The sequence below is a fragment of the Protopterus annectens genome, chromosome 5.part0 (assembly GCF_019279795.1).
Source record: "Protopterus annectens isolate FY-2018-M chromosome 5.part0, PAN1.0, whole genome shotgun sequence".
NCBI classification, from domain to species: domain Eukaryota; kingdom Metazoa; phylum Chordata; order Ceratodontiformes; family Protopteridae; genus Protopterus; species Protopterus annectens.
The window spans coordinates 818,200,330-818,272,418 of record NC_056735.1 but is presented as its reverse complement, the minus strand read 5'-3'; positions in this window follow the sequence as shown (position 1 = coordinate 818,272,418).

The following is a 72,089-nucleotide window of genomic DNA, read 5'->3' as shown; positions in this document are numbered from 1 at the left end:
AGCACAGTGTACTGTGATGTTAACTGGAATATTTTTACCACACACAGCAGGGATTGAATCCTGAGAGTGGTAATAAGTTGTATGCATAATCATACCCCACAACTGTACAGAATGTGTGAGAAGGTTCAGATAGAAAGCTGTATGCATAATTAGACCCAACAACTGTACATATTTTGCTAGAATGTTCAGATAGTAAGCTGCAAGCATAATCATAACGATCAGTTGTACAGACTGTATCAGAATGGTCATATAGCAAGCTGTATGTATAGTCATCTCCCTCAACTGTTCAAATCTGCTCAGCATGTCCAGATAAATGGCCCAAATCTGCTGCCTGGTACCCCATACCCCAGAAAAATCAGTGTGAGGATCCAAGAAATGTAGGCAGCATGTAATGACATATAACCGATAGTCAAACCTGTACATCGTCAGAGAATGTATATGAAAATATACCTGTCATTGTAGCATCACACCCAAAGTGCATGAGAGCAATTCTCATAATATGTTGCATTGACACCTGCATCCAGTCAAGCCTCAACCAGAGTGTGTGCAATAATGGATTGAGGGGTACATCAACATGGAATCTGGGAGTATGTTTAAAAATTGTCAGGTAGTGTTAACAAAGATCTTCTCAATAGCTATAACAGGTAAAAGGTGTAGGCTATATGTTAGACACAAGTCCACGTATATACTAATCTACAAACATGCCATTGTACAAAGTAAGGCCAGTGGGTAGTGTAATAATACATGTAAAGGGCAGATCACTGCAGTGCCTAAGAAAGTTGTGAAAACTACAGGGATATAACAGTTGTTAATTGAACTCTCTCTCTTGCCCCCATCATATGTGCAACAATAACCCAATTATAAACCTCAATGGGTATGTTTACTCTCCAACTTATATTGGGACATATGTCCTATTGGTTCACAAATATCCAAACATGATTCTATGCATGTTCCATGTTAAAATACACCCATACAGGTGGCCTGTTGCCATCAATAAAACCTGCATGCTGTTGTAATGGCCACTGCCTTGCCATATATGCAAGTGTTCTGGTTTAAATTTGGTGTCTTGGGTTAATGGGTATACCTATGCATGCTGTTATAACTAATCCTGGATGCTGTTGACTATTACTAACCCATATCTGTCTGTAAACTGCAACACCATAGCTCGTATGGGAAGGCCAGTCCCAGCAGACCCATCTGTCCCACCTCAGCTGGCCATGGCACCGGGCACCAGCACATCTGGGGCCCGTCCTGGGACCTCCTCCTCTGTAGGTTCTGCACCACCTTTGGGTGAAACTGCCACAAGGGGATGGGGCTCGGCCCCCCTGGGAGCAGGGGCAGAGAGGAACCTGTCACCCATTGTCAGGTCTGGGCCATGGTGCATAGGGAGATCAAGAGGGCATTTTGAGACCAGCTACGCCAGCTTGAGGGCCGAGTGGTGCAGTTATAGCCTGCCCCTCTTACACAGCCCCCAGCATGGCCACCTTTGGGGCCGTGAAAGTGCAGTGGTGACTGCCCATGGGTAGGGACCTCAGTTCCACTGTTTCCATTTGGGGGCTCATGGGCTGGCGACTTCCACACACCCCTCCCCGTCCAAGGTGTTAACCCCCCACATGTGTCATATACCACCCTTGTATGCATCTTGTTTGTCTTGTCTGTTAACCTACCCAACCTACCTCCCCAAATATACCTACGCCCCCATACATCTCACTCTCATCTGAAAAATAAAAAGGGCAATCTGTCCCTACAAAAAAATCTTGCCCCATACATAGCTGTCCATTTCACACATGTGTTGACTGGACACATGTAATCTGGTCTAATTGGCATCACAACGAATTATTGTTGTCCTCGCCCCTCTCTCAGGGGTTTCAATGTCCAAATCTACCTCCAAATTCAGTGCATATGCACAGCTGTTGCTGTAGAAGAAATGGGCAGCTATGGACCTTCCCTACACCCTTCTTGCACATCCCTACCTATTTTCCCTACCCTACTGTCTTTCCCTCGTTGTGCCCCTTTTTTCACCACTTTCCTATCAATCCCTTTTTCTTTTCTTTGAAAGAAATTAGCTTGGGGGTAAGCGAGAGTAAACACTTTTAAGCAGCAGTAAGCAGGTTTAAGCCTGTTTGCATGGGGGTAAGAATGCCTACACATGTTAAGCAATTCAGGAGATAATTGAGTATAAGAAACAGTAACCATAACTTAGCAGTGCTTACCATCGAGTAAACCCACGCAAACCCACTTACAACTGCTCAAAGTGCATTAATCACTCTGTATCCAACAGCCCCTGTTCTGCCTAGCAACAAAATAAACAGCCTCTGCTAGGCTCGAACCCAGGACCCTGCACATCATAGCAATTTATCACTAAGCCATGTCAGATATACGTAACCCTGCTGTATTTACAAACATATCATCCAGGCCAGTCATTCAAAAGTACAATGTATTCCAACATGTAGATGCATGTGTCTGAGTAAATATATTAATGTCTAAACAGGTACAACATATTGATATATGTATATATATATATATATATATATATATATATATATATATATATATATATATATATATATATATATATATATATATATATAGAGAGAGAGAGAGAGAGAGAGAAATATATACATGTATAATTATATACGAACATATAAACATGCAAATGCCTACATCTATAGATATATATGTTTACATCTACATGTCTAAATATATATGGCAGGTTATATATATGTCAGCAGATATATATATATATATATATATATATATATATATATATATATATATATATATATATATATATATATATATATATATACATATATAGGTATATATGGACATACATCTGTAGATAACAATGGAGAAATAACAAAAACATATATGTCCTCATGCAACGTTAATGAGGTTGAGAGGCCCCACACAATATACGTCTTGTATGAATCAGTATACCCCCCACAGCCAAGAACGTTCCCCCTGCAATACACTTCCAAGTGTTGCAGATCCCATAACGAGGACCAGACACGACATGGCCATCCCTAGGATACATATACACAGACACGTATATGCAGATACAGGTTTATATATATATATATATATATATATATATATATATATATATATATATGTATATACATAGATATATATATAGATATATATGTAACTACACATACACACACAGAGATATGTACAGTAAGATACATATGTAGTATGTACACACAGTATGGAGCAGACAGTATTAATACAGTTACCACCTTACCAACTGGAGACTGTATGAGCCACTCATATGAATGACATTCATAACCTGCAACATATACCCACAGAGATATCAAAGGGTATAACACCACACACAGGTGTACATAAATGAATGTGAAAGCTTTATTTGTGTACTATGACAGTTATACATGTCATGTCATATAGCTGTTTAGACACTGATATCCATATGAACAGTGTAATGCAACTGTGAAACAGTTATACTAAGACAGTAGTCTGGAAAGATTGACATATGTTGCTGTCCAGGCCGAGGCCTTCACGTAGTACAATAGTAAAGGCAGACTGGGCCACAGCATACCAAACAATCAACAGTACGTAATGCAGATGTGTAGTTCAGCAGCCTCTATCTACACTCTGTACACAATCCCTAGGGGGTGCAGATTCCACTTGATACAATGGGATGTATGTTACGTAACAAGGCATAACTGACACCATCACAATCACACTGACAAACAGAACATTCTGTATGGCAAGAGGCAGTAGGCCTGCATTTACCCAAGGTGGATTGTATGGTAATGTACATCCAGATACCTTATGGCAGCTTACCCCAGATACCCACACATGTTGTAACAGCCTAAATTAGTCATGGTGCAGCCCCCTAGACTCAATAATATTTGGCCATATACCACTGTTATATACACTGGCCTCTGGAGTGCATTAGGCACATATGTATTGTGTAGGTGAAGCCCACACATATATGGCCCCAACCCCTAGTATGTGTGGGGGACATAGCAGTAGAGTGATGACAGGAATGACAGCATGAAATACACACAGCCCACTACATAACAACCACTGACAGCAAGTCATATGTGCAGAGCCTGGTATGTAGGTGGAGGACAGAGGCTGGAACACAGGAAAATATGTGTAAAACTGTTGTCATACAGTAAGCAAGATATGTATATGTGTATATATCTATATGGATATATGTATAATTATATATACATATATATGTCCACCCTATGTTCTGAACATGTAGTTGAGCCCTACCTCAACCCCAATAGTCCCAACCTCTCAGTGCAAGGGGATGGCAGGTATGTATTGCAGGTATATTTGTAGACCATTGCTACTGTAATAGGGATTGTCTTCACAGAAATGGTGTGTGTGTGGGAGGCCACATCTGCTTTTAACATCTGCACCATTGGCTACTGACAGACATCCTAAGATCATCATAGTATAGTACCACTGCTAGCACAGTAACACCCCTGAGAACTACAGCTGAGATATGGCCAATATATGTGGACAGTCTGACACACTCTGCTCAGTCCAGGGGTATACACAGAACCCCTTCATGCAAGACATGTGGACCAAGCCTGACAATGTGGATGTTAACAGCCATGTAGATGGGTATAATACGTAAATACTGGTATATATTTGCCCCATAGGTTATTCATTCATACACCCCTGTCTGTCCTGACACATAATAACCGCTGGTACAGAGGTGCCATGGCCACATACTACCCACTAGTTAGTGACATACATCTGTACAGCATTCCACTGCTTTGTCTAACATACATGACTGTTATGGAGGCCTGGCAGCAATACATCTGGCAAGTATCTGGACATGACATCTCACTGGGTAAGTACAGTAAGCTGCTAGTCATGTAACAAAGTGCAGTGCATGCTACAGGCAGACTGACTCAACAATGGCCTACATCTCCTATGTGGGAATACACATGTACCTGCATAGATAGCAGGCTCTACAGGCATGTCACATCAAAGAGTAACAGACACCTGTGTGAAAGTGCATAACCACAACCAATGTAAACACAGCCACAGCCACATATGGTAAGCTAGCATAATATTACAGTATATGGACTATCTGATCAACACCATCCTCATATGAGCCACTCACACAACAACCTTACATATACTGGGCCACTACACAGTGTGGTCCGATGCCTGTCTGTGGTATGGGACATGTTGGTGTTCACCCCTACAAACGTGTAAGCTGATAGGGTGACATACAGTGGAGCAGCATGTAACATCAGATAGAATAGGACCAAGAACAATGACATCTACCACAGTCTCTACACAGTCCAAGGTACATATTCACTATACTCACACTGTCGACAATTACCAGAATTACACATACCTCAGTACTATACACAAAAACACAGAATGCCCAGGCTATGTCCTCAAATATAGCCCCTACTATACATAACATGTGTAACAGTCTGATATCTCACTGGCTTGTTATCAGATATGCTGTCAATATATATGGTGTGCAGAACATATGCACCCTCTACTGCATGACATATGTACAAAGGTTGACAGAGTTGTGGCTGGAGGCACAAACACAGGGCCAATACTGACATGTCTCTGTGATACCCTCATACATTTACTGTCATAACAGGGTTTGTTGCAACATATGTCCTATGATGGATATGATGTCAGTAACTCCCGCCTGCTACCATCTACTGACTGCAATCCTCACGCTACCATCTGCAGTTGAGAGATAGGTCATCTGTGGGTAACATAAGGAACACAAGGCACCACACACTGCCCAGTCTGTAGATGACCCTACAGATGGGGATTCCTCATAAACATAGCACTGACATGACAAGTATTAAAATATGTAGGACAGCCATATCCACACACACCCTGTTAAACCAGCAGTACCCCAACTGATATATAGCAGCACTTACAGTCTGTAGTCAAGACAGGCACATCCCCCTCCTATGTGTTGGCCTGTTTCCACAGTGTATGTTGTCAGAGGTAAGTCCCCAATCCATCTGTGATGCTGTTTGCCAAACAACAGATCTAGTTCCTGCTCACAGTGAATGAAAAGGTCTAACACCAACATGGTGTTCTTAGACACTGGAGTGTGTTTCCATTCAATTGGCTATGGGAATATTACCAAAGCTGTTCCACATGCAATCAGTTAGAGGAGGGCTGTAATTCATGCAGAGGCCATCAGCTAATCACGAGCATCGCTGACAATACACATGCTGCTGCCTAAGCAAAGCAGGTGTAAGTCTCCACATCCCCCAGAGAGGGAGTGAGAGAGGCAGACAGAGGAAAAGATAAGTCAGGGTGGGTTGGGAGAGTAAAACATAAGCATGTTTGTGTCACACACCTACCAGTCCAGGGTATGGAACCCGTGACTGACTATGTACTGATATCACATCTGTTATCCCTGTACGGTGGATATTGTAATATATACTAGGGCACCATATAAGAAATCTACAAAACCTACTCAATATTGAGTCCAGTTGTTACACACTCACAACCACCTCCACACAGGACACAAATGACAAACATGGACACATTAAGACACACATACCTGTCACATCTGGGATTAGAACTCCTACCTAACTCATTGTTACGCTATAGCACTACACAATTATAAGACAAGCCATGTCCATGGAGATTACTGGAGTACTCCTTCCCCAAAGGTGTATTTCACAGTGAGTGACATCAGCAGGATTGCCAAAGTAGGGCAATCAAATTGTAGTGAGTGTGACTAGCCAAACATGCATTGCTCCCTACACAGACATAGGAACAGAAACAAAAGCATCCACAACTCCCATGTGTGAGAATAGAACCCCTACCAGGGTTCTTTATCACACTACAGCATTATGCTGTTATATCTCGCACCATGGAGATTACTAGAGTACTTTCTCCCCAAAGGTGTACTTCACAGTGATTGACATCAGCAGGATTGCCAAAGTAGGGCATTTGAATTGTATTGAGTGTGACTAACCTAAAATGCTCTAATTAGTCTGTATGCATCAACCACTGTTCTGGCCAGAACAAAAATAACCTGCCTTTGCAGGTCATAAATCCAGGACCCTGTACACTACAATCACAGTAGTTAACGACTAAGCCACCACAGCAGTACATGAGATTGAGGTTTCACAAAAGTAATCCCACCATAGGATAATCAAACTGAACATGTGAAAGGAATGTGTATACAGTTGTCTGTAAAAGAGCTCTCCAAAGCCAACTTCATGCCTCTCAAGTCAGAAGTGACAATGTTTGTAATACCCATGGAGACAGGAGCTGAAAGTTCAACTAATGAATCCTACACTAAGGCACTGTATGAGCACATTAACTTGTGCATGATTCCTGACATCTCATACAGAACCACAACGCTCTTCCCCAAATAAGCAAGCCAGTCTGGTGGTCCCCTGGCATAAACAGACTATACAATAGAAGGTATACACTGCTGAAGAAAACGGGATGATCCAAGGATGCAAACAACTCCCTTATTAGCCCCAGTAAGAAGCTGAGATCCCTCATGGAATCCTCCAAAGCTGGTTATGTAACTGAAATTGCCACAGATTCCACAACCACACAGCATTCTATAGTTATGTCCAGAATCTAACTGGCAATGATCAGAAGTGCTCTGAGCTACAACAGAATGGCATTACATAGACTGCTCCCACGGATTTTGCCAATATCCTGGCAGATTGATTTAGTGCCACATTCACCCCCTCTCACCCCTAAAAGGGCCCATGTCAATACGAAAAGGGTTCCAATTTCCAGTAATCAAGAACACAGAGGCAGAAACCTCACTATCCACAGCTAAGAATACAGCATCCATGGGACCAGATGACATCCTGGGCTGCATACTACATGAACTACAAAATGAAATGGCAACTCACCTAACTGTCATGTGTAATCAGACTCACATCAGGCCAGGTGCCCACTGAGTGGTACACAGCTGCAGGTATCCCACTCCACCTTGGATCCCGAGAAATACCATCACATCAGTCTGACGAGCTGGGTATGCATGGCCATGGAATGCATTATCATGGAATTTATGAACGCAGACACTGGCAACCCTCAAACACTGGACCCCACACAGATTGGGCTCATGGAGGGCCAGTCTTGTCTCCTGAAACTGATTGACTGCTTTGAATCAGTCTACATAGCTGTTGAAGAGGGTAAGGCAGTCCACACAGCCTATGTGGACCTCACCAAGCCCTTCAACACCCTCCCCCAGTCTGGAAACAGATTAACGTACTAAGCCAGACATATATCCCTATGCCACTTGATGGCTTGCCACATGGCTTACTGACAGAACCCAATCTGTACATGTAACTGACTCCAAATCCAGCTCCAGACAAGTGACAAGTGGAGTACCTCAGGGTTCAGTCCTGGGACCATTGTTGTTTGGCATCTACATCTCTGAAGTACAGGCCAACAGTACGGGACTCTGGCTAACAAAGATAACAAATGTCTGCAAACTGGAAGTCATTATGATCCTGACTGTACTGCATGATATGTTACTGATACCAGCCTGACATCATACAGGTGGGATGGAGTACTGTTAAAATCTTGTGCCCTTGTCGTGCAAGGTCCTGGTTATGGGATCTGCAACAGTCGGTAGTGTATTGCAGGGCAGATGTGTTTGGCTGTGGGGGGGATACCTATTCATGCAAGACATATGTTGTTTGTGCCTGTCAACCCCATTAATGGTGCATGTGGACATATATGTTTTTGCTATGTTCCCACTTTATTTACAGGTGTATGTCCTTATATACCTCTATATATATATATATATATATATATATATATATATATATATATATATATATATATATATATATATATATATATATATATATATATATATATATATATATATATATATATATATATATATATATATATATATATATATATATATATTGCTGTATATATGTAGCCATATGGCTGTAGGCATATATATCTATAGATGTAGGCATTTGCATGTATATATGTTCATATATAATTATCTCTCTCTCTCTCTCTCTATATATATATATATATATATATACAGAGAGAGAGAGAGAGATAATTATATATGAACATATATACATGCAAATATATATATATATATATATATATATATATATATATATATATATATATATATATATATATATCAATATGTTGTATCTGTTTAGACATTAATATATTTACTCACACACATACATCTACATGTTGGAATACATTCTCTGTACTGTTGAATGATGGGCTGGACGATATGTTTGTGAATACATCAGGGTTACATATATCTGACATGGCTTAGTGGTAAATCGCATTGGCTATGATGTGCAGGGTCTTGGGTTTGAGCCTAGCAGAGGCTGTTTACTTTGTTGCTAGGCAGAACAAGGGCTGTTGGATACAGAGTGGTTAAGGCACTTTTGAGCAGTTGTAAGCAGGTTTGCACGACGGTAAGCACTGCTAAGTTACGGTTACTGTTTATTATACTCAGTTAGCTCCTGAATTGCTTAACGTCTGTAGGCATTGCTCACCCTTCCGCAAACAGGCTTAAACCCGCTTACTGCTGCTTAAAAATGCTTACTCTCACTTACCCTCGCACTAATTTCTTTCAAAGAAAAGAAAAAGGGGTTTATAGGAAAGTGGTGAAAAAAGGGGCACAAAGAGGGAAAAACAGTAGGGAAAATTGGCAGGGATGTGCAGGAAGGGTGTAGGGAAGGTCCATAGTTGCCCATTTCTTCTAGAGCAACAGCTGTGCATGTGCACTGTATTTGGAGGTAGATTTGGCCACTGAAACCCTTGAGAGAGGGGTGAGGATAACAATAATTGATTGTGATGCTAATTAGACCAGATTACATGTGCCCAATGGCAATGTGTGTGAAACAGACAGCTATGTATGGGGCGAGATCAATATTTTGGGAACAGATCGCCCTTTTTTTTAAGATGAGAGGGGGATGTTGGTAAAGGAGTGTAGGTATGCTTGGGGAGGATAGGTTGGGTAGGATGACAGACAAGACAAACACGACAGCATGCAGGTGGACATTGTGACATATAATATGGCCACCATATAGGAAAAATATAAAACCAGCTCCTCAATGGGTCCAGGTGGTACACAGTCACAGCCAACTCCACACAAGTTACAAATTGCAAACACACACACTTGTCATGGCTGGGATTAGAACTCCTACCTAAATAGTTTACCACACTACAGCATTACACAGTCATAGCATGTGCCATGGAGATTACTGATATATCTTTTCCACAAAGGTGTATTTCACAGTTGATGATGTCAGCAGACATGTCAAAGTAGGGCAATGGAGGTTGTAGTGCCTGTGAATGGCCTCAAAAACATTGGTCTCTATTCTGACAAAGGAACACACACAAACATTTACACCTACAATGTCTGGGAATAGAACCCCTACCTAACTAGTTTATAACATTATAGCATTACACAGTTACAGCACACACCATTAAGACTACTAAGATTCTTCTTCACCAGAGGTGTATTTCACATGGAATGACATCAGCAGGCTTGTCAAAGAAATGAATGAAAGGTGTACTGATTGTCCTCAAAAGCACTGGACCATACACATATACACAAACAGTTGCCATGAATTGGATTAGAACACCTACCTAACTTGTACAGCACATTAGAGCATTACTCAGTTACAGAGCACACCATGGAGACTACTTTGATACTCCTTCACCAAAGGTGTATTTCACAGGGAATGACATCAGCAGGCTTGTCAAAGAAAGGCAATGAAAGGTGTACGGACTGTCCTCAAAAGCATTGGGCCATACACATATGCACAGACACACACAGTTGCCATGAATGGGATTAGAACACCTACCTAATACAGCACATTAGAGCATTGCACAGTTACAGAACATGCCACGGAGATTATTGGGATACTCCTTCACCAAAGGTGTATTTCACAGGGAATGACATCAGCAGACTTGTCAAAGTAAGGCAATGAAAGGTGTACTGAGTACTGACTGGAAGGCTACCAGAGGCAATTGTATAAAGTGATGGATAGTTGCACATCATATGTTTTTGCAAACTGGGAGTGTGCTATGTGGGACAGACCTCATGAGAGGGGAGCTGTCTGTCATTTTCTGTCACTCTCTTCCAACATCTATTATGTGTATGTCTGAGCTGTTATAATGTGCTGTCCTTGGATATATGTGCATATTCTCATCCACTGTGTATGCAGAGCATGAGTGGTGTGTAGTGTGGATTGTTTGCACAGACATCTGTGCTTGACTGCTGTGTATAGTCCACAGTTATTACCAGACATGGGCTTCATTTCTCTAAGTGTGTGAGCATGGCCAGTATGACCCTTCTGCACCTTGTTTTGTGACACGGCCTTCACTTCTCTAAGTGTGTGAACATGCCCAGTGTAAGTGTCTGTATTGCATGCATGACTCCATTCAAGCTAGGTTGTACTCCAGTGAAGGTATTTGTGCTCTGCACCTACAGCTAGTAACCTGCTTCTGCAGGATATATGTAGATTGGTTGACAATGTGGGTCGACATTGGGCAAAGGGTAGTGAGATTGTTGCTAATTGTGTCTGTGGTGCTTCTGCTACATGGTTTTGGTTTTGGCAGGGGTACTAACTGATATGTGGTGTTTTACCCTCTGATGTTTTATGTCATCAACTACTGACAGATATACATCTTTGCTGGCATTTGGTTCCTGGGGATTACAAGTTGAATGCTGCTTTGTCCAGTATTGTGGTGTGCAAACTACATATTCTTGCACACTCATGTCATTCTGGTGTGGAAACTGCAGACGCTTGCTAATGGATCTGTGTATATGGTCCAGCACCTTGGTGATGTTGTGGCTGTGGGTCCAATGCCTGTACAATTATCAGCATGACAGGATGGCCATATCATGCTGTGGCCATACCTCACAGGTATTCAGACTCATTGAGGTTATCCAGAGGCAGGGCTCATTATGCTCTTCATTAACCCTTCACAATTTGGTTTGCAAGCAGGTTTGTGGCCACCCATCCCAGTGTTTGCAGTCATGATAAGTATGCACACACATCAGGGTTTCACCCTTCACACACTCCATGGTGGTGATGCTACCCTCTCCTCTGTGAATATGTCCTCTTCATACCATTATGCACACGATATCTGATAGGTATGCCTTTAGTTTCCACTCCATCCCAGCAGTATGTACAGGTTGGTCCACAGTGCATGCATTGGAACATGATGGACATACTGCTGGGATTTGTCAACATGTCCTTGCATTAGTGTTCTGTGGACTGTGTTTTGTCATTATGTGGGAGTCCATGGGGTAACATACAGTGGCAGTTCAGGCATGCCACATACCTGTGACAGAGGACAGTGGGGCACTGGGTGCTGAATCAGGCTATCTGTAGCAGGCCAGTGCATTCTGTCAGTTGTACAGACCCAAGCAGCTTGGCAATGTATTCCCCTGGGGTGATAGGATAGGTATGCAAGGTGTTGATGGCAATTGTTTCTGTCCTTATCAATCCATTGGTGTGGACACTGGCAGGGTGCATCTTACAGCTATGGGGCACACCTGCATGGAACACCTCTTCAGCATGCTGCATTCTGTGACTATTCACATAGTGATGTGGGGATCATATTGTACTCATTCACAGCAGCAGGGAGGTGGCCTGTGTGTTACCAGAGGCTGATGTTGGACCGGACTGGCTGCATATGTGCTAGGGTAGCTACTTGTAACTGCCTCACAGGTATACATGGCCCTTTCCCCTGCTGGTGGCTAATGGGTGGACACCAGCAGCTTCTACATACATCATATCTCTACCTTTTGTGGTCTGCCAGTGTTTGCCCACAGTACATCTTGGTTTCCCATACTACACAACCAACTGATGTGCTGTGAACCTGTATGTACAAACGGAGGGTATCTCCATTTCACTGTGACATTTTAAACAGTCTCTCTCTACAGTACTTCCATCTGTGTACTGTATATACGTTTGGGCCAACACTCATGCCGTGTCCATCTTCCAGGTGGTGACAGTTATGACATCTGTACAACTCATATGGACTACTGCTGCAACATGTCTTGCTGGGATACCAGTCTGTTTAGCATTGCAGTTGTGTGGACTTGGCCAGGTCATCAGCAGTACTGACCATTGGACACCAGGACACACCATCCATGGCTATTTGCTGAACACTTTCACACAGCATACCACTCAGAACTACCTAACACACAGAGCTCTGCCTATTGTAGACATGTGACTATCCATCTTGCTGATTTGACCAGCTCAGTTACTCGGTGCTCACTGTTATTACTCCCACACATGGATGGTAATACATTTCTACATAGGATTGGTGGGGGCACACATCACCACTGTGGACATGTCCTACAACCACCTGATATGTTAGGTACTCTGTTGGCTTCTACACAGCAACCTGACTCTCAGATCTCTGCATATTGTACTCATGCAACATTCCATCATTATAATTGGGGCAGCTCAGGTACTCTGTACTCTGCTGCTGTAAGACCCACACATACATGCTGCTGCTATACTACATAGGATTGGGGGGGCACACCTGATGATTGTAGACATTTCTGCTATACCCACCTGATATTTCAGGTACCCTGTTGGCTTCCACACATCAACCTGACACTCAGAACTCTGCATATTGTACACATGAAACAATCCATCCTTCTACTTTGGCAAGCTCAGGTACTCTGTGCTCACTGTTATTACTCCAACACATGGATGCTAATGCATTTCTACATATGGTTTGCGGTGGGGGGCACACCTGACAACTGTGGACATTTGCTTTGACCGCACTGGTATTTCTGGTAGTCTGTTGGCTTCCTTTTAAATCTGTATTCTGACCTATCCTGCAGACTACAGGCATATCAGTGTAGTACAGTTTATTGTTTTTTTTTTACCTACATTGCCATTTCAGACTTCCTACCTTTCATGAATGACATCCCACTTCCCGACCTGTTACACTTTGTGCAGGTCTGGAGGGGGGGGGGTTATCTCCATTGCCATACCTTGAGGACCTTAGCACAGTTCCTTGTGTTCATCTACACCTGTCCTGCTGGCTGGGTGGGATTGTTGTTGGGTATGTGAACCTCCATGACATACATGTGTGTGTCCTATGGACACACATTTGGGCAAGCACATATCCTGCAGTGGGTTTTTTTCACCTTCTCTTTTACTGTCTACATTGTTGGCACCAGTATTTGTTATGGTTTCATGCTGCCCATATAGCTGTCCACTATCTGCTGCCATCCCATTCAGCCACCCAATTCCCTTCCTTGCATGTTCACATCCATATCATTGATACAACTAGCAGACCATACTACTGCATTCAGTGATTGATAGGATGGGTGACTTACCTTGCGGCTGTGCCAGTATTGAGGATGGTGCTGGAGGGCTGACTATGTCAGATGCACATAATATGCTCCCTATACATGGTAAACCACAGGTAGTGTCATTTTTGGCACCCCTTTTACAGTATGTGTGAGTCAGAGAGAGTTTCCATTCCCTGAGTTCCTACTGTGTCAGTGTATGTGCTATGCATTGCCTCTTAGCCAAAGCCAGGATATACTGTGCATGCCTCCTTCAGCCAACAGGTGCAGGCTCAGGTTGTTCCTCCTCCGAGTCACTCTGTACCTGTGCTGGCCTTGGCAATGGTGGGGGGCTGCATGGCCCTGCCCTGTGCTGTTCTTGCTGCAGCTGTGTCTGCAGGATCATGTTGTGTAGCATGGCACATACCATGACAATTTGGGTACATGTAGTTGGTGAGTATTGCAAGGCTCCACCAGATGTGTCCAGACACCGGAACCATGACTTGAGCATCCCAAACACACACTCTATTATGATTCTTGCTTGTGCATGTGCCTCATTATGGAACTCTTGTTTGGGTGTGTGTGCATTTCTGAAGGGTGTCATCAGCCATGACTCCAGCACATTACCAGCATCCCACACTAAGTGGGTGTATGGGATGTCCCCACTGGCAAATCACTGATACAGTTGCATCAGATGACAGATGTGAGAATCGTGATAGCTCTCAGGGCTTCCAGCACACACATTCATTATAATGCCCTTGGCATTGCACATGACCTGGCAGTTGATGGAGGGGAAGCCCTTGCAGGTTATGTAGACCCTGCCCTGCTCATGGGTGGTGCTTTTATGTGTTTGAGAGTGTTACCAAGGATATAGATGAGGGGAAGGTGGTACACACAGCCTACCTAGACCTCACAAAGGCTTTTGACACCATTCCCCATTCTGGTATTATAGACAAGATCACCAGCCTGAACATAAACCCCCATTGTCACAAGATGGGTTGCCAACTGGCTCATGGACAGAATCCACATGGTGAGAGTTGCTGGAGCTAGGTCCGACTCTAAACCGGTTACAAGTGGTGTTCCCCAGAGCTCAGTCCTAGGGCCCCTCCTGTTCGGCATATACTTATTAGAGGTACAGCCAAGCACAGGAGGACTATGGCTGACCAAGATTGCAGACGACTGCAAACTAGGGGCTATAACTGACTCTCCGGCTGACACAGACATCCTCCGAAAGGGTCTCACTGAGACGGATACCTGGTGTCTAAATCATGCCCTCAAGCTAAATGCCAAAAAGTGCATAGTCATCCCCTTTGGAAAAAACAAAGTACCCACAAACTACCACATAGGTGGTAGTCCCCTAAATATGGAAGACGTAATAAGGGATCTGGGGACCCAAGTAGATAGTAATCTCACCTTTGATAATCACATTGCCAAAGTGGTTAGAAAATCCTTCTACGTGGCCCACCTAATCACAAAAGAGTTCGCATCCAGATCAAAAGAGGTCATTGTGCCCCTCTACTCATCACTCATCAGACCCATCATAGAGTACAATGCCCCATTTGGGATGTACCTTACAAGACACCTGCAGCAGCTGGAAAGACCACAGAAGTACCTCACCAAGAGAATCACTGGCCTCAAACAGATGCCCTATGCAGCTCGACTGAAGAAACTCCAGCTGTACTCAGTTGCATACCACCTACTCAGAGGTGATCTCTGCCTGACATACAAGGCCATGTCCAACCCAGAATTGGTGGACATGCTCCACCTAAAGAAAACCTTATCCCCTCAAGCCACATGCTCTAGGGATCTAAACTTCACCACAACAATAAATAGGACATGCTGGAGGGATAGATTCCTGTCCCAGAGACTTCCCATGCTTTGCAACAAGATTCCAATCTACATTAGGCAGAGCTCCTCACTAACACTCTTCAAAAGAAACTTTGATGAGTGGATGGGAAACAGAAAGTTTACCCCGGGATCACTTCAGTGGCTCTGCTGGACAGAGGCACAGGGAACTAATGTAAGGGGGTGGCGAAATCCAACACATTCCTGCTAGGTTTATAAATGCCTTCAGGCAGATAGCCTAGTACCTACCTATGAACCTATGAACCTATGTGCATGCAGTCTATAGCACCCACTACTTCAGGGTATTCTGCTATTTGGTGGAAGAAATGAATATTGCTGGCCAATGCCTCATGGGTGTTGGGGAAATATATGTGCTCACCGGCATGTGCTGACATGGCATTCAGGAACTGGTGGAGTACCCTGGATGCTGATGCCTGGGAGATCCCCACGATATCCTCAGTTGGTCTTTGGAAGGTACCTGTGGCTAGTATTCTTAAGCCTCCACATACCTTGGTTTCCACTGGGATGGGTTCCCCTCTGTTGGTTCTGTGTCTGAGGTGTGGCCAGCACAGCTCAACGATATGCTGTAGTATGTCCCTGTCCACCCTATAGCAGTCCACTATCTCCAGCTCATGTAGCCCCTGGTAAGTTTGCCTGGGTCTGTACACTCTTCTCCTCCTCCTTACTGTGGGTTGGTCATCAGCATTCACATCCTCCCCACCCTCAGCCTCTTGCACATGCTGGTTTATGATAGCAAAAGCTTCTCCTAACATTTTTTTCTCTTATTTTCATTTTGTAAAATTTCCCCATTCATATACACTGGTTGTGCAGAGTTGTTTGGGAAAAAAACAAGAGGGAAGGATATTTGCATAGTTTATAGTGGTATGTTGGGCTGGACTGCAGCCTGTGTAATTGGCTGGTTCTGATACATTTCACCTGCCAGCTATGCTAGTTCACCTTTATTACCTTCCTACTGCTCTTTCCCTTCTGATTGCCTTCTTGTTTAAGCCCCAAGACGCGTCATGCATACAAAGTGCTTAGATGTCACGAGAGATGCTATTTTCTGGTTTAACCTTTTTTTCTCTTGTTTAAAACCTGGTGCGTGCCGCACACACCTGTTTAGGCAGAGGAAAGAGTGCTTATCAGCTTTGACACACCCCCTTCCTTAGCTGTGCTAGCCTGAGGGCAAACTCAGGCCAAGGAGCTCCACTAAGCTTGCAGCATGCCTGACGCACCCCCTTATGATGTCAGTTGACTCTAAGGCTTACACCATGGATTTGATATTCCTACATGGTTGGGTACTGCCTAGCATTGAGGGGATATCTGTGATTCAGTATCATTACCCTCATTTACATATGATTACCTGCTAATGGGTAGTTACATGTCTGACACTGAGCCTTCCCTCTTAGCAACCACTGTTTACTAGCCATGTTGTCTTCTGCCTGCCATTGATTATGATGGCAATATTGTGATTTTGGCCAGAAAGCTTATTTCAGTTTTTTATGTTTTTTTATATTTTCATGATGATCTCATTTGTGTGCCACTGCCCTATGCTTAAACGGCCAAAATTGGCCAAAAAAATAGTTTATTTTTATTATTTTTACATTACTTTTCATGCCTATGGTCATATATTTGGCCTTTAGCATGTCTAACCTTCTAATACGTGCATTTCTACGAGCTGATATGCTTCCGTTTTGCAGTTTGCAGAAATGTACTCGGTTACTAACCGAATACATTTCTGCACACTACACTAGTCCTGCACGGACTCATGCTTGCTTCCTGGATTGCTAAATCACCTCATTTGCATGTTTTTTACCAGAAAATAGGGTGATTTGCATACAGGGGCTCTGTCCGTGCAGGAACAGTGTAGGACCGCTCATGCACGTCCTGGGAGCTTGTTCCTGGATCGCTTGATGGACATATTGCATGCAGGCACTCCTGCACTACTCCTGCATGCCGTACAGGGCCTCCTGAATCCGGGGGAAACTCATCATCAGTGTTCAACACAGACTCTGCTAAAACTGCATTTATACTACTGGCCAGCATAATAATTAATCAATTATACAATTTAGGCAAATAAAGACATATTACACAGTAAAAACAATTTACGTAATAAAGACATCTTACATAGTATTATATTTATGCCTGGTAAATATCATTATAAAAAAATAAATAGAATATAAAAAAATAAATAAAATCATAAAAACTCTGTTCTAAGTTTTAACATAGGTTTTCTGGTAGTTTTTGCAATTAAGATAGGGGTCTTGTCAGCCCTAAAATAATCAATTGATTTGTATTCTGCAACTTCAATCTTAGTTATTATATCACTACCCCTTAGATTATCATAGATCTTCTGTACTACTCTAAACTTAAGACTATGTTCTTTACCATACATTTTAATATGTTTAAATAGCGCATTTGTATCATCTCTCTTCTTATTTCCAAAAGGTGTGATTGTATTCTTTCTTTCAGTTTTTGATTGGTTTTACCAATATAAAAATGTTTGCATTTAACACAGTTCACTAAATAAACAAAATTATCAGAGGAATATGTTGCAAAAACATTAAAATAAAAGACTTAATTTATGAAAATAAAATTGCCAAAGATTCCAAAGACATCCACAAGGCATTCTATAATTATGTCAAGAATCTAAATGGCAGTGCTCAGATCTGCTCTGAGCTACAACAGAATGGCATTAAATATACTGATCCCAAGGATATTGCCAATATCCTGGCAGATCAATTCAGTGCCAGCTTCACCCCCCATCTCACCCCCTAAACGGCCCATCTCAATACCGGAAGATTGCCAAATTCCGGTAATAACAACAAAGCTAAGAATACAGCATCCATGGGACCAGATGACATCTCAGGCTGTGTATTACATGAACTACAAAATGAACTGGTACCTCACCTAAGTGTCATGTTAAATCATAGTCTCACCTCAGGCTTCGTGTCCACTGAGTGGCGCACAGCTACAGTTATCCCACTCCACAAAGGGGGATCCACCTTGGATCCCAGGAAATACCACCCTATAAGTCTGATGAGCCTGATCTGCAAGGCCATGGAACGTATTATCATGGAATTTATAAACAAAGACATTGGCAACCTTCAAACACTGGGCCCTACCCAGTTTGGGTTCATGAAGGGCCGATCTTGTCTCCTTAACCTGATTAACTTCTTCAAATCAGTCTCCAGAGCCGTGGACGAGGGTAAGACAGTCCACACAGCCTATCTGGGCCTCACCAAGGCTTTTGACACCATCCCCCACTCTGGAATCATAGATAGACTTACTAAGCTGGGCATTAATCCCTACATCACTCGATGGGTGGCCAACTGGCTTACTGACAGAACCCACACTGTAAAAGTAGCTGACTCCAAATCCAGCTCCAGACAAGTGACAAGTGGAGTACCTCAGTGTTCAGTCCTGGGACCGTTCTTGTTTGGCATCTACTTCTCTGAAGTACAGGCCAACACAAAGGGACTCTGGCTAACAAAGTTTGCCAGACTTGACTGCAAACTGGGAGCCATTATTGAATCCCCAAATTATGTGGATACTCTACAAAAGGGCCTTACAGAAACAGATGCTTGGTGTCATATCAGAAAGCTCAATAGTAATTAATTCATTACTAGTATTTAATCTGCTTGCCCTTACAAACTGACTTTTAGCAACACTCTTATAAATATATCTAGGATGCATACTATCATAGTGTAAAAACCTAGAAGTATGAAAATGTTTTCTATGTATAGTGGTATCAATCTGACCATTATCAAATAATAAAGTAACATGCAAAAATGAATAACTTGATTAGAATAATTCAAATCAAAAGTAAGAAAATCAGTAGTATTTTGTAGTTCTGTAACAAAATATTCTAATTGAGTGGCATTTCCAGTCCAAACAAGCAGGATACCATCAACAAACTCATAGTAAGCATTGATTCCTAAATGCTGAATTGTCATTATAAATGTATTTCCCTTCCCAATAAGCAAGAACCAAATTCACATAGGTATTAGCAACTGGGGTGTCCATAGCAAGTTGCAAGTATGTTAAACCAATAATCTCTGATAGAAGTTCTGTATTTCACCATTTTAAATTTAATAATAATATACTAAGATACATTATGAAATATAATAGACATAGTACCTTGATTAAGAATGTAATTTGTAAGAACTGACTAAGTCTATTATCTAATACTTAATTAAAGAGCTATTAGGACCTCATTCCTATTTTTTTTTAGTAATGAGAGAATTTTAAAATCTTAGCTTTGTTATAAAGATCTTAGAATAGGTGAAGGGTATGGACGTAAATGAAATATCAATACTAAGGCTACTATTCCATGCCATCATTGTTCGATATGTAGCAATAGGGTCATAGATTAGTACTAAGCTAACTGCCCTTGTGAGCCATTTTAAGCCTAGCCAATTAACCCTTGTGAGACTCAAACGTTGCACCTTGTGTTAGTAAGGCAAACACCTTAACCACTAGGATACCCTCCCAACCCCAATATTAATACCAAGTCTACTTTCATACATCCCATGACTGAATAAGTCTTTCATTTTAATGTTTTTGCTACATGTTCCTCTGATAATTTAGTTTATTTAGCAAATTGTGTTAAATGTGAACATTTTTACATTGGTAAAACCAATCAAAACCTGAAAGTAAGAATTCAATCACACTTTTCATAATTAAGAAGAGAGATGAATACAAAATTGTTATTTAAACATATTAAGATGTAGTTTAAAGAACATAATTTTAAGTTTAGAGTAGTACAGAGGATCTATGATAATCTAACGGGTGGTGAAATAACTAAGACTGAAGTTGCAGAATACAAATTAATTAATTATTTTAGGCCTGATAAACCCCCATGCTTAAATACAAAAACTAACATAAAATCTGTGTTAAAACTTAGAAGAGAGTTTTTGTGATTTTATTTATTTTTAATATTCTATTTATTTTTTTATAATGATATTTACAGGTCATAAATATGATACTATGTAAGATGTCTTTATTACGTAAATTGTTTTTACTGTGTAATATGTCTTAATTTGCCTTAATTATATAATTGATTAATTATTATGCTGGCCAGTAGTATAAATGCAACTTTAGCAAAGTCTGTCTTGAGCACTGATGAAGAGTTGGTTTTAACTTGAAAGCATTGTTGTTTTATAGTTTATGTTTCTGCTTTATTAAACATGTTGAAATTAACCAAGCTAGCAGCAGTGCATTAAAATCATAAAAGTCATCACAAAACACCCTATTTAATGAACAACATTTTATTTGCATATATTATTTAAATATTTTAATTAAAGAAAATCAAAATGTATTCATTGTTTTACTATTTCGACAAATACTACACCATTTGCAGCTCTCTCTGGATGGCATTATATAAACATAATATGCATATAACAGCTTGAGTTTATTCAAAAAATTTTATGCTACATGGTTCAACCTTGATAAGTGACTTCTAGCTTTTTATGTCATAATTCATAAGGCTGAGTTGCACTTACAATACAGTAATACAATATGTTTCAAGCTAATGTTCAAGGCTGTTGGAAACTGTCAATATTTTTAACATCCCTCGGCAGAGGATTTATCAATGTAACTCTCATATATTTCTACATAGTTATGAGTGAATACATATAATTTTAGAAACTTCCTCATATACCTTAATCAGAATTAAACAATTTATGGTCATGTCTAAGACATTTACACATTAGGAAATGAAAAAAGAAACTAGCATTAAAAATAAATAAATAAAATTCAGTTAGTTTATTAAAGGTGTGTTCTTTGCTTATCTGTTAATGTACTCTTGATGTTTCTGAAATGCGTTAATACTACTTTCTTAATTTGTTTGGATTTTGCACCGTATACTAGTGGATTTAAAGTGGGTGGTATGAGGAGGTAAATTACTGATATTAAGGGGTGCATGTATGGTGGCATGTGGTTTTCAGAAAGAGATATGACAGATGCTAGTATTCCTGATAAATAAACCAAGGCAAGCACAGAAATATGAGAACTGCATGTACTAAAAGTCTTTTGTAGTGCTTCTTTTGATTTCAGTTTTAATGTGACCCTAACAATCCTATAGTATGACAGTCCAATCAAAGTTGCATCAGGCAGTCCTACCAAAGGAAATATGATATAGTGAAAGTTATCACTCATAGTTGTGCGAGCACATGCCACATTGATAACAGATAGGTACTCACAGTGAATGTTTTGAACACTTCTCTCACCACAATATGGCAATAGATTAGCAAGTACAGGGATAGGAAACACAGCACAAATGCTTCTAATTGTAAAGAGTAAGAATGCTTTTACTATAAATGTGTTTGTTACAATTGTGGAATACCTCAGAGGTTTGCACACTGCAATGTAGCGATCATAAGCCATTAATACTAATACTGCAGACTGCATGGCTCCAATAAAGGAAATGCAAAACATTTGCAAGAAACAGGCACCAGCAGGTACAAACAGTGAACCAAGTAACAGTGTTAGCAAAACACTGGGCAGGACACTAAGACATGCAAGAAGATCCACAACGGACAAAATTGAAATAAAGTAATACATTGGCTCATGCAGGCATTGGTCTGTTATAACAATTAGAGGAACTGCAACATTGCCTAATAACGCTACTAGAAAAATGATGATGAAGGGAAAAGAAAGCCAGTGTTGTACATTGTGAAGACCAGGAAGTCCTGTCAGGATGAATTCAAAATCCTGATTGCTGGTTTGATTGCTTGACAACTTTGTGAATATTAAGAGTAAGGGTACATTAAGTTGCATTCCATTCTCTGAAAAAAAAAGTATAAATACACATCATGCTTGTGACATGGTGATACAATCCTTAATTTCCATAGCTATTGAGCTTAGTGCATTACATTGCTAATATATGCAAAACAGACATATGGAAAAAGATGAATAACATTAAAAGAAAAGAAAAGTGAATTCATTTTTTTTAGTAGGATCTGCACTACTTTTACATTACTAGTGGATTACAAAATACATGCTAAATAAAATGCCTTACTACTTTGAATCTTCTCTTATCCTGCATTCTGGAATATTGCAGTATTGCTCAGTCTAGTTGATTTGTTCCATCTTGCCAAAAAATAGTATATACAAAAACACCAGCTATCAAACAGGGTCATAAACTATTTAAGAAGCAGACAGTACAATATTGCAACTCTGAGTTTTTTATTACTGACTTTAATGTATGATTGCACTATTCTTATTTCTTGATATTAATCTAAAAAATAATATTTACATGGTGACCTTCTCAAACCATTCAGGTGTGTGTACTTCATACTATTTAGAGCAGTTTATAAATGTTAACCAAACACCTAGGCATCAAAACATATTTTGAATCAACACAATGTTATGATGTCACAAGCATAACTTTAGGGAATAGATTCTAAATTAAATTGCTGATGCATGCAGCAAACCATGGTCATCAGCAGAAATACAGCATAGTTAGTTACATAACATTAAAAAAATTAGCATATGTAAATGGTGCAGTATAATTGTAACTTCTGCTGACCTGCACCTAATTCCAAAACACTATGTGCACACTGTACAGAAATAAAAAAATACAGAATATTCCAAGAATAACTGCTATTATATCTGCTTAGATACCTGTTGAAGACCATATCAAATGGGTGGAGAAGCACATTATTTTGAATTGCAGCATTTGCAGAATTTTCATTTACAGCACAGCATCCAGAGGTTGAGCTGCACCAGGCAGGGTTACTGAATGGCATGTCACAGGGGGATCTGCAAATGTGGCCTTTAGCTAAGACAGCACCAGCAGTTGTAATCAGATACTGATTAGACACACAGCTGGTGCAGGCTATGTGTGGCATGTATGCACCCCAAATATCCTCACCAAGTTGGAGGGGCAAACCAGACTCAGTAAAAACTAAGGTATGCTGAGTCTGGGTCTATATTACAACGTGGAACTCACAGGAGTCCAAACACTGTAATATCAAACCCAAATGTTCGAAATACGAAAATATCAAAGCCACGGCACACCGATTTTTTTCCCAGGGAAAAAAATCAGTGGGCTGTTTTCGGGGCTTTGTTATTTCCTCCACTGTAGTGCAATCTCAGAGTTGGTATATTTAAGTAGGGGGGTGAATCCCCCCACATTAGTTTAAGTTTAAAGTGTGTTTTTTTTTTCTACCAGAACAGCGACTTTTTTCCCTGGGAAAAAAATCTGTGTTCTGTGTTTTCGTAATTCTTGGGTTTCGAACTTCATGGTTCAATATTACATTGTTCGAACTCCTGTGAGGTTGAAGATGTAATATAGACCCGCTGAGCCTTGCTATATTGGCCTCTGGGATATTCTAAAAGCACACAGATGATACTGTAAGGGTGTTTCGGACAGTTGCTAGTAACAGTTTATGCCAATTCTTGGCAGTCATGTGCCACAAGCCAGATGAGTACATCTAGGTCCTGAATAGATCACTGAGCAGCAGACTGTCATGGAATGATTCTGTACCATTGACAACCTCTATATCCTTAGTGCAATAGACTGTACCATGTGCCAATAAAGGACCCCCTACCTGCTGTTCTTTATTGCCACCTCACCTATCAGTTATCTTTCAAAACAAATAGCCATGTCCCTCTTACTGTTGCTATAACCAAACTTTCTCTTCTTCCATATGTGGCTTCATTCTTTATGCTAATCTCTTTTTCTTTACTATCTCTTCCATTCCTTAGAGTGCATGCATTGTATGAGATCCCCACCAACACCCAATTCTCCATACTATTTTTATATCCCTTGCTATACTGATGATGTGGCAAGTTATACCATATCACCACATTTCTTCTTTTTTTTTTTTGTTTTAGCAAGCTGCTAGGATGACTCCATAGACCTCCATCAATCGGCATTTCATTTTGCATGTACGCGTCCACAACTTCATAAGTTCACAAATTATCTGCTGTAAATGAATCCATGATGACTACATGACAATTTGCTTGAATCTGAATGCCTAATTGGACATGATGGGGGACTCTACATAAGCTGTATATCTATGCTTTATATGTAGAGTGGACATGTGAACATGCAAGAGAGTTCCTTGTGATCAACACCTGGGAGAACATCCAAAATTCTGTGAAACACCAATATAGAAGGCAAAGCTGCACGTGGAACCAAATAAATAAATTAGCAATTAGCTGCAAAGTGGCATGAAACAAAACTGAAATTTGAGTTAATTATTGGTTTAATAAGTGTTGTTTATTTTTAGTTAAATTTGGTAGAAAATTGCCAAATATTAACATGATTCAGGAAATTAGTGGATCGTCATCCATGTGAGGCACTGGTATGATTATCTGCACCAACAGCTTCATCTGCAGTTTGTTGCAGTCCCCAGCAGAAGTTTAGAAAGCATAACAGTGCATAACCTAAGGTACAGCTGTGTATGCAAAATTATAACAGTAGATGTTTGAATAGATCACCATTACAGCACCCCAAGATATGTGCGACATATCCTGCCAAGGATAAGGCAAGATGGCCAGCATCTAAATCCTTGAAAGTAGTTTTCTAATCTTAAAATACGTTGCATATTCACCCATCTATAACAGTGGCTGTGCTGAGAAGTGAATCATTATAAGTTCAGTTAGACTAGGTTCAGAAGTTACCTTATTGGTTTTCTTCCTCTATATATGCATGCAGTTATATAACTCTCCCTCTCTCTTTCTCTCTCTCTCTCTATATATATATATATATATATATATATATATATATATATATATATATATATATATATATATATATATATATATATAATGTATGTGCATGTGTGTGTGTTTGTATATATATATATATATATATATATATATATATATGAGTATATTCACACCCTAGCCGTTGTACAGCTTGAGGAGATAGTCAGTTAAAAGGGCACCAAAACTACAGGGCAAGTCTTGCTTCAAAAGATGGAGGCTATAGCTCTGCTGGATAAGAATAGAAATAATAAAAATCTGAGACCTTGGCGTGAAACAACAAAAAAGAGAGCAATGGATGGAGAGTGCATCTACTGTAACAATGACCTATTCAAACCTTTACTGTTCAAGTATGTTTGCTTAGTAACTGTAGTATGTCTATCTAATAGACAAAGGCAGCTGTAAATGCTTGACCACCCATGCTCAAGATAACATATAGTTCTTAAAATAACCCTAAGACATCAAAATTTCACAAATACATTTTGGAAGCATGACTAGGCTTAAAAAGACCTCCTAAGGTAGTTAACATTGTAATTACCTATGAACCTAAGTTCCACATTTGATTACAGTTGGAGTAGCATAAACTATATGGGATTAGCTTAGAAAGAAAGGGAGGAAGAACAAAGATCAGTCCAGGAGCATCTGCTGAATAATCCTATCAATGCCTGCTATGGACATAGAGAAGGAATCTAACTTATCTAAGTTGTAGTGTCTGGTAAAGGAAGACGTGTAGAGATGACAATGTTGATGCCTGCTTTTGACCTAGAGCAGGAATCTGGTTTGTAGTGTTTGGTAAAGGTGTGCACTGATGACCACGTGGCTGCCTCTAGTACACATTTTTAGTTTATCCCTTTCCAAAAAGGCACAGAAGTAGGTAGAACAATGGAAGAGTAGGATATGACTTTGCCTGGAAGTTTCTTGTTATGGTGAAAATAACAAAAAATAGTTTGAGACAACCATTTAGAAATTGTCTGTTTTGAAACTAATTGTTACATTTACTTAAATTCATAGCACATAACCAGTTGATCAGGAGTCCTGAATGTTTCATCTTTTCAGGGTAGTATCTGTGGTTCCTGTGAACATCCAGTGTGTGCAAAATACTCTCTCCCTTAGTTTTAGGTTCTGGAAAGAAAACAGCAACATGAATTGCCTGGTTTACTGGAAACAACCTTAGCCATAGTGAAAAATGTGTTCTCAAACTCACCATACCTTTGTAAAAAATGAGATGGGGATGACTCATTATAAAAGCTTGTAACTCAGATCCTCCTTTTGCAGAAGTCAGAGCAATGCATAGCACTGTTTTCCAAGACAGGAACTTTAAATCAGTCTCAGGAGCTGGTTCAAAAGGAAGCAGTGTATATTTTTCCTGTACAAAACTGGTAAATTTCACACAAAAATCCCATAAGGGTAACACCTGCCTTCTAGCTGGACAGATGTGTAAAATCCCATTCATAAACATTTTCACTTAAGGTAGACTAGAAAGGCATGAGATTGAATGGTGGACAAGCAGAGATTCCCTAGAGGTGAATCTTGACAGAAGAGTAAGAAAAATCAGAAGATAATAACTCACAAAAATATTGTAGAACCAAATGAGACTGAGCATTAAAAGGATCCTGGCTCTTGACTTGTTTTCAGCTAGGAAATATTTTCTGCTTACCAATATATGCTTTCTTAGTAGCAGCTTTCTTTGTCTCCTTTAATACCTGCTGCACACACTCAGAAAAAAAGGCATCTATTAAGCTTCTATCATCCAGGCCATCAATTGAAGTTGAAGGTTGGGGTTAGCAAAAAACTCCATCCTGTGTGAATGTCTACACTCCTGTGTTTGAGGAAGCTTGTAGTAATTGCCTTTGGTCATTTTCAAAAGAAGGGAGAACCACTGTTGCCTGGATCAAAATGGATTAATCACACTTAAATTTGGGGAGTCTTTCTGATCTTTAGAAGAATCCAGTTTATCAGAAAAAAGGTTAGAAAAGCATACAGGAACATTCCTGTTCATGCGAATGAAAAGACATCTGTCTTCCAGGCCTATATGCAAGAAGCCCTAGAACAGAACATTAACTGTCTGCTGTAACAGGAGATAAACAAATCTTCTTATGAGTTCCCCACAGGTGGATCAATTTCTGGAAGTCCTACAGGTGCATCTTTCACTTGTGAGAGTCTGTCTTGGTTCTGCTCACATTTTCTGTAAGAATGTTTTGCTCTGATGGAATGTAGGTAGCCCAGAGGGACAAAATACATTGAGTTGCTGGTTCCCAGGCTGTCATAGCTAGCCTGCAAGGAGTGCAGATCCTGGTTACCCCATTTGTTTATGGTTTACCTTCATATGTGTGTTCTGCACACAGGCGAACAGCAGATGCTTGAAAGGACATTTGCAAGGTTCCCAAACATTGAACGAAAACTGTTGTGAATGTGCAATGAGTGAATGCACAGTGACGTTCGCTCATTGCAGATTTGGCATTTTGGGTGCGGATTGCACTAGAGTGGGGATCAGGAAACGGACCCTTTACCCACTGTAGTGTGATCTCAGAGTTAGTATATTAAAGTGTGGGGGGGCACAGCCCCCACATGAGGGGTGCAGGGGGGCTTCACCCCTGCATTACACTTCATTACACTTCGTATTCGACTTTTGTGTTAGAAAATCAGTGCATCTGCTTTTCGATTTGCTGATTTCTGAACACTGGAAACTGTCGCTGTTTTGTGTTCCGTGTTTATGATTCGCTCATATGAGCAATCGCACGAGTGATTTTCGGCTATGTAAAGGTAAACCTTTGTTTATTTACCGCATCACTATGGTGTTGCCTGTGATTACTAGCAGAGGGCATGTAATCTAAAGATGGTTTAGAGATTTCAAATCATTTATTACAGCACACAGGGTAAAGTACAATGTTATGTGGGATAGTCTATTTTCTAACTACATTTTAGCATCTGCCTGGGAATAGCTAAAAAAGGCTTCATGGCATTTAGAGTCCAGTGTTGAACTTTGTGAAAAAGGTGTTACACAGGTGGATGAATAAGATGTCTTTCAACCCTCACCCCCTTTTCCCCCTTCAATCCCTACTCAGTCTATAACTACAACTGTATCCACGGAGGAGAAGGTTCACAGTATTTAGAACAAGCAAGACAAATTTAAGAACACACATTAACAAAGAAATGCATGCTGAAGAAAGGAGGGCTGCCAATTAACTTTATCATATTCTCAAAGGATGCCAGCAAAAACTTAAACTTGTGAGCCTGACAATTCATTTTTCTGAAGGCTAAGACGAAAGAATAACATTTCTTTCCAAACCTATCAAAGGATTTTTCTAGCTTGTCTGAAACAAATAATGCTGGCAGCCCTAAGGAGATTGGCAAAAGTTGATTTTTACAGAGAAATAAAAGCAGGATCTGACCTATTATTAAATTAAAAAAAATTGTGAGACTGGAATACCATGTTTAATTTATCATGCTTTCTGGGAGCAGGCAAATTGCTGTCTGCAAAGGAAACATCCTCTATGACTAGCAACACATGAGGAACAGCTGCAGATTGGGGAAATCCACCTGTAGGAAAATCATTATATATTTTTGTTGGTATTTATTATTGTTGACAATGAAATGCATTATTCATTCTTGCAATAATGTAAGAAAACTCTTCAGGAGGGGAATCAGAAGAATAACTTTTCTGAGTCCAGTTTCAAATCCTTTGGAATCTGAACTTGAAAAACACAGTATAAACCTATATCATGTCACTGAGATTGGGAATCATAATCTGAGAGACAGAGAGAGAGAGAGAGAGAGAGAGAGAGAGAGAGAGAGAGTGGAAAATCATTTCCCTTTCAAATGACTAGAATATTTAGCATGTGAAGAGTACAGGCTTTAATATAGCCATTTGCAATGCCCATACAATCTTGCTTATCCACTCTAGGCTCATTAGACCAGACAGTGATCTGGAATGCCTCCATGCCTAACTATCGGACCCCCTCTACATCCATCCTTAGAAAATAACTCCTATGTGACTTGTATTGAGTCCCTATGCATTAGGCCAAATACAATTATCTGAGGGGGCTTCAACTACTCCTCCATCAACTGGATGAATTATGCATCTCTTAACATGTATGCCGAGACATTTCTGTAGTTCTTAAATACAGATTCTCTAGACCAGCTAGTCCACATTCCATCTAGGTGAGACAAACTCCTGGAATTGGTTCTCAGCAATGTGGCAGAGCTCTGCTCCCTACCAGTCATAACTCCCTCCCTTGTCAAACTGGACCTTGAATCAGCCACATTCATGATAAGACTGAAGCTAGAAGCATCCTGAAATGCATCAATATTCAGATATTAGGAAACGTCTAATTTATGAAAACTGAATGATGGCTTGGCTGACTTCAACTAATGCACTGTCCAACCTGATGACCCCACTACATATGTGGAACCCTTTACCACCAAATTAATGTGAATAGCTTCAGAGATGCATCTGTCCCTGCCTGAAGCAAATACAATGTCAAATTTAAAAATAGCCCTGTATGGTGGAGCTCAAATATAAACAGGCTCTACAATAAAAGGAAAAAAAAACTTATTGTACAGAATAACAAATACAGCTATTAAGATGTCAAAAATGCCCTTGCTAAATTTAACAAAGAATCTAGTACCTGATCAAGTCAACCAGAGCTAGGTATGGTGTAACAAAACAGGTACCCAGACAAAAGACACCCATACAGTCTTCTTTATCTGTGTTAGAAACCTCAGAATCAATGCTCAGCATTGAACAGAGCTAATTTTAAGTGATATCCCATACACAGACATTGATGACATAACCAGCCTACTGAAAGATACATTTAACACTAATTTACCTGCCTTTCTCCACCTACATTCCTAAATCACATACCCATGTCAATAACCCCGCACCCAATTCTCTCAGAAACAAGTCCTCAAAGCACTTTCCCATGGCCAAGAATACTGCTTCTAGTGGGCTGGATAACATACTAGGCTGCCTGCTGACCAGCCTGAAACAGGACATGTCAAATTCTCTACAGAGACTGTTCAATATCATTCTCCAAACATGCCTTATGCTGGATGAATGTAGGGTAGCAACTGTCATCCTGCTGCAAAATGTTGGGACATCAACAGACCCAGATAGTTATAGACCCATAAGTCACACCAGTCTTATCTGCAATTTGTGAGATGATCATTATGGAATTAATAAATAAGGACATAGGTAACCTACAAATTCTTGACCAAAGACATTTCATTTTTGTCAGTGGTAGATCCCGCTTGCTTAACCTGGTCAACTTCTTTAATAAGTATAATGAAGCAAAGAATTATGGAAAATCAGGACACAGCATATCTAGACCTTGCAACAGTGTTAAGCACCATCACACATGAAGGTGTTGTTGATAAACACTCATGGCTAAATGTCTATGTAACTCAATAGATGTCTAACAGAATGTTAACAGAAGTGAAGAAATTAGCATAGGGATCTTTATCTCCTCCAAAAGACCTGTCACTAGTGGTGTACTCCGTTATTCAGCCCTTGAACCATATCTCTTTGACACTAACTTAAAGGGTTTGTGGCAGATCAAGTTTGAATATGACTGTAAACTAGGTGACTTTATAAACTCTCCAGTGTGCAAAGAGATCCTCCAAGAGTCCTTTTTTCAAACAAAAAATCTGGTGTTATAACCATGAACTAAACTATATTTCAAAAGTATAATAGCCGCCTTTGTTAAGCATGACATCCCTTGTAACTATTATATCAACAACATATCCCTGAAAATATAGTTGGTAGTTATGGAGCTGGGAACCTATATGGACAACAAACTGTCCTTCAATAACCATTTATTCACTATCTTTAGAAAGGTCCTTTTTCATTGTGCATCTTATTAGTAAGTGTATGATGTCTATCAACAGGAATGTGATTGTGCCACTTTACTTGGCACCTATTATGCTGATTATTGAGTATAATGCCCACTTTCGTATGTACTTGTTCAAACACTTAATACAGCTTGAACAACCATAATGCTTTCTCACCAAGAAAATAAGGGTCTAAATCATTAAAACTACACTGGCAATCTCAAAGCTTTGTCTTTCTTCTCAATATCATACAGCCTCACACATAGAGCATTAACAGACCTTACCCTCTCTGATCTATTGCAAATCTATGAGTTCAATGAAGGAATAAACACCCATTCAAGAAATCTTAATGTCTTCTGCAACATAAATAGAACTTGTTGGAGGAACAGATATGTATAACAGAGAGTGCCACTTTCTTGGAATTGTCTTCCACTTCATGTAAAGTAATTCCCTTACTCTACTCAAATGTAAACTGGATGAATGAATGGCAAACTAAGTTCATCTCTGGTTTATCGTCCATGTCCCTTATGGATAGGAGTAACATATAAATGTTTTGTCTGACTTTGGGTTATTCATACTTAAATTACAAGAGCTAAAAACTTCTTGGAAATGCAGAGCTAGGATTTTCAAAATTTTCACAGATCAATAGCCTAATAAGTACCTATTAATATAGGAAGAAGATAAATACTTTACATTATGTTTCCTTTTTTGGCAGAGTCCACAGAAAAAAAAAATACCAACTATAAGGATAGTCCCTATCCTAAGAATTAATCTCCTCATTTTAGCTTAGTTTGGAAACATCACCTCATCCCTTCCCTGATACTGGCAAGAGTACCTCTCATTTATCTGACAAGAACAATTAAACATCTGCAGAGGATGTGCCTGTCTCTTGATCTTAAGTGGCTTTCCAAGGATCAGTACCAGATGAAGGAAGACAAAGTGCTGAGTGGACCAAGGAACAAATGGCCACAGCAGAGTCAACCATATGTGGCTTGTGTAAAATGGAAGCCAAAACCCAGATTGAATACTCCTGCATAACTTTTCGGTTCACATATCAGTGGGGCATTGCATTAGTGTGATTAGTTTTTTTTTACATTCTCTATCAAACAGTATTTTTTCATTTATATTCATTCCTGATGTTATGTATAAATGTTGGCTGTAAAGCTTTTAATGTGCCTCATAATAAAAGCCCGGTGATGTGTTTCTTTACCACACTCTCTTTATCTCTCTATCTGAATCTCTTATTGTCACTCTTTTCTGAATGAAAGACAAAGATTCCTGAAAGAAAATAATGGAACTAGCCACATTCTATTGTCAAAGGGTAAAAATTCATGTTTAATTGATACTTGGCAACCTCACATGAAAAATTAAGTTCCCTCCATGGTAAGTCTTGATTAAAATCTCATTGGTTCTTGTTTTGTCCATATTAATGCTTCACCCTTATATGTGCAATTCCTTCCTGACTCTTCTCTGTACCTGTGACATGGGTTTGCAACCACAAAAAACAATCAAAGGCAGAGTGAATAGTCAAATTAAATAAATACTGAGATAAAATACTGTTACATTGATGAGAACTTACTCCATTTTATTCAATGACACACGCTTCTTTAATGAGTTCACTCTTTCTTGGTGCAATTTAATGAAGAAAATATTTCTAATCAAGTGATATGGTGGATTCTGTTACACTATACAGGCTTTCATAATACTGTAGTATTTTATTTAAATGTTGCTTTGCTACTCACTTTGGACTTTTTTTTTGTTTGTTTTTTTTTGCTGTCCATACAGAGGTTTTTCATCCTACAGATATTACTTTGGTTATGGAGAGAGTCTAAAGTTGTAATTTCACTGGACTCAGCTTGTGCTATCTTTAAAGCATCATTAACTTACTTGATGTGTATAACGTACTAGGAAAAACACCAACGTCATTTTTGCTTTCTGACTTTTCCTTAGTTCATTTGGATGCTTGCACTCTGACAGTCTCATTTAGCAAAGCATTTTGACACATCTGATGTTTTAAGCATTAATAAAGCTGTGCTCATTCAAACAATGATATTCATGTGTTCTATTAGTAATTATTACTGTATGTGTGTGCGCGTGTGTGTACGTGTAGGTGCACACTCATGCATGCGTGTTTTTGTGTGTGTGTGTGTGTGTGTGTGTGTGTGTGTGTGTGTGTATGTGTGTGTAGTCTCTGTAATGACAGAGGGACACATTTTTACTTAAAGACTAAAATATTGTCCATATGTCCTTATTGGAATACTTTTTATTGAAGTTGGTTTACTGAGGCAGAATCACAGAGGGACAGATCCACTAAGCCAATTTCAATAAAAAGTATTCTAAAACATGAAGTTTAAGGTAAAATTCTAAGTGACCATCACTAAAAGCAGAGGTTCTAACCTCTAGTTAATATATTTGACATAAAATAACTTTTCTCCACCAAAAATTGATGAATTAGAAGCCATTCTCCAATGTGGAAATTATTTACCCAACCTTGGTAAAGCATTAGCTAATCATCATTCACCAGAACCCATCAGGAAAGAAGACTCTCCAATGTCAAGTAAGTTATGATTTTTTGATATCCTAGTCACTGACTTTATACTAATCTCCTCACATTTTGGCTCTTGTACACGGAACATGCCCTAAGCTTTGGAAGCTAGCTGGCTGGCTGGTCCATTCCCTGGCAGGAGCTATCCCATATAGCATACAGCACCAGTAATCTAATAATGAACATCACCTGATTTTGATGTATATACTTGCAGCAGTTAATACCAAACTAATATTTTTACAGCACGTTTATATAGAAGTGCCTTATATATTGTAGGTATTACAACAGGCCGGCACTTTAATATAAGTTACTGTAAAATCATCTTCTAGCTTGTATAGTTGCAATATCATAACTGTAGGTTTAGCAATGTTTATATAAGGAAATGTGGTATGAAGGCAAAGGATTTTGTATAGGATATGATATGTTAACTTGCAAGCATATGGAAATTTTTGCGGATTATGTATACTTACACAGTAGAAAATACATGTCCTACCCATGAATGATGCAGTTTGTCATAGGTAGTTCATAGTATAATCCCTGAGAATCATGATTGTGCTTCATTATGTACAAATGGACAAGATTGATCCAAGTTTATGGAAAATATTGTTTTCTAACAATGTGCATTATCATCTGTGAGATAATCCTTTGGCCGGATATAACTGTTACTGCAGTGTGGACATTTGGCTTGGTATAACTGTTACTGCGTTGTGGACATTGTGAATTGGAAGCATTATCAAGATTGTTTCCAGAAATGTTGTCACTGTAGCAGAAAAATTAGTCAGTATAATTAAATTCACTTTTTCTATGCCACGGATGTCATAGACTATCAACACTGTGCCTGCTATGAACTACTGTGAACTATTATGGTGAAAAAACTAGCAATACACATATAGATGAAACAGTAAAGATAAGTGTCAGTAGTCTTTACCTGTACTGAGGCACAATATATTGATCACCCCTCATAACTGGCAGTATACATGCCCTCATCTGCAGACATGGGTATATAGTATGAGGTCTAAATGTGTTTACTGGTGTGTTCATGCAGTCAAATTGCTAGCATGGAGGCCTTACAGTATGGTTCTTGTCCAATTGCCAATACATACTGTCCTATTTACCTTTGAATTCGGAAAATTTATGTTCATGTGATGCTAATTGCAGGGCTGCACTATATATGCATGCGTAGCTATGTATCATGGTGTTATTGCTACTATTGTCATATTAAGCATACCTGGTAATAGTATGACTACAACATATTCCAGCATATGCCCCCAGCAACCTACTACTTTGGAAGGGCATAACAAAATTGTTCTAATGAGCCTTTGTGGTTAGATCAGGATGTGTGCATACTAATGCTGAAACATGTAGGGATGTGGACATCTGAATGTGTGTGTACACTGACGCACATAAGGAATTGAGCACTACATTATCAAGGTGCATACACATGGCAGTTTTAGAACACTGTTATCATATACCACTGCAAATATTTTTAAATGCGTATTAACACAGACAGTCTGTTGCAAATATACACATATATTGAGAGACAGTGATAGTCAGTGCTAGGGACAGACTGTAACAGATTGAGATATTCAGAGAGTTTCAGTGATATACATTCATATATAGTTTCACACAATGGATGATTGTATGGCATCCATATTACAAGTGACAGCTCTTCATGTATGCTTTCTTCAGTTATAGAGACATGGCGGTGGGTAGAGATTATATTTTACAACTTACACATTTGTATCTCTAACTCATCAATATGCCTATACACTCCAAGACTTTTGTGGTATCTACAATATCCGGTATCATTCTTTGCTTGTCATACTTATTATAGTGTGTTGATACATATAAATATGGATAAAGCATGCATGTTACTTTTTATAGTGCTATACAAATGGCATACATTGGAATATAATGTCTTTCCTTCAGCATTACCACAGTTGCACAGGAGATGTCACCAAATCATAGGATGATGCTGAGTCATGTACAATTTCTGGAATGCATATAGGAAGAGGCAAGTACTTATTTATTTAATAGAATGTACTTTGAATGCTATTTGGGAAGTGTGTATATGCAACCTGATTAATATGCATAACATTTATTTTCAGTTTGATAGTACATTACTGTGTACACTTGCCTTATTACCTTTGTCCCTACGATTGTTGCTAATCATTACATACTATGATGTATACTAATCCTACATAAATACATTTACCGGCAGTGTCCTATGATTGGTCCAGTAGGTAGCAAACCATGTTTCACAGTCCTGTCTTCCACCTGCACAAATCACCCTTACCATAAAGTGAAAATGTGCACCAACAAACATGATATACAGACATGGGGTGCACAAGCTGTAGTATGATCACTGTCTGCACTACATAAATAGTCATGTGTACATGAAAATATCTCCATGGAATGTAGGTGATGTTAATCATACTGCATGATACACATCAGACATGCATTTGATGTGTGTAGATCATTGAATGTTGATGTGAACTGTTACCTCCTGTCTCCCATGTCATGTGATCATAACATGTCCATCTACTTACACAAGTTACATGCTTATGCCCATAACATAGAAGTGTAAGTGACCCAGTGGCAGTAGTCCTGCAACATTTGTCATCACACTCCTTGCTAATCTGAGTGTTGCATATGTGTACACTACCCCACATTTTAATTTAAACTACTGGCTTTCTTATCTATGCATCCATCACATAGATGTACAAGGTTGCATGATATCTACATTTCACACAGGGAGATTTGTGGTGGCCCAAAGCAACTGTCAAGCTGAGAGACCCATGAACACTTCCAGGATAAGTATCACCCAGTTGAGGCTACCACTCCTAAGCCAGCATTTAGCTTTGGATTCAAAGACTTAATAGCAGTACTCACAGACAGAATTCTAGTTGTAATGTTATTATATTGCTACAGATGTCTGTAAAACACAGAGCTGGTCCATGCAACACATAAGCATTCATACTGACAAGTGTTTAATTGCAATTGTGTTACATTAGCGCTAGCCTAAGGTGAAATGGTGTCCTATGTAAAGGGCTTCTTGGGGCACCACCACCTGCACACACATACATACAACACTCATTGCTCCCTCTCCTATTTTTATCCTCATAATGTTCTCCCTATGTCTTTTAGATTACCTTTTTCCTTTCATTTTATTTTTCTCATCGGCTTTTTCTTGCATCCTTTTGAAACACTCTAACTGGCCAAGACTGTTCTGTAACAACTATGGAGAAAAGAAATGAATTAAGCCAGAGATGCATTCTGTATTTTTTTAAAGAACCTTTTCATGCAATAATGGCCCTAACAAATGTCTGGCTAAGGAATTAAATTCAGTTTCATTTGTTGACTTTATTTGTTTCTGGGTTTTCCACACATCCTATTTCTCTAGGAAATAAATGAACTATGCTAAGGATCTGGGGCCTGCCATGCACCCACAAGCCTTGGAGTTTTATATTTTCTGAGGTGCATTTTAGAGCATTGTCCAACCTTTTGTTCAAAGATGGCCTGAACAAAATCACGAGAAAGGAAAAGTTCACTTTTATTTTATTTATTTATTTTTTCATGGATGAAATAAGTTATGGCTTAATGTTCAAAACTGACAAAACTGCACGTCACAATTAATTGAAAAGACAAATGTTTGAGAGACATATTCTGTGAATAGTGTCTGGCTCTACTCCTCTCCAGAAAAAAATAGTCACCTTCCCTGTATCTCTGACATATTTGATCAGGATGAAAATGAAGGAACAAGTCACCACATTCATATATTTCAAGTGCTGCACCATGGTACTTCACTCCTAATTCCAAAAGGCAGCCAATATTTATGCACCCCACTGATGTCAACCTATGATGAAATTGAAAGAACAAATAGAACATGGAAACATTTTTACCCTGCTGCTGTCAGACAAATATAAACAGTTTACCTTCTTACCCCTGCCTCCAAAATATAGCCACCTGTATATGTAAATGATATTTGATTGGAAGAAAGAGAAAAAATAATGATCGCCATAATATATTCCAACATGTTTCTCCTAGATAAAACATTGCTGTTCACAAGATATATTCACCTTCTGTACACTCTAAGAGTAAAGTTAAATAAATAATAACCACACTGTTTTCAGGCCTAGCACAGACTTATTAACATTCTGTGCAGATCTTTGGAATTTGAGATAAAAATTAAAGAAACCATGATCGCATTACTATTATCTCCTACTAGTTTTAAGAGTCTTCTATGCATACCTTTGAGCGTTGATTGCATAGAAAATTTGGGAAATAATGACCACTTTGTTCCTGTCCCCCACATAAGCTGCAGCAACCTCCTGTGCACACCTCTGAGCAGGACACCTTTTAGAATGTGTGTGTAAGAAGGGGGGGGGGGGTCAAGGAAGATTTCAACAGTAAGTCCATGTCAAAAGTCCACTTATACAGTCTGAAGTGTGAGGTACTTGGTCTGTACATTCTAAGGGTCTCAGGCTTCTTTGATGCATTTTATCCATCACTTTTGAAAGATAACGAGATATAAATTTTTTGTGGATTTAGTTATGTATGTGTCTAGCAGGATTTTGTGCTTCCACAGAGATAAACAGTGATATCATTGTTTAAACACACACATACACACACACAAAATAGGCAGATGCACAGAATAAACTTAAATGATCGATGTGCCTAAAGATCACCCTTCAAAACTTTGATCACAGTATGTCAAAAGTTTAAAATGTTGAACCAAAACAGATTGCAAAAAGGTACAAACTGTCCTCTTCCAATTCATTACCCTACTACAAATTCCAGCCAAACTTCATTGGAATAGTGTTAGCATTATGGTAAGGATTTTTCTAAGGTAGAGTTTAGGGGCAGGAACATGTTTACAGTCATGGTTACTGATATGGAATCTGTTTAATTTCTCCAAATTATTCTGTATGTGTGTGTGTTTAAGATATAGATAGATATTTCATATATACATATATATATATATATATATATATATATATATATATATATATATATATATATATACAGAGACAGACAGAGAGAAATACACACATGCATACACATGTGTGTGTGTGTGTGTGTGTGTGTGTGTGTGTGTGTGTATGTGTGTGTGTGTGTGTGTGTGTGTGTGTGTGTATTTCAAACCGTAATGTAAGCAAAGACAATCCCCAGGATTCACGAATCCTACATGTAAGAGTAGAGTAGGCTTACACGGAAACGCCAGTGTAAGAATAAGATGGCAGCGCACCATGCATATTAATGAGGGCGTGCTGCCTCAACTCTAAGGCTAACACGGAACATGCACGAGTGTAGGGGGCATGTCGGACTGCCGAGCAGTCCAAAAATCCACGCCCCTGCAAGTCTCACAATAGGGAAATGTCAACTGACATGAGCGAGTCCGCTCAAATGTGTACATAGCCAACACTACACTCCCCCACATTCTAAACCTCAGCACAATTATAAAAGGTAAAACTTAATTTTTTTTAAATTCCCGATATAGCTGCCCATATTTGCGCGTGTTTGTGCGGGTTTGCCCAATGCTTAGCTACAGTTAGCAGTCAAGACATCAAAGAAGATAGTAAGAAACCTATATGCAAATTAAGCAAAACAGTAATAGCATAGTGGTAGAACCTTCGCAAAAAGAGAAGGCATTCCCGGTTCAAGTCCCACCGCTCCCCTTTTTATTTTCTGCTTGGAAATCTGTATATGAAAAGAATCCCTGGGATTTATCATTGAAATTATAGTAAAAAGCATTGAAATGGCCTATGTAGTAGTGAACAAATTCTAAATATATATAAGAAAGTGAAATGGTTCTGCATACTGATGAATGCATAAGTAATGTATCTTAAGCAATGTGAAGCACTGCTAAGCAAAGTTTACCAGTATTAAGCACATGTCAGTACAATTGCTCATAGCTTAGCACTGCTTTAACTAGCACAATAGCTTTGCGTGGAGCTGTGCATCGCACCAACCAGTGCAACGTAGAGCAACATAGATCAACGTCGGGCAACGTAGAGCAAAGTAGAGCAATTATCCTTGAAATTATAGTATAAAGCATTGAAATGGCCTATGTGATAGTGAAGAAATTTTAAATATATATAAGAAAGTGAAATGGTTCTGCATACTGATGAATGCATAAGTAATGTATCTTAAGCAATGTGAAGCACTGCTAAGCAAAGTTTACCAGTATTAAGCACAGTACAGTATAATTGCCCATAGCTTAGCACAGCTTTAACTAGTGCAATAGCTTTGCGCGGAGCTGCGCACCGTGCCAACCAGCACAACGTAGAGCAATGTTGAGCAATGTAGAGCAACGTAGAGCAACATCGGGCAACGTAGAGCAACGTCGAGCAACATCAGGCAACATAGAGCAAAGTTGGTAAAACATAGCCACACCTCCTTGCCGGTCTGGCCAGTAGTGAAATAAAAAGCAATGACAGGCCACGAACCCGGGATACTGTGCATCATAATCACAGGACTGAACCACTAAGCCATGACAGCTTTTCATAAGTATGCACTTTCAACACACACATATATATCAATGGAAGTTTACCCATTGCTAAGCAGGTGTAACCTCAGCTGCATTTTTTTCAAAACCGGCCAATCACAAATAAGTGCGGGAAATGATGCATATTTAAGCTCTATAGGTGGAAATACTTGCCATAGCTGGTTGTAGCTCCCATCTGCAGGCAGCAATGGCTGGTGCTGGAGAGGGCTCTTGTTTTCGAGCGCAACATTGGGGCATTGAAGAGTCTAAAGTAATGGTTTGGCTCCTTGTCCACCATCATGAGGATGGACTCCTGTGGGTCCAGTACCAGGGCACCCAATACAAAGCAGAAGCCTGGGACGGTCTAGCTCATGAACTCACCAGTGCCACAGGTGTCCCTTGGACTGGTGAGCAGGTCAGATACCGCCATGCAGACCTGAGAAGACGCAAGGCAGATCAACTGGACCAGTGGATCCAGGAGGCCTGTGGGATGCCCAATGCCCCACTATTGAGTAAGTAGCCATGGAATTAAGTATGTAAGAATTGCTATTCAAGTGTATACTATGGATAGGTATGTCTCAATATCACTTCAATTATTTCACAGCTGCAGGTGTCCGTGCTGCGAATCAGCAAGCCTATGCAGATAGGCTGCTAAGGCTGCGCCACCGGGCAGGTTAGTAAGTATTCTGCATGTACTGTTATGTAAAATAAATGAGAGAGCCTGAAAAATGTGTTTAAATGCAATAAATAAAGGTATAATAATTCTCTAATAATTATTCTGCATGTACTGTCATATAAAATAAATGAGAGAGCCTCTAGAAAGTGTTTTAAGTCTTTAATAAAGGTATAATTCCTGGAGTTTGTCTGTGTCATTTTCTTTGATATGTTGTTGTACTCTTGCATTAAGAAATAGTACTGTTGTATTAAGTGCTGTTAACACACAGTTGTGTAGGCCCATATAAAGTGGATGAAGGGAGTGTCAGTAGCTTTTAAGCATATTCACAGTCCACATCTGTTGGTTCGAGCCCAGCATGTACAGGTTAATCTGGCACATGAGTAGCTTGGTATTGTGTTCCCCAGAAATGTCATTGTGCTGGCAGAAATGTAGGGAGCTGTTAAAATATAACTGATAATTTCACCTACACATATCTAGATAAGTATATGAAAGAAGAGCTGTCAGTGTACCGTCTCAGCAGTAGTGTGTCTGAGCAATTCACAAAATATGTAGCAGTAACATCTGCATCCCGGACAGTTTGTATGTCAGATAAAGCCCATGTATATAAAGATCTAGCAAGACCCATTTCACGATCTAAGGACAATTGTGTAGTGTAATAATACATGTAGGGGACATATAACTGCAGTCAATAGGAATGTAGTGTAAACTAGAACGATATATAAGTTGTTAATGGAGCTATCATTTTCCACCCTACTGTATGTGCATAAAAAATGCAATTCCACACCTCAATGGGTATGTGTAATCTCAAAACATTTGTTGGGACATATGTCCTATTGGTTTATAAATATCTGCATTTATTTTGATGCATGTGCCCTGTTCAAATGCCACAATATTGGTGGCCTGTTGCCATCAATTAAACCTGCATGCTGTTGCAATGTCCACTGTTGTCCCGTATATGCATGTGTCATGCTTGCTGTTTAACTGTTGGAACTCTGATGTGTTGGGTTAATGGGAACACTTCTGCATGCTGTTATAACTAATTGCAAATACTGTTGACTGTTACTAACCCATATTTTCATTACATCCTCCTAAACATAGAATGTATGGGAAGGCCGGTCCCAGCGGATCCACCTGTCCCACCTCAGCTGGCGATGGCACCTGGCACCAGCAGGTCCGGTGCCCAGCCTGGGACCTCCTCCTCCGTTGGCCCTGTGCCACCTTCAGGTGGAAGCACTGCTGGGGATGGGGCTCATCGACCCCGTGCAAGCGTGGTTGGAGGAGGGCCACCTATCACCCTCCGAACAGTCCTGGCTGTGGTGCGTAGGGAGATTGAGCATTCTGTCACTGATCCTCTACATCAGCTTGAGGCATGGGTGGCGCGACTCACGGGTGAGCCTGCCCCACCTACACAGCCCCAAGCAGAACCACCCTCTGGGCTGTGAAGGTGCAGTGGTGACTGCCCATGGGTGGGGATCTCAGTTCCACTATTGCCATCTGTGGGCTCATGGGCTTGCGATTTCCAAACAACCTTCCCCATTAATGGTGTTCACCCACCACATGTGTCATATTCTGCCCCTGTATGTGTCTTGTTTGTCTTATCTGTGTACCTCCCCAACCATTCTGCTCCCAAAAAAAATTACGCCCCATACATAGCTGCCTAATTTGCACACATGTCCACTGGACACAAACTGATATTTAATTGTCAGTACAACACACTTTGTTGTCTTCACCCCTCTCACAGGGATTGAAGGTTTCATATTTCACTCCAAAATTATTGCATATGCACAGCTGTTGTTGTTAAAGAAATGGGCAGCTATGGGCCTTCCCTACACCCATCCTGCACATCCCAAGCTGTTTTCCCTACTGTCTCTCCCTCTTTGCACCCTGTTTTCACCACTTTCCTATCTCCCCATTTTCATTTCTTTCAAAGAAATGAGTGCGGGGGTTAGCGGGAGTAAACACTTTTAAGCAGTAGTTAGCAGGTTTGCGCGAGTGTGTGCCTGTTTGCGCTTGTGTGTGCTTAGCTAAGCATCGCGCAAACCTGCGCAAACCTGCTTACAACTGCTTAAAAGTGGCTTAGTCACTCTGTATGTCAGGGCCCTTGTTCTGCTCAGCAGCAAAATAAAATACCTCTGTCAGTCTCGAACCCCAGACCTTGTACACACTAGACTGCATAAAGTACCATTGAGCCATGGTAAACATGCAACAAATTGGTGCTGAAATCAATATATCATGCATCAGAATGAGTGACTGTAAAGGACAAATAGAAATGCCATAACACAAATCCTGTTCTGTGGATCTTCACCAGCATTTCTTGTGGAATTGCATTACATGACTGTGAAAAGAGAACCAGCCATTCTAGCAGGAAATAATGTTACAGTAGCACTTTACAACCCCAACACAGTATCATAGCAGGACAAACACTAGCATATCTGATTAGGGCAGAGGCCATACTTCCCAACTGTGACTAATTTACAGGCATGGCCCTGATTTCGAGACAGGTTTTAGCTGTGTCCCTCTGAATCCCTCTGAAAGCTAATGACGTTAGACAGAAAAGTGGTGAATTACACTTAATGAATAATGACAATAAGTAAGAGTTAGACACCGCTTGTACTTTAGGAAATGTGTATTAATCCATATGCTCTGGTTCTCTCAAAGTCCCAACCTAACGTCCCTAATATTGTAAAGGTGTACCTCACTTCTACCTACTTTTCCCTGAGTCTGTTCAAATATGTACCTGAGTGTTTGAGAGTCCTGGCCGAGGGAGAAGCACACAGGCATATCAGCTATTCTTCTGTTACACACTGTGCAAATAGCTTTGGAAGGAGTTCCACAAGCATACCCTTATGTAGGAGTACAACACTGAAATACCAAGGCTTGTAGCCATGTACTGGCAGCAACCAACTGTGACAATGCCATTGTACAAGTGCTGAAAAGACCGGTGTGGTGCACAAAGAATAACAGGCTAACCTCTGGCTACCATCTGGATAGGTCCACAGTTGGGAGCTACGCAGACAGACTACTTGCCTTGGTAAACTAACAGGTACACAGCAACCCTTTAAGTCCAGCAAGATAAAGTTCACACATTAATACATAATGCTCTCTGTCCTTCTGCACCCCTACCCAAATGTACAATAAACCTGTGTGTTCAGGGTCTACCAAGGATGTAGGTAGGCATACACAGTACTGAAATTTGTCCATTGTTCTTGAGCAGCCTGTGCTAATGTCAACAATAAAAAAGCACAAACTGTTCAAAAGTGAGTAAATTAATATTCACAGTATAGCAGTTCACAAACAGTTCATGTACCAAATGAACACATCTCAAGTAACTACCTTTGTATGGCAATGAATTGTATAAGTAGAAAAGAAACTACATACTCACATGTATCTTGTGTTAGCATTTGTAGGGGTGAGTACAATTCTACACTGACAACTGTGTAGTGGAAGTGGCAACATTCAGATCTGAGTACAACATTTAAATCACTGGCTACACCCCTAGCTTCAGATATAAGAACTATAGAACTATACCAACCTTCTGACTTACACAACAGCGTCTACAGCAAACAAGCATGGGCCTCACTTTGGAAAGCTGAAAGGGCTACGCCTACCTGAAATAGCAATTTATAGCATTGGGTTGCTATGACAGTGAGTACTGCAACTACCACACAGCAGGCTGCATGCAATTACCAAATGGTGGCCACCAATTGGTGCAGAGGCCATCACATGCACATGTGCAGATACCTATAAAAGCAGGCTGTACTTGCTGGCCACACAAGCAATCATCCCATTGCAGATGCTGAGAGAGAGAGAGAGAGACACAGAGACAGAGACAGAGATAGAGACACACACCCCCACCCACACCAGTGGAAAAATAAATAAATATATAAATAAACCAATAAATTAAAAAAAAAAGCAAAAAAAAAAAGATTTAAATAAAGCCAAAGATACAGCAAACTGAAAACTACGAAGTCATACAAAGGAAAGGTATGTAACAGATATGTATTTACTGGCATGTAGTAGATGTATTTGAAGACTACTCTACATACTTTGAAACATCAATATGTGGCAGCAGTACGTATCTATGCAGAGATGCCCTGTATAACTACTGCCATGGACAAATCAGTCTGTAGCTGTGTGCAGTTGGACATAACTGTGATATATGTAGCTCAGCATTAAATGTCAAACATCTGAACCATGTTATCTGTGTTCTGTACAGTAGTGTGGACAATGGCTGTTTGGGGAGTAGCATACAGCTATATAACCATGGATGTGACAGAGTAACACATGCATGATAGTCATATCAACATGTAGCTTAGCATTGGCAACTGCTGTCCCAGGCTAGTATGCTAATCTATCATTTGCAGCTATGTATACACCCTCTAATATTACTGTGTGCTCACATGATACCTGCTCATGTTGCAGCAAGGCCCAACAGGTCAGCCGTGAGGTCCAGGGACTTACAACAGTGTGGACCTTGTGTGTGTATGGCACACACATATGGAGAGATATATCTGTGTCAGATATATTAGCATCTGTACATGTGCATAGAGCAAGGGACATACTACAACTGTTTCTGAAGGGAGGTCATATATATGTTGGTGAAGGTTGTTATGTGCATATTTGTATGTAGGTAGTAGTGTGTGGCAAACAAGACAGCATACAGTGCTGGTATATGACATGTGGTGGTTAAAAGCTGTGGGCGTGATTTGTTAGGTTTGCAGTGTTGCAGCCAGTGAGGCCTGCTAAAGCCACATGGGCTGAGAACACCTTCAATGCATTTTGCACAAGACTGTGCAATATCATTACATAACTGTATACCTCACATACTTTGCATAATTGAGATTCCCACCATGAAAGGTGGACTTTATATGTGCCTATATGTATATCTATATGTACACCAATGGATGTTTATATGTATGTGTATATATATATATATATATATATATATATATATATATATATATATATATATATATATATATATGTATATATATATATATATATATATATATATATATATATATATATATATATATATATATATATATATATATATATATATATATATATATATATATATATATATTTATAGAGTGAGAGAGAGAGATATATATATATATATATATATATATATATATATATATAGAGAGAGAGAGAGAGAGAGGGAGTCATATTTACTGCGACAGATGCCTGGTGACAAAGCCATGGCCTCAAGCTCAATGTCTGAAATTCATTGGTATCCCTTTTGCTAAAAACTCTGTACCCATGAACTACCACATAGGTGGTAGTCGACTTAACACTGAAAGTGTGATAAGAGACCATGGGACACAGGTGGACAGTAGTCTCCCCCTTGATAATCACAGTGCCACACTAGTCATGTAATCTGTCTACATGGCACACCTCATCACAAAAGCTGTGTCATCCAGGGAAAAAGAGGTCAGTGTTCCCCTCTACTCATCACTCACAAAACCCATTATAGAGTACAATGCCCCTTCTGGTATGTACCTCACAAGACATCTACAGCAACTGGAAAGGCCACAGACATACCTCACAAAGAGTAATACTGTCCTCAAACAGATGCCCTATGCAGACCGTCTCACAAAACCACAGCTAGACAGTGTCGCATACCAGCAACCCAGAGGTGACCTCTGCCTAACATACAAAGCTATGTCAAACCCAGAGCTGTTGGACATTCTCCACGTAAACAGATCACAATCCCTACGAGCTACATGCTCTAGGGACCTAAACCTTGTCACCTCAATAAACAGAATATGCTGGAGGGATAGATTCCTATCTCAGAGACATCCCATACTCTGGAACAAACTACCTTTCAATAGCAAACAAAGCTCCTCAGTAGCACTCGTCATGAATAGTCTGGATGATTGGATGGGAGATAGGAAATACACCCCGGGAATCACCTTTGCGGCTCTGCTTCACAGGGACACATGAAACTAAATTACTTGGGTGTCAAAGGCCAGGGTACCGTCTGGCTAGGCTTCTATAGGCCCTAGGGCCAATAGCCTATTACCTACCTATGAACCAATACACACCCACATGTACTTGTTGCAATAATTGCTATGTGAGGTTGACTGAGTGTGATGGTGAATGTGTTGGTGAATGTGTCACAGTTGAGTATATGTGGGATAGCTTAGTGGGAAACTGTTTCTGTCATGGTATTATGTGTCCTAGCTCTGATCCCAGCAAAAGATGTGTATGCTATTACTAGCCAGAAAAAGCAGTATTGCATACGGTCTGACGTAGTCCCTTTGTGTTAACTGGGGTGTGCCACTGGAGGATAAAGCAGTACATGTATGCTCATTGATTGGTACTGCTGGTGAACCAAACCCCTGTATGAACTGTAGTACTACCTAAAGCTGTAGGCCTAAACAGCACAGTATGGTGTATGTCCACATTGCTTGGAAACACTGTTTTGTGGGTTTCCTTTAGTCCTCACAGATTAAATACCTCAGGCATAAGGGTTTTTAAGTACCGACACACAGTACTGTATGGTATACATGTAAAGCTCATCTGGGTTGCCATACCTCTGTGTCCTGTATGTATGCCTGATGTGTGTGTGGGTATGCCTGTAACATGCCCTCGGTCATATGTGTAAATCCCTCTTCTTATATCAACCTACATAACTTTAAACAAACTATTACCTCGACTACTAGAATCAACAAACCCAACAACAAAGAGACCATCCTAGACTGGATTCTAGTCAATAAACAAAGAGAAAACTATCAAGTAGGAACCCTGCCAGATGATATCAGTGACCACTTGCCCACATATATCATCAGGCACAAAAATGACATAAACAAACCTCCCAAGTTTATTACTGCCAGAACTAAGAAACATTTTAATCCTGACTTATTTCAAATGGAACTTAATGCCTGCAACTGAGTCCCTAAAATCCTCCCACTAGATGAAGCTGTTAGCTACTTTAACCACAAATTTTTATTGTTTTTAGGAAGTCCCCAAAAACAAATGCCCTGAGAAAAACAAAATTCTTAAACAAACACCCCATTTAAGAACCAGCAGACCCAGAACACTTCTTGCAAGATATTGTAAGATAACATACAAAACAAAAAATTTTTTTATGCATTACTTTTTTAAAACCCCTTTTGGGGAGGTTGCATTTTGCGCTAAGGGCCTGTACTTTTCTGCCCAAAAGGGTTTTTCTTTTTTCGTGCGAAAAGAAAAAGGGGGCAGGATGAGGCAGGGGGGGGAATATATTTATTAAAATTTTTTTAAACAAAGTTTTAATCAGATGAACTGTAAGAAGAAGTGTCCCAAAGATTCTCCCCAAAATTTTTTTAGCTTCCATTTACCCTCCAATCAGCCTATACCTGCAAGGGTTTTAACCAAATGCTAAAACAGTTGCTTTTTCAAGAAAACCGGGAAATGAGCACTTTGTCAAAATTGCCATGGAAAACTGGTGCATAAGGACAAAAGGGGGGAACATCAGTATTTTTTAAAAATTGGATGTGCGATTCCGGGGAAAGCTTCCACAGGGGGTGGGGGGGGCCCCCCTCCCCTCACCAGATGGAACTGCTTGAGCCCGGGGGGCAAACCCAAAAAACCGGGTCACATGGAGGTTTGGGAAACCCCGGACGTGAGGTAAAAGGGTACAACATGTTACCTTTTGTTGACAATATGGAGAGTTACTGTGTAGTTAAAGATTGACTTGGGGCAAAGAAATTTGGAACTGTTTTGGGGAGTCAAATTGTTTGAAGTTGAAACCCCAATGAAAGAAATTGTTGACACAAACGCATACCAAAAAAAAAAAAAAAAAAAAAAAAAAAAAAAAAAAAAAAAAAAAAAAAAAAAAAAAAAAAAAAAAAAAAAAGAAAAAAAAAAAAAAAAAAAAAAAAAAAAAAAAAAAAATAAATAAAAAAAAAAAAAAAAAAAAAAAAAAAAAAAAAAAAATATAAAAAAAAAAAAAAAAAAAAAAGAAAAAAAAAAAAAAAATTTTTTTTTTTTTTTTTTTTTTTTTTTTTTTTTAATTTTTTTTTTTTTTTTTTTTTTTTTTTTTTTTTTTTTTTTTTTTTTTTTTTTTTTTTTTTTTTTTTTTTTTTTTTTTTTTTTTTTTTTTTTTTTTTTTTTTTTTTTTTTTTTTTTTTTTTTTTTTTTTTTTTTTTCATGTGGGGTTGTGGTGTGTGTGGAGTGGGGTTGGGTGGGGGGGGGGGGGAAAAAAAAAAAAAAAAAAAAAATTTTCAAAAGGGCCCAAATAGTTCCCTTTTTTTAACTTGTCCATGGGGGTAAAGAAATTATTATTATTTATTTAATAAATTTTTAATTATATATAAATTATAAAAAATATTTATTAATTTTAAAATTTTTTTTATTAAATTAAATTTTAAAAATTTTTAAGTAGAAAAGTATGTATAAAAAAATTTTTTTTTTTTTTATGGGGGTTTTTTGGGATGCCTGTAAAGCCCCCCCTTTTTTTATTCATCCACACAGCACACATAATATACCTGAGGGTAGAGGCCTTCATGGGGCAGTGAAAAACTCTCAACACAAACACATTCATGTTAGGCAATGTTTATTGGGCACCTTACAAACCCATGTAACAACTGGCTGTGAAATGGTGAATGTAGCCATGGTACGCGTTCAGGTACAGAATGATAGGTGCCAGTCTGGCACAAAAGCCTTGAGTGACCACATGATGCTGCATGATGATGGCTCATGGTAAAACCAAAATCCAGTTACAGTAACCACAGTACTAAAATAGCATTTTGCTATACACCTCAATGTTGTGTGTGTGCAAACATATGCACCTATACACAATATGTCAATCACCATTTGAAAAAGTGAAAATATATGTCTTGTAATGCTATTAAATGTATAGGTCACATGACAAAATTGGGTATGTGTAATGTTTAAGGGCAGTTGTGTTGTAGCATGCCATGTCAGGGCTGGCACTGGCATGCCCACAATATTTTCTACACTCACCATAACTACTGTACAATGGCTATGTTGGCAATGGTATTCCATCAGGTATACATGCACCACTCATCCTGTGTGTATACATAGCTGCATGAGCAAAACCCTTTTCCAAAATTTTCTGCAAAGAAAAGATGCTTTAATCAGTAAGGATATCTATGTAACACACAAATAAACATCCAGCCATGGTATGTATACCTGTGAGTGATGGTGCACACATTGAAGAGCTTGTAATACTTGCACAGCAATTTTGTTCCATGTACACATTGCATTCCAGGGTGAGGCAATCACTGAACAACAACAAAATGCATCAAAGCCATGTATCTTTTTTAAAAAGGACTGTCTACACTGCATGCTGTTTGAGCAACACAGTCCTGCATGCTGACAGTGTATATGACTGTTTGTCTTGTGTTTGCCCCCAATCAAGCTATTGTTTTCTGGATTGCTGCTGGTGTGTGTGTGTGTGTGTGTGTGTGTGTGTGTGTGTGTGTGTGTGTGTGTTTGTGTGTGTTTTTGGGTGTGTGTTTGTTTTGTGGGGGTTTATTTGTGTGCATGTGATGTGCTGCATGTGTTCATAGGCATGTGTGCATGTGTTCATTTTACATGTGTTTGCATGTGCATGTGTGCATGTGTTCATGGGGCATGTGTGCATGTGTTCATGGGGCATGTGTGCTTTTGTTCATGTGTTTTGACATCATGTACGGGTTTAATGTGTTTCCTGTTTCCTGTCACAGGTGCTGAGGTTGGGCTGGTTCACCCAGCAGGGAACTGATGTCACTGACCAAATAGTGATAATGATGATAGGTGTGTTGAGGCAAGGCATGTTTTCCAGGGTCTGTCATTGGGACCAATCGACAGTACACAGTGTCCACCCCTCCATGCACACAGTCATACTGCCAATACATCCCCCATCACCAATGTTACTGAGGGACAGTTCAGTCGGCAATGGCCAGGACAGTGTGGTACCTATGGCACATGCATCCCAAAACAGCCCTACCCAGAGGTCTGGAATGGTACCACATAGGCAGATGTCCAGGGTTCTCAAGCACTGCTTTATCATGCCCCGGGAGATTCCACAGGTCTTAAACCTCACCCTGTTCCAGGCTGTCATGGAGGCACAGGCACATAGGAAAGGTACACCAGCAGGGACTAAGGGCACAGAGGGCACATAACACCACTTTAAATGACAGTATCATGACCTGCAGGTGCCATCTGTAATTACACTGAGGGCATGGATAGCTTTGAGACATTAGATGTCCTCCGCAATGTCATGTCCATTGTCAGGACAGTGCGGGGTGGGTGGGCTGCGTGGATGTATGCCAGCAACATCAGCAGCTGGTAGTCACCCGATGTCCCCCAAGTCACAGCCACTCCCCAGTGCCAGTACCAGCCCCAGCAATGTTGGGGTGGGCTGTCCATAGACCGTCCAAGACCACGCCCTGGCTCTGGACAGTCCCACAGGGACCTGGGTCCAGGTACAAAATCTACCTCTGAGGATAGTACCCAGTCTGGCTAGTACCTGATACTGTCAGTAGCACCCCCGCCAGGCACAGGTACCATATCCATGGCCAGGACGGTGATCTGTGCCTGGCAGGTACAGTCTGTGGCTGTCCCACAAATCCCTTAAAAAATTTTTGGGAGCCACAAGGTGGGAAACTTTTTGGTCCCAGAGGGGAAGGGGTTTTTTTTTAAGGGAAAATTTTCACCGCGTGGCTGCAAATGGGGAAAAAAAATTTTTCAAACCTTTTCCAAACCAATCCAAACAACCCATCACCAAATTTTTTCCCTTAACCAAACCAAAACATCCCTTCCCCCCCCAGGTAAAAAAAGCGAAAGGGGGTTTCCTTCAATTAAAAAATTTCCCCGGTCTTTAAAACCCCAAACCAGGGTTAACCCCTTTTAAATCCCAAAAGGAAAAACCCCCATTTAAAAGGAAAGTTTAATCCCCCGGGGGGTTTAAGGGGGTTTTTTAAATTTTTGAATTTGGGCCCCCAATGGGTTTTTTAAGGCGGGGAAATTTGGGGGGGGAAAAATTGTGTTCCCCAAACCAAGGCAAATTTTAAGGACCCTTGGGTTTCCACCACAGGGGTTTTGGGTTCCCCCCCGGCCCTAACAGCAAATCCCCAAAGGCATTTTTTTCCTGGGGGTAGGCCACGTGGCCTGACGTTTAAACCCCCGGGGGCCTTTTCCCGGAGAAGGTTTTTTTAACTGCAGGACGCGGGGAAACCTTAAAGGGGGAAAGTGCTGAAGCCACAGGAACGCCCCCTAACCTTTGCCCACATTTAACTTTGGCTCCAACGTACCCCCCCAAAACACCCACACACACACCACACCCAAAAAACCCCCCACCCACACACACACAACCCCATTAAACCGCCCAAAAACAACACACCCCTTTTTGGGAAAACCCTTTCCCCTTGTATTGAAATTGATGGAACAGGCAACGGTGCACACGGGATTTGCATAGCAAAGACTGTTTTCGAGAAAAATTTCCCGGGGTGCACACTGATGAAAAGCCACGGTTTCCCAAAAAAATTTTTTTTGAGTTTTGGAGCAAAAGTCAATGGGGGTGCAGTTTAGGTGCATTTGTAACATGTATCATGTTGCATGTATTGTAGTGGAAAATGGGAGGGGGAAGTGTATTGGTGTTAAACTATATTTTATTTTGGGAGCTTTTACTAACCCTTTTGGAATTGGGACCAAGTGGATGCAGGTTTGCACTGGCAACTGTTCTATCTTATTGGTTTCTCTGGTGTTAAAAGAACCACAGCTGAATCAACATTAAAATTCTTACAATGCACAAGTGAGGGTAAATTTGTACCCTTGGAGTGGTGCATTGGTGCATACAGTGTGCCATGTACTGTTGCATGTCTTCATAGTGGTTTCTCTTTGTTGCTGTGAAAATGTTTAATATATGAGTGTCAGGCACTGTCGGCAGTTGTGGGTTGAGCACTGATATGTGTATTGACAGTTGTATCCTCTGACAGACAATAGTTTGCTATTTATGGCAGTTCAGTGATATCTGTAGTGTAGAATGTTAATGTGCCACAGCTTGCCAAAAATTGTTTATTGTCTTCCAGGGTTATGTCCCACCATCAATCCAGCTATCCCGGAATGATTCAAACCCTGTCTCACCCAACTACACCCTGCTATTTTCAGAACCAGCCAAGACCAGCATGCGACTGTGCTGTGGCAAGATATTGTCCAGGATAAATACCATGCATAACCGGACTTATGAGCAGGTGCATCACTGCAGTGATTTACTTGACATGTCCACATGCTCTGATGCTGGCAACAGCTCCACAGGTGGGGGGTTGCCCATCCCCTCACCAGAGTGGAGGAGCTGCTCCTGAGCCTGGGGTCTCCCGGCCAACAACAACAGCACACATGCATCATCATGGAGGCTGGAGCACCCCAGCAAGTTCACATGGAACGTGCAGGTAAGATGGCATATCTGTAGACTACTGTTACCTCTATTGTTAGATCATGTATATGTGAGATGTGTACTGTGTAGTTAGAGATGTAGCTTGTTGTTGTTAATGCGTAATTTGGAACATGATGTGTGGGCCTAACGACTGTCCATCATTTGTGCTGCTGTAACAGTAAATCCGGTAGCAATGCCACAGTTGTTGCTACTGACAAACTGTTTCATATCCTTATAGGTCCCTCTGGTGACAGTAAGGCAGCAGACACATGCTGGTGAGTGTGTTCTACATTCAATATTGCTAACAAAATGTGCATGTCATAGGTGAGGTGTGAGCTATGTGTACGTGTAACACCTCGCATAATGCATACTGTTACATGTTGCTGTGAGACTATGCACATCTCAGTAACATGGTGGCTGCCTCAAACACATGCAATACACTGGGCATCCCAAACAATTCTGGCTATGGTGGACATTGGATAGGCAATCGATACACATGCACCCGACAGCACACAAATCCATCATCACGCGGTACATGTTAATATACTACACATGGTGTACTCAGACTGCGCTGTGGTCACTCCATTATCTGATAAATACACACAGCACACATAATATACCTGAGGGGTGAGGCCTGTCATGGGGGCAATACAAAAACTCAACACACACAACACATTCATGTTAGGCAATGCTCCCTATTGGCTGCTTCCACAAACCCATGTAACAACTGTGTAAATGGTGAATGTAACCATGGTACAGCGGTTCAGGTACAGAATGATAGGTGCAGTCTGGCACACATAAGTATTGGTGACCACATGATGCTGCCATGATGATGGCTCGTGGTGCAACACACCATCCAGTTACAGTAACCACAGTACTACACATAGCATTCATTGCTATACACCTCAATGTTGTGTGTGTGCAAACATATGCACCACCTATATACACAATATACTTAGCAATCACCATTTGCAAAAGTGACACATATATGTCTTGTAATGCTATTGAATGTATAGGTCACATGACACACATTGGGTATGTGTAATGTTTAATGTTGCAGTTGTGTTGTAGCATGCCATGTCATGGCTGGCACTGGCATGTCCACAATATTTTCTACACTCACCATAACTACTGTACAATGGCTATGTTGGCAATGGTATTCCATCAGGTATACACGCACCACTCATCCTGTGTGTATACATAGCCTGCATGAGCTAAATCGATGTCCACAATTATCTGCTAAAGACACAGATGCTTTAATCAGTAACGGATATCTATGTAACACACAAATAAACATCCAGCCATGGTATGTATACCTGTGAGTGATGGTGCACAGCACATTGAAGAGCTTGTAATACTTGCACAGCAATGTTGTCTCCATGTACACATTGCATTCCAGGGTGAGGACAATCACTGAACAACAACACACATGCATCAAAGCCATGTATACAGTTATTAACAAGGACTGTCTACACTCGCACTGCATGCTATTGAGCAACACACGTCCTGCATGCTGACACGTGTGATATGACTGTTTGTCTTGTGATACTGTACCCCCATCAACGCTTGGTATGATCTGGATTGCTGCTGGTGTGTGTGGTTTTGTGTGTGTGTGTGTGTGTGTGTGTGTGTGTGTGTGTGTGTATGTGTGTGTGTGTTCTCTTTTTGGGGGTATTGTGTGCATGTGTGCATGTGTCATGTGTCATGTGTCATGTGTTCATGTGTTCATGTGTGCATGTGTTCATTTTCTGTGCATTTTGCATGTTCATGTGTGCATGTGCATGTGTTCATGTGTTCATGTGTGCATGTGTGCATTTGTTCATGTGTTTGACATCATGTACAGGTGTAAGTGTGTTTCCGTCCCTTTTACAGGTGCTGAGGATGGGCTGGTTCACTGCAGCAGGGAACCTGATGTCACTGACTCAAATAGTGATAATGATGATAGGTGTGTTGAGGCACAGGCATGTTTGCCAGGGTCTGTCATTGGCCCCAAACGACAGTACACAGTCCACCCCATCCATGCACACAGTCATACTGCCAATACATCCCATCACCAATGCCTTAGCTGAGGGACAGTTTCAGTCAATGGCCAGGACAGTGTGGTACCCATGGCACATGCATCCGAACAGCAGCACCCGAGGTCTGGAATGGTACCACATAGGCAGATGTCCAGGGTTCTCATAGCACTGCTGGTCATCATGCCCCGGCGATCCACAGGTCTTAAACCTCAGCATGTTCCAGGCTGTCATGGAGGCACAGGCATATGGAACGGTACACCAGACAGGGACTAAGGGCACAGAGGGCACAACACTTTGACAGTATCATGACCGCAGGTGCCATCCATAATTACACTGGGAGGTTTGTAGACACTTTGGCAATGTGATCATCAGAGGAGAGTTTACTGTGTACCTGGGTCCCCAGGGCCATAATTACATTCTCCTTACATACTGGATTCACACCTATGTGGTAATTTGTGTGCACTTTGTTTTATCCAAAGGGGATGACTATGCATTCTTTGGCATTCTGCTTGAGGGCATTGTTTTGACAACAGGTATCTGTCTCTGTAAAACCCTTCTGTAGGATGTCTGTGTCAGCCAGTTGATTATGGACCACAGTTATCAGTCATCTGCAAACTTGTTCAGCCATACTCCTCCCATGCTTGCCTGTACCTCTGAGCAGTATCTACTGAACAGGCGGAGTCCCAGGACCAATACCTGTGGGATGCCATTTGTGACTGGTTTAGAGTTGGACATGGCACCCGCAGCTCTGAACATGTGTATTTGATCTGTGAGCCAGTTGGACACCCATCCTGTAACATAGCTGTTAACGTTCAAGCTGATAAGCTTGTCCATGATACCAGAGTGGGGAATGGTGTCGAAAGGCCTTAGTGAGGTCCAGGTGGGCTGTGTGGACTACATTCACCTCCATCTATGTCCTTGGAAACTGTTTCAAATAAGTCAACTAGGTTTAGGAGACAAGATTTACCTTTAACAAAGCCAAGTTGGGTAGAGTCCAGTGTCTGGAGGTCCCCATTGTCTCTGTTTATGGGTTCCATGATAATTTGCTACATAGCTTTGCAGACCAGGCTGAGTAGGCCTATAGGGCAATGGTTTCCTGGTTCTGTTGTGGCACCCCCTTTGTGGAGCTGGATGACTGTTGCTGTATGCCATTCCTTGGGTACATAGCCTGTGGTAAGGTTGAGTCTGGACAGTGAATGTAGGTGAGGGTGTATTTCCTTTTGGGGCTGGTGTAAGTTGCAGCCTGGGACACCATCCAGTCCCATTGATGCTGTGTTCTTAGGTTTGGAGAGGGCTGTTTTTACCTGCATGTCCATGAAGTCTGGTGCTCTGCATTCTTCTGGGATGGACACAGGCCCATTTGGGGGTGATGTGGGGGGGGAGTTTGCACTGAACTTGTCCCCCAGGATGTGGGCAATGTAAGTTGTTTCAGTGTATCTTTTTTCCATTTTGCAATAGCTGACAGCATTTTTGAGAGTTGCCACCTAAATGTTTGGTATAGCTAACGGAGGCTTTGCGGCTGTTATTCTTACATTCCTTGGCAATTTGTCTTTAGAAACTGGCCTTGGATTATTTTATGAGCGATCATTGTTTCTTCCTAATAATGATCAGTGATGCCTTTCCTTATGTGAAGTTTGCTCTATCATGTGTTCATTCCTTCCTTCTGTTATATAGCTTATTTATGTGCGACAACCACCAGATTGGTTTCCTATTTTTGGAGGAGTGCATCATGGTTTTATTTGGCATGTCTCAATCCATGCATCCCTGTAGATGCTCAAAGAATGCACTTGTAAATGATTCTGCATATTTATAGCATTATCCGATAGCAAGGGTGATTTTGAACTTTCCACTTTGGTCTTGAGATGTGTGCAGTTTGCTTTAGAAACCTTCTTCACAGTGGTTTCCTTGACTGTGGGGGGGGGGGGGCGTGAGTTGGATGTCCAGTGTGATTACTTTATGATCTGATATTACCAGTGAGGGGTTTATCTCTGTTGTGGAACACTGGTACCCCATGTTGGTGATGATCAGGTCCAGTATGTTGTCACCTCTAGCAGGCATGGTAACCAGCTGTTCCAGAGCGTTTGAGTTTTTAAACTCAGGGAAGCATTGGGCAAAGGACATTGTACACGAGTAATTCTCCCAGTCAGTATTTTGGTAGTTGTACTCTCCTCATATAATGGTGTTTGGTAGGACCTTCATATTTTCCACTGTTCTCAGGAATACTGGGTGAGGTTCCTGAGACAAGGTAGGTGATCTGTAGCAGGCTACAATCTGATAAGCAGCTTTGCCCAATGTTAGTTGCACTTGCATGTTCTCCAAGGCCTCATGTTGTGCTACTAACCTGTAGGTGTGGGTATCCATAAGGTAAATGGATACGCCACTTCCTTTTGTATTTCAGTCTGGGTTTTCGGGCCGAAGATCCGAGGGATTGTGAGTGTTTTATGTGGAGTATGTCCAACAGCTCTGTGTTTGACATAGCTTTGTATGTTAGGCAGGGATCACCTCTGAGTAGGTGATATACGAGAGAGTACAGCTGGAGCATTTTGAGACGGTCTGTGTATGGCATGTATTTCAGGCCACTAATGCTATTTGTGAGGTATTTCTTCAGCCTTTCCAGGTGTTGTTGATGTCTTGTGAGGTACAAAGCAAAAGGGGCATTGTACTCTATTATGGATCTAGTGAGTGATGAATAGAGGGGAACAATGTCCTCTTCTATCCTGCATGAGACACTTTTTGTGATGAGGTGTGCCACGAAGAAGGATTTCCGGACTACTGCGGGGATGTGATTATCACAGGTGTGTCCACTGTCCACCTGTGACCCAAGGTCTCTTATTATACTTTCAGTGTTAAGTATACTACCGCCTATATTGTAGTTCATGGCTACAGAGTTCTTACCAAAGGGGATGACAATGCATCTTTTGGCATTGAGCTTGAGGCCATGGCTTTGACACCAGGCATCTGTCTCAGTGAGGCCCTTTTGTAGGATATCCACATCTTCAGTAGTTTTGATTATGGCTCCTAGTTTGCAGTCATCTGGAAACTTCATTAGCCACAGACCTACCATGTTAAAGTTTACTTCAGGGAAGTAGATTCCAGACAGGACAGGACCCAGGACTGAACCCTGTGGTACTGCACTTGTCTCTGGTCTAATGTCATACTTGGTGTCTGTTACTTTCACAGTGTGTGTTCTGTCAGTTAGCCAGTTGGCATCCCATCTTGTGACATAGTGATTTATACCTAGTTTAGTGTGTTTATCTATAATTCCAGAGTGGGGGGTGGTGTTGGAAGCTGTGGCAAGATCTACATGGGCTGTGTGAACCACCTTACCCTTGTCTACGGTTCTGGTGACTGCTTCAATGATGTCTATCAGGTTTAGGAGACATGATCTGCCTTTTACAAACCCAGCATGGTTGTGGTCCAGTGTTTGGAAATTACCAATGTCATTTTTTATAAGTGATATGATGATAGATTCCATGGCCTTGCAGAGCAGGCTCATCAGGCTAATGGGCCGCTAGATCCTGGGGTCCATGGTGGCTCCCTCCTTGTGTAGTGGGATAACCGTCACTGTGTGCCATTCAGCAGGCACAAAGCCTGAGCTGAGGCTATGACTGAACATGGTACATAGGTGTGGTGCCTGTTCGTTCTGTAGTTTGTGTTGACCACAGCCTGGGATGTTATCTGGTCCCATGGATGATGTGTTCCTGGCTTTGGAGAGTGTTTTTTACCTGTGCAGCCATGATGACAGCAACTTTGCAGTCTTCTGTTATAGAGATGTGTTCTTTCATGGGTGAGGGGGTTAGAGTTAGCACTGATCCTATCTGCCAGGATGTTGGCAATATCAGTTGAGTCTGTATATTTAGTGCTATTGTGCTGTAACTCAGAGCGGATCTGAGTGTTGCCATTGAGATTCTTGACATAGCTATAGAATGCTTTATGGTTGTCTTTAGAATCAGTGTCGATTTTGTTTTCATCACTAGCTTTGGAGGATTTTATCATAGATCACAGCTTCTTACAGATGTTGACCATGGAGCTCCTCCCCTCATGGGATTTTACCCTGTTTTGCAACAGTATTTTCCTTCTGTTGTGCAGTTTGTTTATGGCAGGGGAACACCAGAGTGGCTTCCTTTTCTTGGAGGTTAGCGTCTTGGTTCTGTTTAGGATAGCACGATGCATGCAGTCATGTAAGTGCTTATGAAGTGCAATTGTGAAGGTTTCAGTAGTCGTAACAGTATTGTCCATCTGCATGTGTGTCCTGCAGTTCAGCACTTCTGTCTTAAGAAGCATGACGTTGGCTTTGGAGAAATTTTTTAACATGGTTTCCTTAATGGGGGTGTGAGTCCAGAATGTGGATATGTAGGGTGATTAGCTTATGGTCAGATGGGACCAATGAGGTGCTGACGTCAGGTGTGGAACATTGTTCACACAGGACAAACCAAACCCTGTAACCAACACAAATAACCACAAAGTGAGCTAATGCTACTCATTGCCAGAAGTCTCAGCCTCCAGATGCACACACTCGAGGCACTTCTCATTATGGAGAATTTTGATATCTGTGCAGTATCGGTAACCTAGTTCAAGGCTCCAGACAGCACACCAGCACTACCAGGATACTACTCATTCCATACCTTCCAGCATCAGAACCTGAATCATAGCACATAGGGTCAGGATGTAGCCATATTCATCAAGGATACCTACATCTCTCTCTACATGCTCTCTACAGGATATGTACCCGCAGAATGTTGCACAGCAATGTTCTTCACACTCCACAGGGGTGGGGCTACAAAAAACCCTTGGCATTCATGCTCTATAAGCCTGACAAGTGTGTTCTGCAAGGCAATGGAGCCAATCATAATGGAAGTCAACAATACAGAGATTGGGAACCTTCACACAGTTGAGCACACACAGTTTGGCTTGGTCAAAGGCAGACCATGCCTCCTGAACTGGGAGGATCTCTTCGACAGTTACACAGGCTACAGATGATTGAAATGAGATCCACACAGACTACCTATGCCTCGCTAAGACCTTTGGCCCCATTCCCCAGCCAGGTATCATAGATGAACTCAACTACCTGCCCATGAATCCATACATCACAAAATGGATTGCAAACTGTCTCACAGATAGATCCCACACATTACAAGTTGCTGGCTACATGTCAGACTCTACACCGGTAACGACTGGTGTCCCCCAGGGTTCAGTCCTGGGGTCCCTCCTGTTTGGTATAGACTTCTCAAATGTACATGCCAACACAGGAGATTTGTGGTTGACTACGTTTCCTGGGAACTGTAAAGTGTTTGTCATAATAGATTCCCCGGAAGGCAGACAGATTCTCCAGAAAAGACTCTATGAGACAGATGTGTGGTGTCAGAATCATGGCCTCAAGCTCACTGTGGAGGAATGCATAGTGATCCTCTTTGTTAAAATCAAAATACCCACAAACCACCACATGGGTGTTACCCCCTTGAAAATGACAAGGTGATGAGGGATCTGTGGACACAAGTAGATAGTCATCTTTCCTTTGATAACCATGTTGCCAAAGTGATTGGGAGATCCTATGTGGCCCACCTAATCAACAAAGGGTTTGTATCAGAATCCAAAGAGGTAGTGTTGGCACTCTACTCTTACATCATCAGACCCGTCATTGAGTACAGTGCACCATTTTGGATGTACTCGACTTAGCATATCCAGCAGCTGTAGAGACCACATAGGTACCTCACCAAGAGGATTACTGGCTTCAAACAGTTGTGTTATGCAACACAACTGGTAAAACTAAATCTGTTCTTCGTTGCGTATCGCCTACTCAGAGACACACTCTGCCTAACATACAGAGCCATGTCCAACACATAACTGTTGAACATGCTCCATCTACACATAACAACATTGGGTCACTCTACACATTCCAGGGATATGAACCTCATCAGAACGATGAATACAACATGCTGGTGGAATAGAGTACCATCCCAGACACTTACCTTACTGTGGAACAGAGTCCCAATGTACATCACACATAACCCCTCACTGACACTCTTCAATTGGACCCTTGATGAGTGGATGTGAAACAGACAGTTCATGCCAGTCATCAAATCAGCAGCCCCACTAGAAAGGGGCTTAGGGTACTAACTATTAGAACTAGGCCTTGGGAGACTACCCAATGGTGTGGTGAAAGCTGCACAACTTGCATAGGCTGATATATGCTTTTGTGGAGATAGTCTACTACATACCTATGGACCTATGTGACAGGTACATGTCTACAAATAGTGGATGTGTACTTCATTGTACAGTCATGTTGTACAGCAGACACATGGACCACATACACTGTAATGCTTACAGATACTGGTGGCTGTTATGTACAGTGGGATTGATGTGCACCTCACGTCTTTCATGCCATTGGGATGTGTGCTGGGTGGGAAAGTCCTGGATGGCTCCCTGTCATGGTCACCCACTTACACACATCTCTGCCCATCCATCTTTGGCTTATTATACTGTGTTCCCCCTCTATATATATATATAAATATATATATATATATATATATATATATATATATATATATATATATACATAGGTAGGTGATAGGCTATCTGCCTGAAGGCATATATTAGTATGGCCAGAGTGTGCTGCTATCACCACCCATGGATTTTGTTCCCTAGGCCTCTGTGTAGTAGAGCTGATGAAGTGATCCATGGTGTGACAGCTCAGTTTCACATACACTCATCAAGACTCCTCTGGAAGAGTGTCAGTGAGGGTCTCAGCTTAATGTCCTCCAACATGTTCTATTCAATGTTGTGATGATGATATCCCTAGAGCATGTGGTACAATGAGCTTGGGTTTACTTCAGATAGCACATGTACATCAGTTCTGCATTGGACATGGACCTGTCTTTTGGGCAGAGATCTCCTGAGTAGACAGTATGCAACAGAGTACAGATTGGGTTATATTCAGTCTGGTTGCATGGAGCAACTGTTTGAGGCCAGTAATCCTCTTGTTGAGGTACTTCAGTGGTCTTTCCAGCTGCTGAAGGTGCCTAGTCAGATTCATCGCAGGTGTGTTGTGGTACTCTCTGATGGGTCTGATGACTGATGTGTAGAGGGAACCTCCTTTGACCTACATGCAAAGTCCTTGTCTGTTTGTGGGAACACATAGCATGATTTTCTAACCACTTTGTGAATATGTTTCTGGAAGTAGAGATGACTATCCACATATGTCTATAGATCACTTATTATCACCTCCATATTTAGGGTGTTGGCACCTATGTGGTATTTGTATGACTGTAGCTCGAGTGCATATTTTTACACCACATATGTCTGACCGAGACTCTTTTTAAGGATGTCTCTGTTGTCCCACACATCGATTATGACAACTTTTTTGCAGTCATCCACAAACTTTGCTAAACATAGCCCTCGTGTGTTTGACTGTATTTCTGAAAAGTATACACCAGACAGGAGGGGTCCCAGGACTGGGCCATGGGGGACAGCGGTTGTTACCAGCTTGAACAGGAGACCATAATTCTTACCTTGTGGGATCTATCTGTGCCCAGTTGGCAATCCATCAGATGACATACATATTTATGCACTGGTTGTTGATTTTGTGGATACAACATGTGTCTGGGATGTTGGAAGAGGGCTTTCCAATGTCTATGTGGGACGTGTGCAGCTCATTTCATTGATGTATGTCCTGGGTGACTGCCTTGGAAACAGTCTAGCATGAGCTGCCCCTGACCAAAACGGAATTGGTAGGGTTGGGTGTTTGTAGGCTCACAATAGCTCTGTTTATGAGTTCCATCATGATGGACTCCATGGCCTTGCAGATCAGGCTTAATAGGCTTATAAGACAATAGTTCATATGATCTGTTGTGCACCAACACTTGTGGTCTGTGCCAAATGTTGCTGTAACACATTCAGCGTTTTCATATCCTGTACAGAGGGTGAGTCTCAACAGACTGTTCAGGTGCAGGGTCTGTTTGTTTTGGAGTTCACATATGACACAGCTAGGGAAGCCATGTCATCCCATAGAGGCCATGTTTTTAGGTTTGGAAAGTGCGGTTTAACCATTGTATATGTGATTTCTGGGTTTTCACAGTATCCAGGTATGATAATGGGCCCTTTTGTCAATGTGAGGGGGGTAAATATGTATGAACCTGTCTGACAAGATGTTGGCAGTGTCAGTCATGTACATGTATTCATTTACAGTTTGCACTGACTCAGAACATATATGTGTTTACATTGATATTTATGACATTGTGAATGTAAGCTTCACGGTTCTCTATGGATTCTTTGACAATATTTTTGCCAGAACATGTATTGGATAATGTTAGGAGTGCTCATTGTTTATTGATGATACTGATCAGAGATTTATTGGTCTTCTTTGAGTTTTCACTTTCTCTGAACAAGTTCAGTACTTGTAGTACATAGTTTGATTATGACAGGAGTCCGATATATTATATGGGTCTGTTTTCATATCACTGTGTGCGCAAGGCAGGATTGGTGAATAGTGACATGTTTCTGTGGTGAGAACTGCAACTGCCAGATATGTGTGGGCCACTGCTGTACTCTTACATGGCCTAAGTGTGTGAGCATGCCCAGTATGACCTTTCAGTATGTTGTTGACTGACATTTGCTTGCATGCCCAGTATGACCTTTCAGTATGATGCTGACTGAGATTTGCTAAATTTGTTGAGGTGTGTGAGCATGCCCACTATGGACATATATACTATATGTGTGTGGGAAACCAAGTTGTTTTTGACTTCAAGGCTCACGTTTGTGTTGTACATTGGCAGGAAGCATGCTGTGCCTGCAGGGCTTCCATGAGTTTCTTTGCATAGACTTATCAACATTTCTACATACAGGGGGGACAGCTATTATTCGTACATTTCTACCCAGGGGGCACACCTGATTGTTACTGTGGGTGTACATTGGATGAAGGGTTGACCTGACACTTATACACATTTGCTAGGCCTGCACTGCTATGTCAGGTACTCCATTTCAGTCTGTACTGCAACCTATCGTACTGGCTTGACGCATACTACTGTACTACAGACCTTAGCTTCCAATTTTACGTATATTAGTTTGTGACTTCATAGCCTACCCAACCCACATCACACTGCCTGGCCTGCTGTTATCTGTCTGCATAGGCCTGGGGGGAAGTTCAGAGGGCATGATACAGCATGTGTTTGTGTTTACGTTAGTCTACAATTGCCCTGCTGTGTCTGTGCCAGTGCAATGCTGTCATGGCTTAGTGGTTCAGTACTGTGACTATAGTGCACAGTATCCTGAGTTCGAGCCCTATCACTGCTTTTTATTTTCCTGCTGGGCAGACCTGACTGGTTAAGGAACAGTAAAGCAGGTGTGAGCGTGTTTACCCGACTTTGCCTGACTTTGCCCATCATTGCCCAAGTTGCCCAACGTTGCCCAACATTGTGCTGGTTTGTACAGCGCACAGCTCAAAGCCATTATGCTTAAATATGCTTAAATATGCTAAATAGTGGTAAAATGTGCTTAACACTGCTTTATATTGGTTAATATAGGGCAATCATGCCTCAGTTGGTGCTGCAGGGCTGCCTATGTCGGATGCACATAATACACTCTCTATACATGTTTGAAACAGGTAGTGTCAAGTTAGGCATCACTTTTATTGTATGTGTGAGTCAGAGAGATGTGTCATTTCCAGGGTTCCTACTGAGTCAGTGTATGTGCTATGTATTGCCTCTTTGCCAAGGCCAGGGCATACTGGGCATGCCTCCTTCTACCTACTGGGGCAGGCTCAGGTTGTTCCTCCTCTGAGTCACTCTGTGCCTGTGCAGGCCTTGGCAATGGTGGGGGGCTGTTTGGCCCTGCCCCATGCTGTTCCTGCTGCAGCTGTTTTCACAGGATCATATTGTGGAGCATGGCATATACCATGACAATTTGGGTACATGTAGTTGGTGGGTACTGCAAGGCTCCACCAGATGTGTCCAGGCACCAGAACCATGACTTGAGCATCCCAAACACACGCTCAGTAATGTTTCTTGTTTGTGCGTGTGCCTTATTATGGAGTTCTTGTTTGGGTATGTGTGCATTTCTGATGGGTGTCATCAGCCACGGCTCCAGTGCGTTTCCAGCATCCCCCACTAGGTGACCGTCAGGGATGTCCCCATTGGCAAATCTCTGGTACAGCTGCGTCAGATGCCAGATGTGGGAATCGTGATAGCTTCCAGGGCAGCCAGCATACACATTCATTATTATGCCCTGGGCATTGCACACGACCTGGCAGTTGATGGAAGGGAAGCCCTTGCGGTTGATGTAGACTCTACCCTGCTTACCGGGTGGTGCTTTGAAGTGTATGTGCGTGCAGTCTATTGCACTCACTACCTCAGGGTATTCCACTATTTGGTGGAAGAAACACATATTGCTGGCCAATGCCTCACTGGAACTGGGGAAATATACATGCTCACCGACATGTGCTGACATGGCATCCATGAACTGGTGCAGTACTCTGGATGCTGATGCCTGTGAAACCCCCATCATATCACCAGTTGGTCTCTGGAAGGTACCTGTTGCTAGTATTCGTAGGTCAACACATACCTTGGTATCCACTGGGATGGGTTCCCCTCTGTTGGTTCTGTGTGTGAGGCGTGGCCGACACAGCTCAACAATTTGCTGCAGGAGGTCTCTGTCCATTCTATAGTGCTCTACTATCTCCATCTCATGTATACCCTGGTAGGTTACCCTGGGTCTGTACACTCTTCTCCGTCTCCTCACTGTGGGTTGCTCAGCAGCATTCACATCATCAACACCCTCAGCACCTTGCACATGTTGGTTTATAATAGCAATGGCAGCCCCTAACATTTTGTCAGCCTGAAGCTTTTTGAGTTTTCATTCTTTCTAAGCTGCAGTGTTGCAGAATTCTTGTGAAAAAACAGGTTAGACTGCTGTTTGCAGAGTTTAAATTGCTGGGCTGGGCTGGGCTAGTTGACTGCCTGTGTAATTGGCTGATTGTGATATATTTCACCTGGCAGCTCTGCTAGTTCTCATTGGTTAACTTCCTACTACTTATTTTCCTTCCTTTTTCCCTTTCTGTTTCCACAAGGGGCAGTGGCGCGCAAACAAGTGCACACTCACCTACACATGTGCACACAAGTGCACACGCGCTGTGCGTGCACACGAGCGCACTCGATGTGCGCCCGTTTGCAATAAATTTCAGATATATCCACGGTGTACACCTTTGGTTTCTTGTTTTTAGCTATTACCACTGTAAACACGCCTCTTTGCAATCCTGAGCAATTCAGGGTAAACACATGCCACTGTGCTCCAATCACCTTACAGTCTTTCAGAATACCCCCTCATGATGCCACCTATCTTCTACTCGACTACTACCCTACTCCTACACTTACACTCTAGGGACATGGCTCACATGCCAGGAAAATTTGGGATTCACTATCCTTATCCTCATTTGCATAGGATTGCCTACTAATGCTTGGTTACTTCTCTCACACTGAGCTTCCCCCCCTTAGCAACCACTTCTCGGTGGCCATGTTGTTTGTAGCCTGCCATTCACCTGCATGGCAGAAAAAGATTTTTAGTGTAAAAGCACATTTGTGACTATTTTTCCATTTTTTTTCTTTTTATTTAAAGTGCAGCATGTTTGCGCGACTCTGCGCTACGCTTAAATATCAGCGATTGTAGAAAAAAATAACATTGGATTTTAAAAATTTACAGCATTTGCAAATGCCAATGGCTTTATATTTGGCCATTGGCATGCTTCCTTAACTAGATGCATCCTTTATTTGGAGCTGTCATGGCTCCATTTAGCTATTTGCCTAACGGTACTCCATTACTAACAGAGTACATTTCTGCAGATAACACTACTCTTACATGGACAGGTTAGTGGTTCCTGGATAGCAAATTTACCTCATTTGCATAGCTTTCAACAGCAAATGAGGTAATTTGCATACCATAACACTGTCCGTGCAAGAGTAGCTTTAGAAGCTCTCATGCACGCCCCTTCCGGCTATTGCTGAATCGCTCAGCAGACATATTGCCTGTCTGCCGTCTTACACTGTTCTTACCCTCCGTGCAAGCCTTCGTAAATCCGGCCCAATTTAAATTCATATGCATATTACACAGTACCTCTCATGATTACTTTGCCATTTTAAATACTTCAAAAACTTTACACTGCCTATTTAATGATACCAAAAAACTAATATGCTAAAAGACTTTTCAGAATTCTACAAATTGTGTGCAATTCCCTGGAGCTTCAGACTTGCAATGAAGGTTCACAGACTTGGCTTTCTACTGCATGACAGGAATGGTCTTACTTTTTTTATTTCAATAAATGTTGATGGTTTTAAATAAAATTTGTGTTAGATGAATGCAGCTCTCTGTTTCTCTCTAAGCACACTTTGAATGTTTGAGTTCATGTTTCTGCTTGTCCACATGTGCTTGTATTTGATTGTGCGTACATGTATGTTTATATTTTTGCGCGTGAGTGTGTATGTATGTGTGTTCACGATAACTCACCATCTATGACTGTACTACTAATGACTAAAAAAAGAAAGTCAAACACTGACATTAATTTTTGAATGAACCAAGTAAAAGAATGTTGCACACCTCTACATCTCTAAATATGTTATCTTTGGAATGACACAACTTTGCAGGTAAGGGAAACATACTTGCCCAACTGTTTTGTAATCTTTAGCAATACAGTTTATGTTGCTCAACAAACCTGAATTTAGCTAAACAGAATCAACAAACTTATTCTTATAAAATTAAAGTTGATGAATATTGGGTTCATCTAAACTTAATGAACAAATCTCATTCTGAAGAAATTAAGGTCGCTAAAACGCATGCATCCCTTTGTGAGTACATACATATGTATGTGTGTTTGTGTGTGTTTTTGAGAGTGAGCGTATCTTTGTGTAGAGCACATTTGTCATTTTAAATGTGTACATCCCTTTGTATCTAACTGCATATATTCAATCAAATGCTGCACTTAGCTGAGCAGAGCTGTAGGTAATGTATTTTCCATTTTTAGTTCAATACAGACAAAACTATCAGTACTTTTACAATATTAATTGCAGCAACATACATCAGTAGGAATTTTTGCCAACCTCTTTTATACACATTTTAGAATGCTTTATTTTATAATTCATATCAGATTCTAACAAGCTAGCATCAGCTACACAATCATATGATTATTTTAATTCATTACAGCTGGATGACTCCTCCAGATGTTTCTGCACTTACATCCTACTAATGACTCTGTGCATCAAATATTGCTTGTTCATATTTGCATTAATAATTACAAGCCATGCTACATACAAAGTATTAAAAATTAATTTTAAAGATTACAACATGACAAATACAATGTGTTGATATCTGACCCCTCTCTAGTGCAGGTAATGGTATAGTAATTGCTGTTTGTATAATATTTGTTTGTATTGTCATAAATGTCATGTTTTTCTAAATATTTCTACAACCAAGTATGACAGATGCAACAGCTTAGCCTCATATGAAAGCTGTCAGCTGAATGGACAAAATACTGACAGCCTGTGTAACTTGAGTATTTGTTGAGATATTGATAGTTAGTGATTGTGTTTACTTTGACTTATAACATCCAATTTAAGAGCTCAAATCTAAATAATACGACCACTATAAAAACAGCTTATGCTGAAGGGTTTTGCCGTTTACACTTTTTTAGAAACCTCTGTGGTTCTAGAGATACAAACATTTGTTTGAAATATGAGGACATCATTTTCTTCTGTCAAAAAGCTTAGGCTCTGCCCATTGCAAGTTAAGGAAAACTCCCAGAGCTCCACTGGTAGGAATGAGCTTAGTGTTGTCATTTGCCTTTTATGCTTTGGTTGCATTTTAGGCACATTGATGTTATAAGTGTATCTTCCTCTAGTGAAGATTGTTGTTCTCTTGAAAATGACTTAATTATGATTTACTCTCTGGAGTTGTTACAGGACAGCAGCTATCTGCTAGTTGTTAATGATTCATTTTGGCAAATCCTTTCCTAATGAAATTATTATTGACAAAGTATACTTTGAGTGTTATTGAGGCATTTAATTCTGACACTAATACGATTCATCTTGGTAGAATATTGAGTTAGGAATATAGCTCTTTTTATGCTACAAACAAGTTATATACAAATGTTTTCTCCACATAAAAGGGTATTAATTGAGCATGGGCAATTTTAACAACATTGCTTGAAATATTTATTGAAGCATGTTTTTTTCTATAAATGTATAACTTGCACTGTGCAAGCTTGTAAGAATAATGTGCATGCTTTAACATGTAGTCCAATGGCTGCCTATTGAAATGTTGGCACGCTAAATGCTAAGTGCCAAAAAGCTGAAAAAAATGACTGAATGCTGGAGAGTGAATCTTACAAAATCATCCATGAAAATGTCTTTTCACAGGGGGGTTGGGAGGGCTAGTGGGTTCAGTCCCCCACTGCATACCCCCTTGAACTGATATATAATAACTTCAAGACTGCTATACTTTACAGAAAAGGGAATATTCTGAGAAATGGCATATTGGGCTTAGTATGTGTGTGTGTTCTCTCAGCCATTCACTTTCTGTGTTTCAGGATTCATTCTAACAGGCCCCAACATTTCAAATGGCTACTGAATCAGCTATAAGAATGTAGACAAACTGTGGCACAGGTAGAATTAGAGTTAGTTGTTCACTTTAATGAAATTATCCACAGTACTGAAACTTTTCCTGCAGTTGTTCCAGACACAAATGATCCTGATGTAGCTAGTGATTGCTGACCTCAACATTATTCTGATAGACAGCCCAATTAATACTAAATTGAGTAGTGTGGATTGTAACATACATTGAAAATACAGTTATTAACTAACTTATCAAAAATGGTGCCAAGGATCTCGGCAGCCTCCTCTCTTCATCTACTATGAAAAGGAACATTTACCGCAGAAAAGAAGGTCCACTGAGAACCAAACTGCATTAACATTAAACAGTGATGCAAAGGCTAAAACCCTGAAGAAAGAATCTAATCTTAAATAATGTACAGTACTTAGAAAAACTTAAAAACCCTTATTAGTAATTAACAGGGGGTCATGAGAAAACCAGGTGCTCACATGGGTGTGTTATTAATGCCAAGAAGGATTAGACAATTAAATATTCTCATTAGAGAATATATAAGACTTAATATATGGGACAAAGGAAATTAATGCTAGAGGTAACAAAAGTTATAATTAGTCATATTACAGCATAACTGAGAAAGTGGTTCTACATTTGTGACAGTCTCAATATCTTTCTCTGTCTTATATAAACTTAGTAGTCATGCATTTTGATATTTTTGATAGACAACCAGTTATATAGCAGATTATCAGATTTTACTCTTTGGGTGGAACTGCACAGAAGCATGATGTAGCTGCTCAAAGAGGATTATCATACTTTCTTAAGTTACAGAAATAACTTTATCTCAGTTTACTTAAACTACTACTGTTTTTTATTTTATTTTTATTTATTTAGTTTTTTTTTTTTTTTGTGGGGGGGGGGTATTTTTATTTATTTATTTTTTGGGGAAAATTTAGAAATGAATTGACCATTAATAAAAGCCCCTCAAGTGCCTTTATCTCATGTTTTCCATGTAAAAACAGCCAAATACTCCACCGACAATAGTGCACCCAAAGCAGGCACAGAAGGCTAAATTAGAAACGCTCCACTCCACAGCATCTTTATGATTCCTACATGTGCTTACTTCATAGAAAGTCCAAGGTGCAATTCAGCATGGAAAGGCAAACTCATCATTAGCAGAGATTCCTTGATTCCAGAGATGACTACTGCTCAGTAAATGTATCATTAACGGTTAAAATATTAAATATACTGATCACAGACTTAGCTACATTAGTAACTTAGTGTGCATTCTTTATGCATAACAACTCAAAAAATGTTTGTATTTGCAGCATCTGCTTCAGCTCATGATGCTGGAAAACATAAACAAATATCAACAGCTCAATTAGCCATCAGATGAAAAGAATTGGAATTGTCTTAATTCTATGTGTTATCCACCTAAAATAAATGAAGTGATTCAGACCTTTTAATTTCATGAATGTTACCATTTATTAAGGCTTTCAGTTATGCCTACTCTGTGCTGACATTTTTTAACTGGTTGCTTCAATCCACAACAAAAAGAGGCTTGGCTAAAGCTACCCTCAATATATAAACCCCAACCTCACCTCCCCTATCACCTACCTCTCTTCCTGTCCTAACTAACCCTTCATTTCCTCCTACAAATTAACCCTTTCCACCTCTACATAATACCCAACTCAACCAAAGTCACCCAGTTCCATTCCCCCCACCTCATCGCATTACTTAGGTG